Source organism: Camarhynchus parvulus, chromosome 1, assembly GCF_901933205.1.
Source record: "Camarhynchus parvulus chromosome 1, STF_HiC, whole genome shotgun sequence".
In the NCBI taxonomy this organism is placed as follows: domain Eukaryota; kingdom Metazoa; phylum Chordata; class Aves; order Passeriformes; family Thraupidae; genus Camarhynchus; species Camarhynchus parvulus.
Window position 1 is genome coordinate 1,642,593 of NC_044571.1, and position 71,766 is coordinate 1,714,358.

The following is a 71,766-nucleotide window of genomic DNA, read 5'->3' on the forward strand; positions in this document are numbered from 1 at the left end:
TGTTTGTTTTTGGGTTTTGTTGTGTTTTGTTTTGGGGTTTTTGGTGGTTTTTTAATTGTGGGGTTTTTTTGTTTTTTGGTTTTTGGTTTTTTTTGTTTTTGTTTTTGTTTTTGTTTGGTTGAGGAAACAGTGTAAAATATTCAATAAACAGGTTGGACAAAGAGGTCACCCCAAAATTTGTCTTTTCAGTGGAGCAGATGAGCCACCACTAAACCTGACAGAGCTACAGCAGCTTGGAGGCTGAGCCAGAGCACAAAGAAGCCCTGAATTTTTTTTTTAAATATCAAATTTAGAGCACCACAGGAGGTGGAAAACTGCTGGAGTTCCTGGATGTGATGTAACTGATGTAACTGCTGGCCCAGCACATGCTGAGGTGCTCCTCTGGGATGTGCTGAACCACCAAAATTCACAGCATAAATTCTCAGAATAGGCATAAATTATCCAAAAAAAGCAAAATTCTAACGCTGGCAAGGCAGAAAGAAATCTGCAGGTGGTCCTGGAAGAGGTGAATTGCCAGACTGGAGATTTGGGCACACCCACATCAATGTCCTCATGGAGAACAGAAACCCAGCCCTGTAGGAAAAAACAGGATTGAAAAGCAGGGGAAGGCAACTTGTGGTTTATGAATTCCAGAAAATTGCACTTCATTTGAGGAAAATGCAAAAATTCTGGTCATTAAATCTGAGTAAGAGCAGGATTGGTGTTGCCTGGCTCATGGCAGGGACTGATGATGGATTCCAAGGAAAACAAGAGTTCTCATCACCAGGAGTGTCCTCCCAGCTTCCAGCAATGGGTGACTCCTCAAACCCTTGAGCCACAAGTTGGAACTGCGCCATGGTGTGAAATAATATTTATTGAAGTTTTCCTTACAATTTTTTCCAATTTGTGTTTCTGATATCCCATTCAATTCCAGAGAGTTCTGCATCTGAATATGGGAGAGATTTGGCTCTTTTTTAATTTGACCTGATGAACACAGAGGCGAACACGACCAGGAAGTGGTCATTTCCTTATTGATGTTTTCCTTATAATTTTTTCCAATTTATTGAAGTTTTCCGTATAGTTTTTTAAGGAAAAGTTTTCTTGAAGTTTTCCTTATAATTTTTCCAATTTGCATTTCTGATATCCAGTTCAGTTCCAGAGAGTTCTGCATCTGAATATGGGGGAGATTTGGCTCTTTTTTAATTTGACCTGATGAACACAGAGGTGAACACGACCAGGAAGGACAAAGATCCTGAGTGAGTCATTCCAATTGCTAATCCTTTCCAAAAAGTGCCATTCATTTTTTTTGGGAGACCTTGTCTTAGCACATGAAGAACTTGGAGAACTGGAAGAGGTTCAATAAACCAGGCCTGTGTTCTTCCCTAATATTTTTTTTCCCATAAACAACTGTTTAATTAATTAATTTGGGAATTTTAAAGCATTCATTTAAAGTATTTCAGCATTAATTTTGCTGAATTTGGGATTCAGCATTAATTTGGGAATTTTAAAGAGTTGCTTTGAAATTCAGATTGAAGAGCATTATTTTAATGCTGCAATGAACTTAGCCTGAAGCTGGGAGCAGAGTAAAAACCAAGTTTTCAAAACATTTTACCTCCAAAAAACCTGAGACAATAAACATGTTTTCCTTACAAAATCTTCCCATATCTTGTTGAGAAATATTATAATAAATCCTTTTTTGGTTTGATTATCTCAGCCTATATCAAGACAAAATAATATTAATTATGTTGCAAATAGTTTTATTTTGCTAATTAGCTGTGTGGACTTAAATCCTTATCTTTTACACAGGGAATGGAGAAACTCAGATGGGCCACAGGATTCCAGATGTTTTTTTAATGGATTTTATGATGGAGAAGAAAAGGTTGTGTGAGGATCTTACAGCAACTTTTAATATCTAAAGGAAGGGATACAGGGAAGCTGGAGAGGGACAATTCATGAGGAGCTGCAGTGATGGGACAAGGGGGGAATGGCTGCCAAATGACAAAGGGCAGGGCTGGATGGGATCTTGGCAATGAGGAATTGTTCCCTGGCAGGGTGGGCAGGGCTGAGATGGAATTCCATCCCTGGATCCCTGGCAGTGCCCAAGGCCAGGCTGGACACTGGGACAGTGGAAGGTGTCCCTGCCATGGCAGGGGTGGGATGAGATGACCTTTGTTGTCCCTTCCTACCCAAACCATCCTGTGATCCCCTGATTTTATTACAATAGTCACTGATGTATTTAGGTGCTCTTTCTCATCAGACTCATATTTAAAGTGGGAAGAACAACATATTTTAATTTTTCCAAGGATGACATCCACATTTCCACTTCAGAAACCTCTCTGGGTCACCTGTGCTGTTTGGCTGGAGCTGCTGTTGGTTTTGTCAGACTGTTCCTCACATCAGGGCTTCTCCAGGAATTCTGGAGCCTCCAGAGCCTCCATTCATGGCTGAAGGTGGCAGCAGCACCTGGAGGAGCTGCAGGAGGAGCTGGGAAGCACAACCAGCGGGATTGATCAGATCTCTGTGGTTCAACCTCAGCTCCCCCTGCTCCAGGGAGGCCCCTGTGCCACCCTGCACATGTCAGCACTTCAGAGGGCAGGGGAAGCCACAGGCTGAGAAGGGACAAACTGTCACCTCAGGAGTCACACGGGAATGGGGCCTGTCCTCTGTGTTCCCCACACTGACAAACTGGGGCTGATAACTCACAGAGATAACAGCATTGTCCCTGCGAGTTCCTGGCTGCCTCCAGCAGCTCTGCAGGGTGAAATACCTTTATTAACAAAGCTTTCCCTCAAGTGTGAATTGCCAAGGCACTAACGGGATGTTTTCCTGATTTAAATTCCCCCATTTAGGGCATCAGAGGTGATTTAAACCCCCCTGTGGCCTCACACTGCTGCTGGCTGGCTCACGGGGATGTGCTTTTGGCAAAGCAAACAAGCAACATTTCCCTCTTGGGTTCAGCCTTGGAGGAGGGAGGTTTCCTGAAGGAAAAATCGAGCAATGAGGATTCAGATCCTGTGTGTGCCAGATTTGGGTGGGATTTCACTGGCACACATCTCCCGTGGAGCGTTGGGCAGGGCAGGGAAGTGGCAGAGGAGAAGCAGCAGGATTTACCTGTCCCCTGCTCTGCTGAAGCCAGGCTGGACAGGGCTTGGGACAACCTGGCCCATGGCAGATGATCTTCAAGGACCTTTCTGTGAAAAATGCGTATTTTATGATTGGCTTTTCGCAAATATTAAAATAAATATTGTATGTGTTGTGTTAGAAGGTTATGCTGTAATAATTCTCTCAAGTAGTGTGTTAAATATAGTTTTAGGTTATAACATAATGTTACAACAGAAACGATGCTATGGAAGATACTTTTTTTTAAAGAAAGGACTCACAGTGAGACAGCAGCCACAGGACACCTAAATCTCTCAGAGAAAGAGAATTTATTGCTCCATTATCAGAAGACATGAACTTCTTCCTGCCTTGCTCAGCCCTGAAGATGCCTCAGGATTCAGAGGAAGAAGCTGACACTGACCAGACAGAATCCTGTGTTTGAATGGAATTTACGCATCATGGATGAGGTGTGTGAATATGCAACAGGCTGTTGTTTTTAAGGGTTAATCCTCTGTTAACGTGGATCCTTTTTGGGCTTAGTTTGCCCAGAAAAGGTACCCAGACTGTCCATAACTCTTTGTTTCTATTGTCTCATATTTTCCTAATCCAAATTGTCCAAATCATTATTACTCTCATTATATTACTATTTTATAACCATTTTATTACTATTAAACTTTAAAAATTCTAAACCCAAGTGATTTGGCGCTTTTCACACTTTCCAACCCAAACCATTCTAAGACTGGAGGTTTCTAAGCTCTTACCTGAAGGTTTGATGTCTCTCATCTCCACAACTTCATGTTGTGCAGTGTGAAGTGCCCCTGTTTTCTTCCTGTCACCTAAGAACTGCCCCAAATTAACGACAAATTGGGTTCCACCACCTCTGGGGAGCTTCCCAACCCCTTCTAGGAAACCAGAGCAAGCTCAGCAGCTCTCCCCCATCCTGAGGGAGAACACACTGTCTCTTTTCCTGGCTTTCGCAGAAAGCCAAGGGGACTTTGAGCCTCTCAGGTGCCAAAGCCAGGCTGAAAAACCGGGATTTCACTCTTTTAGTTCTGTTCAAGCTCCTGTTCTACCCACCCAGTCCTGCCGTGCCATTACAGACAGATTTCCCAAGGGTCACCTTTGCTTTAGGAGCCAGAGGTGTCACCTAGCTGTGACCAGAAGGTCACAAAGCCCGTGACTGAGGGAGTCCCCTTCTTCCACTGCTTTCCTTCCTCACATCCTCCAGAAATTTATCTGGACCCAGAATGCAAGAAAAATCAAAAATTCATTTCTGTAGCTTTGTTTAAGTGGGAGAAATGAGGAATTCAACTTGGGAGAGGACAGTGGGGACCCCTCTGACTGGACTCCATCCCTCATCCAAGGCTCTCCAAACATCCCAGTGCCTCATCTGCCATGAGTTCATCACCATCATCATCATCATCATCATCATCATCATCATCATCATCATCATCATCATCCCCCAGTCTCAGGGGCATCCCAGGACAGGAATGTGATTAATCCATACACAGAGAAATCCCAGGGGTGGATCCCAGTTCTTACTGGATTTGCTTGGCAAACACCCCCAGATATGAGATATTCCAAGCAGGACAGAAATTCCCTCATCTTTGTGTGTGCTGGTGCCCAAACTGAAGCTGTTTTATCACTGCCAGCTGCCCTGAAGGAAATTAACTTTCTCCCCCCCAAAAAAGACGCCCAAGGTGAAGTTTGCTGCCTCAAAATACCTGAAATCAGACAGAAATGGTCAAAGTAGTAACTTTGTAATGGTAATTTGTACTAGAACTTTTTTAATTTTTCTTTTTTGAGGAGTAGTTCCCATTCTTTAATTTTTTCTTCATTCTTTGAAATGTTCCTATTGGATCTGGTGGCAGTTTTGTGAGGACAATGACAGAAAATTTTCCTTTTAAATTGTGAGTCTCACAACCCAATAGTGAGGATTAAACCTTTCTGTCTCAAGAAACTAAAGCTTTATCTTTTCACAGATTGGAATTCCTGGAATTGAGGGTGGAAGGATCCTTCTTGCAAAATGAGGCCCTGAGGGTGTGAGATTCTGAATCCAGAACCCTCCCAGTCAAGGAAAAGAGTTCTCAGTTCTCCTCCTGATTTTTTTAAAGCTGGGCTAATGAAGTATTAACATTCCCTACTTGGATTAATGGCCTGGAATTTATGGGATATAAATTTCCATTTCTTTTCTCTTAATGATACCCTGCAACCCCCAAAATACAAAGGGGAACAGATGTTTTGAACAAAAATGAAAGCAAATTCTCCACTCTGGAACATCAGCATTTGCTGAGGACAATCCAAGATGAATTCCGGGCCACATTTTTAAATTCCTGTTAAAATTCATGTGGGGTGGATTGCAACACCTCAGCTGCAACTGGGTCTACGCAGAGGAAACTCTGAGCTCCAGCCTCTGGCTAAATGATGGAATTAAGGGTAAATATGGTTGTTAAAACAAGTTTTTTTAAAGCAGTCTGATTCAATTTAGTTTTTTTTTCCCCTGTTCCAGGCTTGACACAGCACAGGAATAAGGTGGATGTGAGATATCAAAAAAAAAAATAAAACAGGCAAATTCCAAAGAAGGCAATCGATGGAGGCAATCTATATCTCGCTCACATTGTTGAATAAATAATAACAGAGGAGGACTAAAATTAGATTTGAGGAGAAACCTGAACTGGCCTGAGCATGGGCTGATGCAGCCTCACTGCTGGACTGGGATCTCAGCTGGGAATGGGAATGGGAATGGGAATGGGAATGGGAATGGGAATGGGAATGGGAATGGGAATGGGAATGGGAATGGGGCTGGTCTGGCTCCTCTGGCTGGGCCCCAGATGTTTGTCCCAGGGGGAGGAGGGGATGGTGCTCCTGGAAATCCATCACCTCTGCAGAGAATGGGAAGTTTGAGGTGATTCTGTTTGCAGAAACTGATCTTAATCCCAGACTGGTTTGGGTTGGAAGGAAACTTAAAGATCATCTCATCCCACCCGCTGCCATGGGCAGGGACATCTTCCACTGTCCCACATTGCTCAGGGTTCTGTTTGGATCCTGAGCTGAAGAAAAATGGGAAAATTAGGATTTGAGGCCAAAAGTTGGTAAAATCCCTAAAAATCAGTGCTCAGAGGAGAAGGGTGTTGGTTATGGCACTGCAGTAAACTGGAGCTGATCCCTGCTCCTGATTGGCAGCAGGGCATGAAATGTAATTCCCTGCCCCCTGCAGCCAGCAGGGGATGACTGATGTCTAAAATGCTTGGGGATGTTATCTTCAAATTCTCCAAAATAACAAAGTTCACCTTTGCAACGATGTTCCCTTTATTTTCATTTGTTTGATGTGATCTGCTGAGTTTGACCCCAACTTCCAAACAAATTCAGATCCAGGGAGAATGTTCAGGGTTTTTGGTTTTGTTTTTTCCTGAAAATACCACCTGGTCTATATGGAGAATTGAAACCTGAAGTTATCCATGTCTCACATGTCCCACAGGCAGAGTTTTTCAAATGCTGGACCCCATTGGGATTTCTATAAATCCTTTCATTGATATTAATCAATAATGATCAAACTTTTGGAGAAAGAGCAGTAAATACAACCATCAATTCCACTTCAACAGAATTGCCCAGAAGGTCAAATCACTCTGTCTCTGTCTGAGCAAAAGAGGATGGAAAAAATATCTCAGGTGGGGAGGGGAGCCCTGGAAACGATGGAGGGATGGACTTAGAACCATGGAATCATGGAATGGTTTGGGTTGGAAGGGACCATAAAGATCAATTCATTCTCATCCATGGCAGGGACACCTCCCACTGTCCCAGGCTGCTCCAGCCCCAATGTCCAACCTGGCCTTGGGCACTGCCAGGGATCCAGGGATGGAATTCCATCCCAGCCCTGCCCACCCTGCCAGGGAACAATTCCCAGTTCCCAATATCCATGGCCTTCCTAAGCCAGCACACCTAATCTCAGTTGAGATAATTTATTTTTTTTTAGTATTTTTGAAAATTCTTCACAAATCCATTTCTCACTGCTGCAGTTACTGTTTTGGCCTGAAAAGTAAATGTGTGTGTGAGACAATAAAGAGGAAGATGTTGGTGTGTGTATGCCTAAATGTTTCTTTTTATGAAGGAATATATGAGGCAGGATCTTTTTCTGGGAGACCACAGCAAAACTCACAAACATTTCTTGTACCTTAAACCAAATATTCTGAGGGACTTTCACCGCCTGCTGTAATTTGTTTTTCCAGGGGGCAAACCCAGCAGTAATTCCTGGAGGAAAAGGAATTACTTTTCCAGCCCTGCCCTCTGGCACTGGCAGCCATTCCCTGGGTGCTGTCCCTGCATGCCCTGGAAATTGTCTCTCTCCAGCTTTCCTGGGGCTCCTGCAGGCCCTGCAAGGCCACCCTGAGCTCAGGCCAAAGCTTCTCCTGTGCAGGTGAACAATGCCAGCTGTGCCAGCCTTTCCTGCCAGCAGAGCTGCTCCATCCCTCTGCTCATCCTGGAGCCTCCTCTGGGCTCTCTGCAGCAGCTCCAGCTCCTCCCTGCGCTGGGCCCAGGTCGGCTCTCACCTGTGGGACATCCCTTGCTCTGCCTCTTCCCAAAATCCTGAGCTTTCCCCACCTTCTGGCAGCTTTAAACCTTGCTGTTCCTTTGGCAAAACCAGCCACATTTACAAGAATTGGTAATTGCTGAGTTTCCCATAATTTGGAGATGCCAATTTGCTTCATCCTGCTTTTCCTTTGGAGTGGGAAAAGCCTCTGAGTGCTGCTGTGGAGTCAGCAGCTGGACAGAGCTCACAGGAGGGGCGGCTCCCTGGGCTCTGAGGAAATATTATCGGGAACAAGAAATTCTGGGCCAGAAATCTGGGAGAAGGATTAGGAGAAATCAAGGAAAAAGGCTGTGGTTGAGAAAGACTGGAAAAAGGAAGCAAAACCCAAAGGAGACCTCAGAGGTTTTAATCAGTTTAGGAGCCAGACTTAATTCCTTGATACGAAAAAGATGGAAATTGTTCATAAGATGGAAAAAAAAATAAAATCCTTTAGGAAGAAGAAACACCTCGAGACAAATTGTTTGGTGTCTGGACAGAAACAGGAATTATACAAATAATCAGAGGAGCAGCATCAGTCACACAGGGGCAGAGAGAGATGATTTCTAACCAGGTATCTGCTTCCTCTGGCTGAAGGATTTTAGATGGCTTATAATGGATTGCTAAAATGGCACGCCTCATTACTGTCAAAATGAGTGGATAACTCTCGAGCAGCACAGATATTTTATTTATGAGCGAATAAAAGAATTTTATAGCTGCCTATCGCTGATCTCCAATGCTGGAATGGAGTAAAATCAATTCGAAGTTAAAACAAAACAGGAAAAAATGGAGGGAGAGGAAAGGATTCTTTTCTGTTGTTATTATTTTCGTTCTTTGATTTGTTTGTGCTTCGATTTGGAGCTATTGGTTTTGATTCCTGCTTGGATTGAAAGGCAAATTGAAGTGTAGCAGCCAGGCTTTAATAAAGAGACGTGCAGTGTCTCTGATGTATTTGAGGGAACCTTTGCTGCTTGTGGTTTTGTATATGGTTATGGTAAATAACCCTCAGGCTGATTTTTGTGGTCTGCCCTTTGCTGTGGGTACTTGACCACCAGAGACTCGTTGAACCTAAATAACCCGAAGCCATGCCCAGCCTCCAAGTGCCACCACCCCAACAAATCCTGGGAAAACAGGGATGCCCGCAGTGAGGAGATGCCTGAATTCGGAGCTGCACTGATGGGGAACGGCCCTGATAACAAAGGGCAGCTCTGTTACGCTGGGGGCTGTCACTGCAAAATCCCCTTTCCCCATGGCTGCTTCCTGCCAGCAGTGCCAGCAAATGAGCCCAAGTGGGAGACAGGATGACAGGGCTGAGTGTGTCTCTGTCCCTCCTGGGGACAGCCCTGATGGGGGGCGCTGAACCCGAACTGACAGAGCGTCCCCCCCTCGGGTTTCTGTGCTTGAGATGACCCCAAGGTATTAAAAAGTCTCTTTTTTTCCCAGCCCCACGACCAAAGAAGAAGCTGAGATTTGTTGGTTCTGCTTTTCAAGGTTGTTTATTTTCTCTTATCTATTCCATTCTTTCTGTGACCTGCTGAGGTCTGTCCTGCAGGTCGGGTTTTGGCACAAAATAACAACACACCCTTGGGGTGGTGTTAACTTTTTACACCACAAACTACATGTCATGGTTTGGTGCAATGCTGGTGTCTTCATGGAAATATGTTCTGCTTAATGTTTGCTGTGAGATGGGAGTAGGAATAGAGCAGAGCAGGCTCTAACTTAGGAATCCAGGGAAAAAATCTTTATTAACTTACAATATGTAAAAGAAACACACACGCAAAACTCAGAATGAAAACCTTCTAAAAACATTCCTCCTCGTCCCACCAAATTATTAACACAGCACAGTGAGACAAACCCTTGGATTCTCAATCAAGTTACCACTTTTAGAGCTTTCTCCTGGGAGTTCTCTACTCTAACCCCCTGTGCTCTCAGAAGTGAATCCAGTCCTCAGTAACCACACCAGATGCCAATACTCAAATCTGAGCACTTATGAGTTTGACCACAACCTCCCAAAAAACTCACTTCCCTTTCAAACCAAGGCACTGCTGTACTTTATTTACAATCATTTTCCAATCCCTATCACCTATGTTGGACAGTCTGTCTCTACTCTAAACCAATCCAGAAGTGCCACCATCACAGCAGAAGATGGAGGACAAGAAGGAGGACAGGACATGCCCAGATTCCTCCATCTTGCCTCTTGAACCCCCATTCTAAATCCCCAAAATTCTACTTTTCCACGCTGTGACAAATTCACTGTCGTTCTATTCAAACCCTTGTGGCTTCTAAATCTTCACACAAGATTTCCATGGGCTAAAATCAAAAGCACAGGTGTCTGTGACTCCATGCCAGGGTCTCTGAGCCCCTTGCCAGGGTCTTGAGTCACCCAGGGCAGCCAGAGGAACGTCCTGGGTTCTGACACCCTGGGGGACCCCCCCAAAGCAGCATTTGCACTTTTCCTCCAGGAATTACTGCTGGATTTGCCCCCCTGGGAAAGCAAATTAAAGCGAAAATCCCTCAGAATATTCGGTTTAAGGTGCAAAAAATGTTTGTGGGTTTTGCTGTGGTCTCCCAGAAAAAGATCCTGCCTCATGTGTTGTGTTGATGGAGTGACACAACTAGTTTTTGTCTCTTTAAAAAGGAAATAAGCCCAGAAATTTCTCTTTTTGATTAGGTGAAAAAGACACCTCATAGGCCTGGGGGACTTCACCTCAAACTTAAGGACAGCAAATTGGACAGAAGCCAGAAAGTCCCACCTGGGCAATTTACTAGAAAAAGAAGAGAACAAAGAAACCAATGGCTTTTGTGAGGTGTTCTACCAGGAGCAAGAGCCTCTTGCACTTAGATCAGCTTTTCTCTGTAAAGAGTTTTGTTATTTTGCCTTTTATTAAAACCTTTTTATTTCCAACACTGCAACAGAAGCCATCCTGCTGATTTTATGCCTTCAAAAGTAGCTGAGCTACTTTGGGTGAAAAACAGACCTCTAAGAGCTTATAGACCTGGCTCAAAGTTCCTATTTCTACATAATCCTCCTGGAAATATGCTTCATAAAAAGATTTATTTAGGCATTTACACACCAACTTTTTCCCTTGGGTTCATGGGTATACATCTGTGCACACACACACATTTATTTTTCAGGCCAAAACAGTAACTGCAGCTGTGAGAAATGGATTTGTAAAGAATTTTCAACAATTTAAAAAAAAAATTCATCTCAACTGAAACAAGGTGTGCTGGCTTAGGAAGGCCATGGGATAGAGATGACAGTGATGAGAGACAGAGTGAGCTAGAAATAAATTTCAACAAGTTTCAAAACAGGCCCTTGCAAAAAGATCAGGTATTTTAGAGAATTGGAACTGTGAGAGATGCATGGTAGCAGGACCATGTGGGGGAAAAAATATAGGTGATTGGTGTGAAATATCAGTAAAAAAAATAGGTGATTGGTGTGAAATATCAGTAAAAATATTGGTGACTGGTGTGAAATATAGGTAAAGATACAGGTGATTGGTGTTAAATATAGGTAAAAATAAGGGTGGTGTTAAATATTGGTAAAATATAGGTGATTGGTGTTAATATAGGTAAAATACAGGTATATATAGGTAAAATACAGGTGATTGTTTTTAAATATAGGTGATTGGTATCAAATATAGGTAAAAAATATAGGTAATTAGTGTTAAATATAGGTAAAATATAGGTGATTGGTGTTGAAGTTAGGTAAAAATACAGGTGATTGATGTTAAATATAGGTAAAAATATAGGTGGTGTTAAATATAGGTAAAATATAGGTGATTGGTGTTAAATATAGATAAAATATAGGTGATTGGTGTGAAATATAGGTAAAAATAGAGGTGGTGTTAAAGATAGGTAAAGTATAGGTAAAATATATAATTGGTGTTAAATTTAGGTAAAAATACAGGTGATTGGTGTTAAATATTGGTAAAATTATAGGTGGAGTTAAAGATAGGTAAAATAATAGGTGATTGGTGTTAAATATAGGTAAAATATAGGTGATTGGTGTTAAATATAGGTAAAAATATAGGTGGTGTTAAAGTTAGGTAAAAATGCAGGTGATTGGTGTTAAATATAGATAAAAATAAGGGTGGTGTTAAACATAGGTAAAATATAGGTGATTGTTCTTAAACATAGATAAAATATAGGTGATTGGTGTTAATACAGGTAAAATACAGGTGACTGGTGTTAAATATAGGTGATTGATATTAAATGTAGGTAAAAAATATAGGTGATGAGTGTTAAATATCAGTAAAAATACAGGTGATTGGTGTTAAGTATTGGAAAAATTATAGGTGGAGTTAAATATAGGTAAAATATAGGTGATTGGTGTTAAATATAGGTAAAAATATAGGTGGTATTAAAATATAGATAAAATATAGGTGATTGGTATTAAATATAGATAAAATACAGGTGATTGGTGTTAAATATAGATAAAATATAGGTGATTGATGTTAAATATAGGTAAAAATAAGGCTGGTGTTAAATATAGGTAAAATATAGGTGATTGGTGTTAAATATTTGTAAAATTATAGGTGGAGTTAAAGATAGGTAAAATAATAGGTGATTGGTGTTAAATATAGGCAAAAATATAGCTGATTTGTGTTAAATATCAGTAAAAATATAGGTGATTGGTGTTAAATATAATAAATAAGGTTTTTTAAAATAGATGTGAAATATAGGTGATTGGTATAAAATATAGGTAAAAAATATACGTGGTTAGTATATTAATATACTATAGTTAAATATAGGTAAAATATAGGTGATTGGTGTTAAATATAGGTAAAATACAGGTAGTTGGTGTTAAATATAGGTAAAATATAAGTAAAATATAGGGGATTGGTGTTAGAAATAATCACAGCATTGTGTGGCAAAAGCTAATAGGAATGGCATTGAGTCTTACATCTCTTGTGTCTCACTATTCAGCAGTAATAATAAAAGAAAATAGTAATTTAGAATCATTTAATAATAATAAATAACATATAATGATGTATTTAATATATTAATATTTTATAATCATTATTATAGTGTTGTAATAAAATAATAATAAATAAAATAATAGATAAATAATAATAAAAGAAAGTATTTGAAATAATAATAACATAAAATAAATAATAATAAAATATTTGGAAACACCTCTCAGTTACCCCATCAGTATAAAAGGCATGAAAACCAACACAGGGAGATGATTTTTTCCACCCCCAAGGTGAAAAGCCCAGCGGGAAATGCAATCAAACACAAACAACGTGCACAGGGTGGGGGAAATGTCCCTGAAATGTCCCTGAACTTTCCAGGGGATGTCAGGCAGGCACTGAAGCACAAAGGCAGAAGCTCGACACGAGCAGGAAAAGGAACTCTCTGGGCAGAGTTCCCTCCGAGCGTGACATTTATGATTCATCTCTCTATAAATTTGTGTCCATCTGAAGACAAGATTTCTATTTTTTTTTCCCTCTTTTCCTGTGGAAATTTCTCGCATAACATAAGGGTTTTTTGGCTTAAAACAAAGGCTGAATTTTAAACCTTTGCTTTTTGAAAGCCTGGCTCTGTGTTAAATACAGATGTTTTCCAGAAGGGCAGCTGACTTCTAAAATAAATTCACTGCAGTGAAGTTGTTTGCTGAGAACCAGAAAATCTTCTGAATCCTGTTCAATGCAAAGGAGGGGTGGTGGGGCTCTAGAAACAGCAAGGAAAAATCTCACCTTCTGACACTGCTTTTCTCTTTTCATTTTTCCTCTGGCCTAAATACCATCAGGTAAACGAAAACATCTTTTTAGGAGGTTTAATTGATATCAGAGAACAACACTTAACACTGTCCTGACTCTAAAGTGATAAATCAAGGCATGATTGTCCTTGTCCTGCAACTTCTTGTGTAGCTCCAATTGGATTTAAACAGCTAATTTTCCTTCTTCTGTTTTTGTTTTTATTTTTTTTTTAATATTTTCTTTACTACTGACTTTCCTTTGGTGGAAAAAGATACAGTTCCCCGAGCCAGGGATGGCAGGGAAGAGAAATAATTGAGATAAACAAGGAGCAAACACCTCTTGAGACCTCAAAAAGAAGATTTGGGAATGACCCCAAACAACGATTTTCTAGGACCAAAACCTCACAAAGACAGTGGGCAGGTGGAGATACGGGATAAACACTTACAACCTCATTTTTTTAGCAGTTTTGTGGTTTAATCCTTCTTTGAGGAGCTCTCCAGAAGGATGAGAGCTCTGGCAGACTCAAATCCTGCCACAACACTTTTCTATTCAATTTCCAGGGGATAAAAGCAGATCCCAGTTTACCATCCTGAGCTGGGCCCCGTTTTCCTCATCCCACCCTTTGTGCTCAGCCCCTTCCAGCTGTCAGTGAGACTGGGAATGCATGTGAGCAATCGGAGAAACCTGCTGAACTGAGGCTAAAATTCCCCTTCAGGGAGCCAGATGATATTTGGGGTTTTTTCACTTACAAGAAAGGAGAGGCAGAAGCCAGCACAGCTGGCAAAGGAGAAATTAGTCTGCTGGAAAATAGACATTTTTCCACACCTCAGCTTTATAAAACTGACCCAAAACCAAGCCAGGATATGAAATCTGAGCAACTCAGACTGTAAGAAATAATGTTTTTTCTCAGTTCTTCTCCAGAGCGGAGCCAAAACTGAGGTACAGAGCATCAACACCACAGCCAGGCAAACCACGGTGCTCCTCTGCCACTGCAGGGAGATGAGAGCTGCAGAGTGATGAGGATTCCTTCCTGTTGGGAAAGAAAACCCCGAGCAGAACGCTGGGGGTTTATTTCCTACCCTTTGTTTATCTTGCATCCCACACATGTGTGCCTCGGAGCAGAAGTAGCTGCAAATAGCTGAGATATCAGCGTGGGGTTCTGAGCAAACAGGGGCAGGAGGAACTGCCTTCTGTGAGACTGGGACAGGGAGGAAACTCTGCTGCTGTCTGCCAGGCCTTGTTCCTGCGGCTGTGCACTGAGAAACAGCTCCATTATTCCCTTCACAGGGGGTTATTCCACAGCAATTCCACGGGATGGATCACATTCATACTCACAAGGAGGGACAGCTGGATGCTGAAAGGCTTTTGGGGAATTTAGATTTTTTTTTTCCCCTGAACACCAAATTCATCACCTGTAGCATCAAGATGAAGTGTTGAGCCTTGCATCCCATGACAGTTTCAGGTGATAATTGCAGTTATTTGTCCAATTCCAGCAATTTGCTCCCTGACAGTCATGCACAAACTTGTCCCAGTTCAGAGAATCATTCTGGGCTGGAAGGGATCTCAGATCCCACCCAGTGCCACCCCTGCCATGGCAGGGACCCCTCCCACTGTCCCCAGTGTCCAGCCTGGCCTTGGGCACTGCCAGGGACCCAGGGGCAGCCCCAGCTGCTCTGGGAATTCCATCCCAGCCCTGCCCACCCTGCCAGGGAACAATTCCTAATTTCCAATGTCCCATCTAACCCTGTCCTCCTTCAGCTTAAGGCCATTCCCCCTTTTCCTGTCACTCCATGCCCTTTGGAAAAGTCCCTCTCCAGCCTTCTCTAGGTCCTGGAATCATCTTGGGGCTTAATGTAAGAAATTTTTGTAAACAAGTCTTATTTGGAATAGAACTCCCTCTTTCATTGCCTTGGAAAATGAACAAAAATCATTACTTTATACAAAACAAGGAGCTTTGACCTATCAGATAAGAACCTAGGAAGCACTTTCCCAAACCAAAGCCTTTTGATAAGAACACCTGAAAACATTTTCTTGCTCCACTTGTGTTATCTTGTAATTGAATTACCAAACCCTAAAGCCTGTCCTTCCTGATAAAGGAACAAGTTCACCCTATCTGAGCATCAGTCTGTGCATTTAAATTTAGGTCTTTTTCACGTTTCGGTGACATTTCTTGGGGCCTTCCAAGAAACGGTACTGTTGTTTCTAAATGAGCAAATTCAGGTTCTGCAGAAAGTTTTCCACTTCTGCTTCACGGTTTCTACTGATCTGATCTTTATGTGGAACATTTCTTCCTCTGCAAGATTCTGAGAAAATCAGTGGCAACTGTTTCATCTTCCCTCTAGGAAATATTTTTATCTTTTATTGATGTCATTTTTCATGTCTCAGCTCTCTGACTGGGACCAATCAGACAAATCCCATCAAGTTTGACACAATAATTTTTTTTAAAGTGCCCTCCTGGTCTGAGGTGAAGCATCTGCATCTCCCCACAGGGAATTTCTCTGATTTGTAGAGCTGTGCTTTCATTTCATAGAATTCTGGAATGGTTTGGGTTGGAGAGAGACCTGAATCTCATCCAGTTCCACCCCGTGCCATGGGCAGGGAACTTTTCACTCTCCCAGGTTATTTATGTCACCTCATTTCTCTCACCTCACTTCTTTACTGCTCTGTTTGCCCTCACCCTTCCCTCCCCATGCAATGCTGGTGGGAGAAATCCTTGCTGCTTAAAAAACTGAATTTTTCCATTCAAAAATCCCACCAAACCTGGGAAAATCGCTGTGGAGATGGGTGACTTGGGGGTTTTTTCAGCAGTTTGTTCCATGCTACCCCTCCTTCTTCCAGGCTTTAAATCCCCCATAAAAGCTCAGTTGCAGTGCCTGGTAAAGAATGGGATAGCTGGGATGAATTTTTCTTCACAGGGCCTCTGGAAAATCAAAGGGGCAAATTGATCTGACAACATCCGAGCGCTCAGTGTACACGGTACTGAAATGAAATTCTTGTTCACTGCGAGGAGCAGCAGCCCGAGGAGTATCTCTGTGCTCAGTGTTTTCCTGGGGCTGTGCCAATGGTGCCTCATTGTCTGATTTCCAAGGGCTGTAATTGAGTGATAATTGCCAGTTCCTCTTTTGAACCAACACTCTCTGATAAACTTCACCACCATTTAGCTGGAAATCTGAGAGCTCTAAACAATTTATTTACCAAGAGAGATACAGACATCTCTTAACACACTGCAGCACTGCCTGCCCTGCGTGTACATCGGCATTTGGATGGCGCCAATTAACAGCGGGCTGCAGTTTGGGGTTGGTTAGGGTTTTTTTTAATTTTTAAAATATTTTTTCTCTCTTCCATGTGGTCTCTGTGAGCCATTTGTTCAGTGCCTGCACCACCAGAGGAGTTTGGGGCTGTTGTTTTGAGTGAAGTCAAGGGAATACCTGATTTTAGCCACTTGTGCAAAGTTCAGTGAAGAAAAAACAAATCAAGGTGAGGGAGAACAAAGAAAAATCGTAGAAATAAAGAAAAGTTTTATTCAATTTGCGGATGGGATGATGCAGTCTGGATTTTCTCAATTAGCTGTTAATGTCTAATCATTCTCTGAAAGCTACAGACTCAGAATTACAAACTGGCTTCTCCCTTCACCTCAAAGATTTTTAGGGAGTGTTTTCCGCGGTGGAAAGGTGGATGTAGAAGGGACTCCTGAATTCCTGCTGCTGTTTAGACCGACAACAGCAGACCCCATTGGATGGAGCGTTCCTGCTGCACTTGTTGGAGATGCAAGCCAGTAAATTTACCCCAAGGGTGAGTTTGAAATTTACCCACAGGACAGCCCCGGCCCCACAGTGCAGAGCCCTGGCTTTGCCGGCTGCGCTGCCCAGGGCACCAGGAATCGGCCGCACGGACGGGCCGGGCACTCGTGGGCAGCGGCTCCAGGAGCCGCGGGAGCCCGGGGAGCAGGGGCGTCCCTCAGGGCTCTGCCGGGCCCCGGGGCTCGGCCCTGCCTTCAGCAGCGACAGCCGCGGGCACCGAAGCGCCGCCTGGGCGCTTTGCCGGGCACGGGAAGCCGAAGGGGCAGGGGCAGCGCCGCAGGCCGGGGCCATGCACAGGCACCGGCCGGGCTGGAGAAGCGGCACCACGAGAGCCTCCTGCGCTGCCACAAGGCCGGGCCCGGCTGCTGCAGCTGCCTCGGGGCACTGCCTGAGACCCCGACTCCTGCAGCTCTGCCCTGGCCTCTGCGGCGCCACGGGCACAGAGGCCGGGCCGGGGCTCGCTCCCTGCTGCCCGCAGGGCGCTGCCGAGGGCTCCCCGCCCGCCGGGGCCGGGCCGGGCGCTGAGGGAGCGGGCGCCGCCATTGCTGCCGCCCTCAGGGGCTCTGAGGGGAGCGCGGCTCCTGCCAGCCCCGCTCCGCCCGCACGGGCCGCACAAACACAGACAGCGCTGAAATTGTGTCCTGCCCTGCCAAATGCACCCGGACAGCGGCCCCAGGGGCTGCGCTCGGCTGCGGCAGCATCGGCACACGGCTGCCCCCGGGCCAAATCCCCTGTGCTGATACCGGCGCCAGGGGTGTACGATGGGATAAGAAATACACTTATCTTTTTAAACTTAAATTTGCTTCCTGTGCTCTTCTTTATTTTGGAAACATTGAAGCATAACTGAGCAGCATCAAGGAAAAAATTAACAGCTGAGTACAAGGCTTCACAATCAAAGTGCAACAAGTGGAGGAACCACACTTCAGACGTGTGCACACAGGCACAAAGCACCTCTCCTTTCTGGGGCCGCATTGCAGCACACAAGGAGTAAAACCAGCGTTACTCCTGTTCTCACAGTAAAAACGCCTCATGTGCAGATTCTTGCTGCAAAGCAACTTAGTAACCATGAAACAATATTGGATTCCAGAAGCTGGGAGTTGGGGTACCCTTTCTTGTCCATGTTTTCGTCATACATTCTTATTCTTACTACTCTTCTTCTTCAATATATTTGTAGTTTTCCTCATCTTCTTACTCATCTCCTTTGTTGTCGTCTTTTTCTTCCTCTTTTCCTCATCTGCTTCACTCCTCGGGCCGTGGCCTGAGGCAGGGACAGCGGAACAGCCCCCGCAGCGCCCGCCTGAAGCGGGAGGGACGTTTCCTGGGGGCAGCCGGCTGCCCGCGGAGGGCCGGGGCTCCCAGCCGGGCAGGCCAGGGGCTGGGGGGGCTGTGCGGGGCAGGCGCCGGCCCTTGGCTGCACGGCTCCTGGGCCGGGCACTCAGCCCAGGCCTCCCGAGGGTTGGGCACAGGGACTCCATCAGCTGCAGAAACTTCCTGGTTTTGGTGTTTGTCCTCTTCTGGGGACAGCTCCAGGACGCTCACCTTGTCCCACTCATGTTCCTCTGGGCACAAGGGCTTGGGCCCAATGCTGTGCTCAATGTCATCTTCCCAGTTTTCCTGCACAAGCTCCTTGTTGCTGTCATCTTCCCAATTGGAGTGTCCTGAAGGTCTGCTGCCATTCCCTCTGGAGATGTCTTGGCTAATGCAGTCTTCTTCCCAGTCAGAAAGTTTTTCACAGCTGGTATCTCCTCGGGGCACTCCTTGCTTAATGTATTCTTCCCAATCTGAGGGGTCTTGCAAGCTGCTGACTTCTCCATGGGACAGGTCTTTCCCCAAGCATTCTTCCCAGCTGGAGGCTTCGTGGTAACTCATGACTTCCTCACCTTCCCACTGGGAAAGCTCTTGCTCAACATCACCTTCCCTCTCGTTGTCCTCCTCACTCTGCTGCCCTGCCTGCACCGATGCTGACACTGTCCCATCCTGCTGCTGCTCCCTGGGGGCCTGGGCTCCCAGCTGGGCAGGAGAGGCGCTGCTTGGGGCAGGCACTGCCTCTGCTGCCACCTCTGTGCCCACGGGGCTGCCACAGCTGGGCCCCACTGGGGGAAAAGGCTGAGGCTCCTTGCTTGCTGGGCCCAAGGGTCTGTCCCAAATCTTAGAGCTCATGTCACAGCCCCGTTGGGACAGCTCCTGGCTGCTCACATCTTCCTCCCACTGGGGCAGCTCTTGGCCTGCAGCGTCTGCTCCTTGGCACAGCTCCTTGGCACTGCTGGCTCTCACCTGGGACAATTCCAGCTCTCTCCTGAATTCCCACTGGGACATGTGACAGTGCACATCTTGTCCCCATGCTGAGAGGTCTTGGTACCTCTCACCTTCCCTCTGGGAAAGCTCTTGGGCATCATCCCATTGGGAACCCTCTGGGACACTCACATCTCTCTCCAAGGACAGCTCCTGGGATCTCTCATCTTCTTCCCATCCCAGCTCCTGCTGCCCACGCACATCTACTTTCCATTCAGACACCACCTGGGTTGTCACACATTCTTCCTGTTCCCAGACCTCTTGGTACATCTCACTGTCCGACAGAGGAGATACAACTGACACCAAGAAGGGCTGCAAGCATCAGCACTTCATTAGTCCCCAGTACAACCTTTTATACCCTTTTGCCTTATGCATAACACCTGTGTGCCCTTTACCCTCTGGTGCACATCAGCATTCCGGGCTCCTTTCCCTTTCACAATGTTCACCTGTTTCACACAGCTGCACCCTGCTGGGGATGAGGCTCTGCCGGCCAGCAGCCCCAGTCCTAATTTCTTACAATCTATTCTCCCACAATTCCCCCTGTTTTCTATTAAATTGCAAATTCCATGTTTACCATCCCTCTGCAAGGGCCCTTTGCAGAAAAGATAACAAACATGGTAAAAGCAGCTCTTGCATAACTTCCATTAGCTCCAGAATGCATCTGTGAATTGACCTTAATTCATTCCCCAAATTCATACACATCACCAAAGTTTACACTCACAGCTACGAGATATTCACAAACACATGTCATCAAAGTTTCTGCACCTATACCTATGAAATATTAACAAGGGTTTAGTAACTACTCTAGTTTCTAAAGTAACATGCAAAAATAAGCTGGAGGCTGTGTGCTTCCATCACCCAAACCTTTTCCTGTTCAGGGAGTCAGGTGAGCCACAGCCAGGTTTGCTCTGAGGCGTGTTATCCAACACAGGTCAAACACAACGAGCAGGCACCCACTGAACTCTGGTATCTCTAGAGGTGCAGGCATGTCCACTCCTCCAGGTAACAAGATCCCATGGGCCCTCCCAGGCTTGTGTCTGCAAATTGCAAACCCAGACTGGAGCAGGGCCAGGGCTCCTGGCACTTGGTGACTGTAATGACAAAACCCGCGTTAGAATAACAGGTATTGTACATGAGGGAGGAATAGTAAGATGGTTTAGTGTAAACACAGCTTTCCAAACGCTTGCTTGTGGGGTTTCACCTTGCATTCCCCCTTTTTGTTTTTGAAGAAGGGCTTTAAGTGTAGAATGAAAATGGTCTATGATGGCTCGACCTGTCAGAGAATGCAAAACACCAGTGACATGGTGAACACCCCAATGCTGCAGGAATTGTTGGGTGCACTGAGCTACATAACCAGGACCATGATCAGTTTTTACAACACATAGTGTACCTAAGGCTACAAAAGCACCACACCAATGTGAAATTGCACCTCTTGCCTTTTCTCCTGCATGTAAAGAACCCCAACAGGACTTAGAATTAAGTGTCCACAGAAACAGGTACATATTTAAGGTACAAATAATTTAATTTCAGAATTCAATTATTTAATTCTGAAACATGAGTAACATCAGGTTGCCATAGCTGAAGAGCTTGTAGCCCCCTGGGGTTTGTTCCACCTTGTCATGGTGACGTGCTGCTGACAATCAGAGCACGAGGCAATGGTATCATGTGCTGCTGCAGATGTAAGATGGAATTGATGTCCTAGGGCTCAAGGCCCTTGGTGGAAAACTGATGTGACCGAATTTCCTGGTGTAATGTATCTGGTACAGGGGCAGCCCACACTGGGGCTGTCAGCTTATCTGCACGGGCGTTTCCTTCCACAATGAACCCAGGCGAGTTAGAATGACTACAAACATGGAGAATGTAAAATGGTGCAGCTTGTTGGCATGCCATAATGTTTTTAGCAAATATTTTGACATGCCATAATGTCTTTAGCAAACCGAACAATTCCTTACAATTTACCTCTTTCAGAACAGCATGATCTCATCAATGAACTATATTGCACATGTATATTAGAGGATGCATTCGTGTTATCTTCAGCCAGCTGCAAAAAGCAAAGTGTCTTGGGCTGCTGCATTGTCAGTGTCATTAGGGATGAGGCTCTGTTGGCCAGCAGCCCCATTCCTAATTCCTCACAATCTATTCTCCCACAACTGTCCTCATCCTCTGGCCTCTCCTCTGGGCTGGAGCCCTGCAGGGCAGCTCCGCCATGAACAATTCCTTTTCCCATTGCAGGAGTCTCCTTTGGTGTGGAAAAGACAGAAAGAAAGGAGAATTTCTGCCTCCCCCTCTCTCAGAAGTCCTCAAACTTCCCCCCTGCTGCTCCCCCAGAGAGAACGCTGGCCTGGGGACTCTCTGCTGTTGGATTTTGGGCAAGGGAGGAGGGGGACACTTGGCTGTCCCTGTGGACAGAAGAAATGGGTGACATCCAGGCCCAAATGCTCATGTGGGATTTGTCATCCTTCAGTGATTCTTATTTGGTTTTGGAAAGCAGAGAGGAGGAGGAGAGGGTCTAAGAAAGGAACAATTCTTCTGTACCCCCTGACAGGAGGGGGCAGCCGGGTGGGAATTGGGCTCTGCTTCCAGGGAACAGGGACAGGAGGGGAGGAGAGGGAACAGCCTCAGGCTGGGCCACGGGAGGTTCAGGTTGGACACCAGGAACAATTTCCCCATGGAAAGGGGGCTCAGGAACGGCCTTGCCACTGCCCAGGGAGCTTTGCAGTGCCCATCCCTGCAGGTGTCCCCTGGAGGTGGCACTGAGTGCTCTGGGCTGGGGACAAGGTGCCCATGGGGCACAGCTGGCACTCCATGGGCTGGCAGGGCTGTGCCAGCCCCAGGGATCCAGGGATTCTAATGGAGGGCTTTTAGACCAGCAGGGATTCCTCAGAAAGTTTGGTCCCAAACTCACACCGAGCACGGGCTTGGAGCACTCAGAGCTGGGGTTCAGCACCCTCCAGGACTCTTGTCAGGGTAGAGGAGCTGTTTGGTACCAGGGGAATGTAGAACCCTCTTGGCTGTCTGTCTGTAAAAGGAGGAGCTCACTGTTGTTATTCATGCTTACTATTCATCTTCCTGTTGTTTTATATAATAAATTATCTGGACATATAATAAGAAAAGGGATGGAAATCAGCTAAACACAGTAGCCCCTAGTAGCCCCTCTTTTTCACCCAAGCATTGAATTGCTGCAAAAAAACCAAAAAAGAATTTATCAGTTTAAAGTGTCTTGATGTCTTTTGTGAGTTGGCATCTTTCATTTCTGCCTTACTGCAGGAAGTGTTCTCCCTTTAACCTCTGCAGCATCCTGTGGGGATGTCCCTGCAGGCTCTCAGGAGTGTGTTACACATGGCTCACTGTGGGCAGGGTTGCAGAAAGCTCAGCAGATAACAAAGATGAGTTTAAAAAGAGAAAGCTCACCCAGATACAAAGTCTTTGCAGAAACTGTGTGAATTCTTTGGTAAGGGTTTGCTGGAAGAGGCACAAGTTGTTACAGTGACACCTGCACTTGGCTGCTTGCACGGCCTGGTTGCTTATCCAGGTGGCTTTCTTTAAACACAGAATATTTAGGAATCAGACATTTTAGTGCTAACCAAAATCACTTGAATGTCTTTTTGGTAACTGACTTTGTCACAGCTTTGTCCGTGGGATACTTTCAGGAAAGGAATTTCAAAAAAGACCTCCTTGGTATGGAGATTGTGTTAAATTTCCCTTGAGGATGATGAGAATTTTTTTTCAATATAGTCTGTATCTTATCAAATTGTTTCACCTTTGACTTGGTTGTTTCAAAGACGACCCTGATTAAGAGGCAAATGAGGCCATGGGATAGCAACAGAGGGATTTTATTCAACAACATGGATTTGATTCCCTAAGTGTGAGGAAGGGAGAGAGAAAGAAAGAGGAAACTCCTGTCAGAGAGAGGAGACACAGAGCAGGAGATAATCAGCTGGAACTGCATGAGCTGTAAGGTCCCTGCCAGCCCCAAGCGCTGTGTCGTGTAGGAGCTGTACAGACTCCAGCAGTGACTCCACAGCTGCTTTCTGCTGAGCAGGCCCTGGGCAGGGACAGGGGAGCAGAGGGGACAAGGCTTCAGCCCCAGGCTCAGCGGCAAGTTCCTTCTGCTGGATGTTCTGTGCGCAAACTAGAAGTGAAAATGGGGAGAAGAGCCTTTGCAGCACCTTCACAGGCACAGCAAGCCCGGCAAGGAGCAGCCCTTGCTCCTCGCCCACGCCGAACCGGCGCTGCCCTTCTGAGCCAGCCGGGCTCCCGGGCCACGGGCAGCGTCCCAGCGGGGCTGTGCTGGCTCCGCTGTGGCGGCTGCACAGCCCTGCTGCCAAGGGCTCTCTCCCAGCACGGCTCTCTCTCAGCCGGCCTCAACGGGCGCCTTCAGTTCCCTGCAGAGAGCAGCGCCAGCCCTGCCCTGCCGGCCCGGCCGGCAACTCTGCCGCTGGGCTGGGGCTGAGCACTCGCTGCTCACAGGGGGCTCCGTGGCACTGCCTGGGAAAACACATCGGCACCGCTGAGAGACAGCAAATGAAATCTGGGCACTCTGTCATTGTGCCTTTTTAGAAACTTTATCTTAGAAACACACAAATTCTTCAAGAACGGGAACAGTGTTGGGACATTATAATGAATCATAATTATAGCATATATTATATTAATGTTTTTATATCATAGACTGTAATATAAATATACAATATGAAATAAAAATAGATTATTGTTAGTGTTATTTATTCATTCAATTTTCTCTTCATTTTTCTATTCTTATCCTTCTTAATATTATTCTTCTTCTTTGTACTACTCTGTCTTACTACTCTTCTTCTTTGATACTTCTATGTATTCTAAAATTCCTATTCCTATTCCTATTCCTATTCTTTTTCTTCTTCTACGCATTTTAAATCCTTATTCCTATTCCTAGTACTCTTCTTCTTCTAATATTTCTAATTTCCTATTACTATTCTTCTTCTATGTATCCTTAAATAAGCCTTCTCCAATTTGTCTTCTTAGTCTTCATCTTTGTCTTCTTCCTCTTTGTCGTCTTCATCTTCTTTGTGTTCTTTGTCTTTGTCTTCCCTGTCGTTGTCTTGCAGTGGTCTGTACTGAGAGTCCGTTCCAGGAGCCTCTGCTTTGTGCCCAAGAAATGGTTGCTGTACCTTCCAGGCCCAGGGCCGGGTGTGTGTGGGGCGGGGAAGGGGGGACCTTTGGGCTCTTTGGCTGGCCATTTTCCAAGCCTCACTGCCTAGGTGCTCCTGGCCCTGCCTGGTTCAGTTTTGCTTGGCTTGCTTGGCTTTGCTGGCCCATCCCAAAGCTTTTCCCTTGCCTGCCTTGGAGGAGCTGCAGCAGCAATCTTTCAGCCCCTGCAGCGGAACCCAACAGCTGCTGCTCCCACACCAGAGCAGCGGCACCGGTGGGAGGGGTCATCTTCATCTCTTTCATCTTCATCATCTCCTTTGCCTTTATGTTCTTCATCTTTTCCTCATCTGTTTCACTCCTCGGGCCGTGGCCTGAGGCAGGGACAGCGGAACAGCCCCCGCAGCGCCCACAGCGCCCGCCTGAAGCGGGAGGGACGTTTCCTGGGGGCAGCCGGCTGCCCGCGGAGGGCCGGGGCTCCCAGCCGGGCAGGCCAGGGGCTGGGGGGGCTGTGCGGGGCAGGCGCCGGCCCTTGGCTGCACGGCTCCTGGGCCGGGCACTCAGCCCAGGCCTCCCGAGGGAAAGGCACTGGGAGCTCGTCTGCCCCAAACACTTTCCATTTTTGGTCGGTGTCCTCTTCTGGGGGCAGCTCCAGGACGCTCACCTCGTCCCACTCAATGTCCTCTGGGGCCAAGGGCTTGGTCCCAAAGCCGTGCTCGGTGTGGGGCAGATCTTCCCCCGTGCATCGTTCACAGCCAGACGCTTCCTGGGACAGCTCTGGGTCTCCAACGAGGAAAGGCTCCAGGTCATCCAAGAACTGGCAAAATTTCATTTCCTCATTGGAGCCGTTCATCCTCTCGGGCACTGCCAGCACTGACCCCGCTGCCGCCTCCTCAGCAGCTCCGCACCGGGCAGCAGCTGCCGGCTCGGCCTCCGTGGGACGGCCCGGGGCAGGAGAGGCGCTGGCCAGGGCAGGGGCTGCCCCTGCTGCCACCTCTGTGCCCACGGGGCTGGCAGAGCTGGGCCCCTCTGGGGAAAGAGCCGTGCTGTCCTCTGGACCAAGCTCGATGGCCTCTTCCACTTTGGGCAGCTCCTCATCAGCTGGGTTGTCCCCTGAAACCAACACGATGTTCTCTTCCAGAGGGGACAGCTTCTCCTCATGTGTTCTGTCCCCTGGAGACACCTCAATGTCCTCTTCCCCTGAGGACAGCTCCTGGTCACTGGGGCTGTCCTCTGGGATGTCCTCAATGTCCTCTTCCACTGAGGACAGCTCCTGGTCACTTGTACTGTCCTCTGGAGTGACCTCGATGTCCTCTTCCGCTGAGGATGGATTCTGGACACTCATGCTGTCTGCTGGAGAGAACTCGATGTCCTCTTCCACTGAGGACACCTCCTGGTCACTGGTGCTGTCCTCTGGAATGTCCTCGAGGTCCTCTTCCACTGAGGATGGATTCTGGACACTCATGCTGTCCACTGGAGAGAACTCAATGTCTTCTTCCACAGAGGACAGGTCCTGGTCACTCCTGCTGTCCTCTGGAATGTCCTTGAGGTCCTCCTCCACTGAGGACAGCTCCTGGTCACTGGTGCTGTCCTGTGGAGAGGCCTCGCTGTCCTCTTCCACAGAGGACAGCTCCCGGTCACTGCAGCTGTCCTCTGGAATGTCCTCGATGTCCTCTTCCAATGAGGACAGTTCCTCGTTAATCGTGCTGTCCCCTGGAACAACCTCGGTGACCTCTTCCACTTGGGCGTGTTCCTGGTCACTCACGCAGTCCTCAGGAATGATCTTCATGTTCTCTTCCAAGGAAGACAGCTCCTGGTCACTTGCACTGTCCTCTGCAATGTTCTCAATGTCCTCTTTCACTGAGGACAGCTCCTGGTCACTTGCACTGTCTTCTGGAATGTCCTCAACTGCCTCTTCCACTGAGGACAGCTCCTGGTCATTGCAGCTGTCCTCTGGAATGTCCTATGTCTTTCCACTGAGACAGCTCCTTTGCAACTGTCCTCTGGAATGTCCTCGATGTCCTCTTCCACTGAGGACAGCTCCTGGTCACTGCACTGTCCTCTGTCCTCTTTACTGAGGACAGCTCCTGGTCCCTTGTGCTGTCCTCGATGGCCTCTTCCCCTGAGGACAGCTCCTCATTGCAGGACGATGGACACAGCTGGGAGTTCTCCTCGTCCTTCCATGAGCCCACAGGCTTCTCCTCAGAACAGGAGCTCACATCATCCTCCCCCTCCACAGCTCTTGCTCTCCCAAATCTTCCCCTTGGCACGGGAGAAGCTCTTGGGGCTCCTCCTCCTCAGCAGCTCCCGCCGGGGCAGCAGCTGCCGGCTCGGCCTCCGTGGGACTCTGTAGGGAAGGAGAGGCGCTGCTTGGGGCAGGCACTGCCTCTGCTGCCACCTCTGTGCCCACGGGGCTGCCACAGCTGGGCCCCCGGGGGGACAGGGCTGAGGCTCCTCGTCACTCACTGCTAGCAAGGATCTGCCCCAGATCTCAGAGCTGATGGCATTTCTCCACTGGGACAGCTCCTGGCTGCTCACATCTTCCTCCCACTGGGACAGCTTTCGCTCACTGCCATCGTCCCACCAGGGCAGCTCTTGGCCTGCAGCGTCTGCTCCTTGGCACAGCTCCTTGGCACTGCTGGCTCTCACCTGGGACAATTCCAGCTCTCTCCTGTCTTCCCATGGCGACATGTGACAGTGCACATCTTGTCCCCATGGGCAGAGGTCTTGGTACCTCCCAACATCAGCCTAAGAAAGCTCTTGGGCATCGTCCCATTGGGAATCCTCTGGGACACTGCCATCTCTCTGCAGGGACAGCTCGTGGGATCTTTTGTCTTCTCCCCATCCCAACTCCTGCTGCCCTCTCATGTCTGTTTCCCACTGGGACATCTCTTGGGTTGTGACACATTCTTCCCACTCACACTCCCCTTGGTACATCTCACTGAGGACTCTCCCCACTGCTACAGCTCCCAGACTGTGACAGTTTCTTTCTGTTCACAGAGCTCTTGGTGTGTCCCACCTCTGCACTGGGAAACTTCCCGAACTCTCACACATACCTGGCATTGGTACAGCTCTCGGCGGCTCCTGGATCTCCACTGGAACATTTCTTGCACTCTCAGTACTTCTGCTGGATACGTCTCTTGCAGAGCTTCCCACTGGGAAAGCTCTTCCTCAGTGTCACCTTCCCACTGGGAAAGCTCGTGGTGCACTTGGGCAAAGGGCCTCTCCTCCTCCTCAGTCTGTGCCAGTGGCAGGACTGACCTGCCCACTGCCCCCGACCACTGCCCGCTGGGGGCCTCCAGCCAGCTGGGCAAGGGGCTGGCGACCGGGAGTTGGAGTTGCCTTTGTCCTCGTCGCTGTCCTTGTCTGTCGCTGTCGGCCTCTGTCGCTCTCAGCGTCCAGCGCAGACAGACACAGGGAGCTGCTTCCTGCACAGAGAGCGGCTCTCCTGCCACTGGGCACCGCAGGGCTCTGCGCCCCTCAGACACCCTCAGCCAGGGCGCGGCTCCCTGATGTCACAAGGCTCTCTGGCCACCACCACGTCCCACATCACAAAGGGCCCCGACACCGTGTGCCCGTGTCACAAAGGGAACCCCCGGCAGCCCAACATCAGTGGAGCAGCCAGGAAGTGGCTGGGAGCAGCCCCGCACTTGTGGCCTTTGGGCCCTGCTGTGCCCAGAGCCCTGAGAGGCTTTGGCCACGCTGCCACAGGACAGCCCCGGCCCCACAGTGCAGAGCCCTGGCTTTGCCGGCTGCGCTGCCCAGGGCACCAGGAATCGGCCGCACGGACGGGCCGGGCACTCGTGGGCAGCGGCTCCAGGAGCCGCGGGAGCCCGGGGAGCAGGGGCGTCCCTCAGGGCTCTGCCGGGCACCGGGGCTCGGCCCTGCCTTCAGCAGCGACAGCCGGGGGCACCGAAGCGCGCCTGGGCGCTTTGCCGGGCACGGGAAGCCGAGCGGGGCAGGGGCAGCGCGCAAGGCCGGGGCCATGCACAGGCACCGGCCGGGCTGGAGAAGCGGCACCACGAGAGCCTCCTGCGCTGCCACAAGGCCGGGCCCGGCTGCTGCAGCTGCCTCGGGGCACTGCCTGAGACCCCGACTCCTGCAGCTCTGCCCTGGCCTCTGCGGCGCCACGGGCACAGAGGCCGGGCCGGGGCTCGCTCCCTGCTGCCCGCAGGGCGCTGCCGAGGGCTCCCCCGCCCGGGCCGGGCCGGGCCGGGGCCGGGCGCTGAGGGAGCGGCGCCGCCATTGCTGCCGCCCCGGTGAACTCGGCTCCCCCCGGCTTGGTCCGAGCTGCGGAATGAGGAGAGCACGGGAAGGACTCGTGTTTCTCATCCCCTTCCCCACCACAACCTCCAAGTTTCAGGCAGAGATAATTCCGAGGGGTTATCAGCGTTCAGCAATAAAGGAAGCAGCGACTGACCTGCCTTTACCAAAGTCAGCCTGTCTGGGGTCAAGAGTGCAAAAGACTCATTTGCACTTTTGTCTAACAATACAAAAATTTATTTGCAGGACCAGTGGGTTCCATTTATCTCTTTGTCCAGGGGAAAAGCACCTTTGAAGATTTAAGAGGAATTTCTGCTCTGGCTAATGCTCCTTCCACAAACTGCTGTTAAAACGTGATGGGTATTGCCTATGACTTTTGAGTACATAACTTAAACAACGCGATTTTTATCCATAGAGGCTGTTTTGCAGGATGCTAAGCTTTTAAAAAAGTCCCTCCTTTAACAGAAGTAGAACTTTTTAAGAGACCACATTCACAAATAATCTGAGCAGCACCTCTGTGTTTGCAGCCAAATCTGAATCAGAAAGATCCCTGTTTTCTTGATGACCTGATGTGGCTTTCCATGTTTCAGCCTCAGAAATGGTGGCAGTTTTTTATGGCGGCAATTCAAAAGTCACAGAGTTTTTCCTTTTGTTTCTCTGTAAATTGGGAGGAACTGACTTGGAGTTCTCAACCTGTGCTTCACGGAAAATGAGACATGAACTCCACTACAAACTCACCCTGATGGAGCCCTTTGGGAAGAGCTGTAGTGAAACTTTTAGATTTGATCAGGAACTGCTTGACTTTGTGCCTGGTCCTCCACAGATTGAGAAGAGCAGATGAAATAATCAATTCAGACGCATATCTTTGGAAATTAAAGATGCTTTTGCCACTGACATTTGAGACTTTAAGAAATCAGCGCTCGTTTCAAAATGGAAAATGCACTTTTCCTTTCCAAATGGGAGAGGTGTGGCTGAATCAAATCCATTCTCCAGTGCTAATATAGAAATTAGCTTTTAGTAGAATCATCTCTGCAGCACTCCCCACCCTGTTCTTTCCCTCTCTCTGTCTGAAATGACCACAATATCCTAAATTAACACTGAACTCACTCAAACCACACATTTAGCTGTTGTCTTGCCTTCGGTTTTCTTCTCTCATCCCCATCCTGCTGCTGCTTCTTAACACTCTCTTGGAAATTACTGAACTCTCACTTGGCTCTGGAGCAGCACTTCAGAAAGAAAGTAATCTGGCACACATTTTATTATGACGTTTTCTGTTAGATTTTCCATGGAATCACAGAAATTTTAGGTTGGAGGGGACCTTAAAAATCACCCAATTCCACCTGGACACTTTTCACTATTCCAGGTTGCTCCAAGCCCCATCCAACCTGGCTTTGAAGGTTTTTGGATGAGGAAGAGCAACAATTCTCTGCACCTGAGACAGCTCTGCATCCAAAAGCAGAGGAAAAAAGGAGGAAAAGTCACATCAACAGCAATTAAATAAACATGGAATCCTGCACCAAAACCCTGGCCATGAACTCCACCTCCAGTTTCATGCCTGAGGTTTGTCTGCCTAATTAGCCAACATGGAAGTTTGGCTTTTTCGTGCTTCCCCTTGGGAGAAGTTTGGCTTTAAGTCCAAACCTTGTGGTCACTCTCACTATATTTCCCCCAGAGCTGTGCTGCTGTGGCTGTCTTAAAATAAATGGATTTTAAAAGGGAAAAAAACAGACAACAACCGATTTTATTTTTTATCATGGGAGGAGAGAAAAGTTTTTTTTCTGACATCCTCCTTGGAAAGGCTTGAATGGGGTTGTGTGTGTACAGTTATATATGAATGTGTTTGTGACTATTTAGAAGGAACATCGTGGGATAAGTAAGAAGTGGAAAATATTATTTTAAACCAGGAAAAATCAGGGAAAATCTGCAATGTTACCTAGAGAAGTTGTGGATTTCCCATCCCTGGAGGTGTCCAAGGCCAGCATGGAGAGGGTTTAGAGCAGCCTGGGATTGTGGAAGATGGAGTGGGATGGGCTTTAAGGTCTCTTCCAGCCCAAACCCTTCTGTGATTCTATGGATGCCTCTCCTGCAGCATCCATGGCTGTGCCCTGAGCCTGTCCCCAGTCCCCAGCACAAAGATTTCCAGTCCTACCCCCTTAAAACAACTCCTCTCCCTGTGTTTATCTTGGCCTGGGCAGCTCTGAAACATCCTCTGCTTTTCCCTAATAAAAAAAATTACTGTGCACAAAACGTGTGACAGAACATTTGTCTTCAAAACCCTCTCAGAGTAACAGCACGAGATGTTTACTCTCTTTACCGCAGTAAAAAACAGCAGCTGGTTGGTTTGGTGGGTTTTTTTTTTTGGTGTGGGTTTTTTTTTTCTTTGTCATGCATTTAACAGTATTTTATCTGCAACAGGAAACCGGGGTTACACTTAGGTCAGGTTGTAGAGTCTCCCAGGTCACTGAGCAAAACAATAAACACGCAGGCAGCAAAGCCGTGGAAAAGGAGAAGGGAAATGTTGCCTCTGTAAAGAACAAATCGAGTGTTTTTCCAGGAAAGAGCAAAGGGATGTCAGGGGGATTTCAGGCACGACAGGGAGCAAGGACCTGAGCTCGTGTGCAGCTCCTCGAGGGATGTTGTGAATCACCAAATCGGGGACCCATGGAATGGTTTGGGCTGGAGGGGCCTTGAAGCCCTTCCAGTTCCACCTTCCACTGTTCCAGGCTGCTCCAAGCCCCATCAAACCCCTCCAGAGATCGTTTGGGATAAGGGGAGAGGAAAGGTGGGGGACAGAGAGTTGTTGGCAAACCCCAGATTCCTCCCCAGCGCCCTCTGAAATCAAGGAATGTTCCTCCTTCCAAGTTGGGGTGAATCCAGCATCCTGAGGAGGGAGCCAAGGCTCCGTCGGTTCGGAGTTCAGGCATTTGATCCCTTACAATTGTTGGAAAAAGCAAAAGAAAAAGGGAAATGGAAAGAAAAAGAAGAAGGGGAAAGGGAAGGGAAGAGAAAAAGAGCTGTTCCCTTCTGTGCCTATCCTGCCTCCCTAAAACCAGGATGGGATAGGGATGCTGTGCCCGGAGAGGGAAAAACCGACTCAGACAACACCTAAAGCAAAGCTGTCAGTGCTGAATAACCCCGAAAGCAGCCTGGCTCATCAATCCCGGAGTTAATCACCCTGCTAACGAGGTGAAGATGTGGCAGAGCTGATAACGGCCCTGATAAAGGAACTAACAAGGGAAAGTGCTGATAACTTATCTAAAGCTGCTGAGCTGCCTCGGCTGCCTGGGACAACTGACTGACACTTTATCCCATAAAAACACAGTCCCACTTTTTAACGGGAAGGTCTTTGAGCTTTCTCTTTCATGGAGATTCCTCCCAGGAGCGGGGGATTCCCTTGAGAATAAACAAAAATTTAGCCCCCTTTCCTTGGTCTGGGTGAGTGACAGTCTCTACACAATAATTGGTATATTAAGTTAATTAATCGTTATAATGATATAATTACTTCAATATAGTGCACTCTGTTAGTAGTTATAGGTACTACTCTGTAGTTAGTAATTCTGATTAAAGTTTTAATCTAATCATTGTGATAATATATTATTTTTATATAAACATATTTGGGTTGCCATTCTTAATCCTGAGGGACAAAGTTGTATAAAAATTCAATTACAGCTATATAATCACGTAGATATAAAATGATTTTTCTGGAGGTAAGATTTGGGCCCAGGTGTGCCCATATTTCTCTCTGAGAAGGAGTTTAGAAAGCCAGGGAGTGATTTCTGCACCTCATAATTCTAACAAACTTTGTCTGAAGTTCCCATTCTGCCCGGGTCATCAATGGTGATATTCACTTTTTGTGGTAAAAATAACTAAAAGAAACACCACTTACACCAAACCAAGCGTGGTCAGTCCCAAAGGTGATGTTTTCAGGCTGTTTCGTTGTCAAGGATTTGTGGAGAGCAGTGAAATCCCCCCTGAGCCTCTTCTTCTCCAGACAGTGACACTTCAGGAGACTTGGAATGTCAGGACTGTGGAGCCCTTGAAGGTTGGGCTGCAAAAACAGGGAATAAAGCAATGATTTATTTTGATTTTTATCCTTAATATGTTTTGCCTATAGATTTAGCACCCAAATTTTCAGTTTCTTTATTGCCACGGCATAATCAGAGCTGTTCATTGCAGTTAATTCCACGTATCCATGAGGAATTGTAGGGATATATCCTGAATTTTATTGAATAATGGCTTAAAACCCCACTAATAACTTGGTATTTTTCACCAGAAGGTGACAACTTCCTCAGCTACCCAATCTTGGTAAAGAAGAAGCCAATTTACCTCTCCAGAATATCCCAAATTTTCCACTGCCCCAGTCTGTACATTACCAAACACACCAGGATGTCTGTCAAACTCCCCAGATCCTGTTTTCCTTACAGCTGAGGCCAAAATTGCTTGAGACATTTGATTTTCCTCATGGAAATTCCTCATTTCTGTGGAATTTTGTCATTTCATGAGAAATTCTGTGGAAAATTCTCATTTCATCCTGTGCTACAGCATCCACAGCATTCCTGATGGTTTCAGTGCCTCCGTCTTGGTTCAGAGCACAGGAGAAAAGAAAACAGAGCAGGGCTTCACCTCTTCTCAGTAGGGAGCATTTGGTTGCAGGATATAAATGATTTTCTACCTGCTCCTTGCATGGTCAAACACCTAGAAAATAAATTTGAATATTAAAAAAAAAGTATTTCTCATTTTAAAACAATTTTTAAATAATTTTAAGGGTTTCCTTCTAAGATTGTCTTTGCAGTTTCATGTACGTTCATGGAATGCCAGAATGGTCTGGATGGGAAGAGACCTTAAAGTTCATCTCATTCCCACCCCTTCCATGGGCAGGGACATCTTCCATTATCCCAGGCTGCTCAGGGAGTGTTTGGAGCTGGAATTATTTCCCACTCATGAGCTCCATGCCAGGAGTGTAAGGATGGAGGGAGGGATGCTCTGCCTACACATCTGAGGCTGTTTCAGGTGCCCCAAGGTCTCTGCCTGGATTTTTCTGGATCTGAGCTGTTCCTCCAACTTCTCCCTACAACTCCCTGCCAGGAGGGGCAGTGAGGAGGGTCAGGCTCTGCTGCCAAGTGAGGGGAGGAGAGGAAATGGCTTCAAATGGCACCAGGGCAGGCTCAGGTTGGAGATTGGCACAGAAAATTTCCCTGGCAGAGTGGTCAGGCCTTGGGCTGAGCTGCCCAGGGAGGTTTGGAGTCCCTGGAATTGTCCCAGAGCAGTCTGGATGTGGCCTTGGGGACAGGGATTGGGGTGATGCTGCTGGGGCTGGGGTGGCACTGGGTGATCCTGAAGGGTTTTCCTGGCCTTAATTCTGGGATTCTGAGAAGATCCAGCACTTTTTAAACTCCACCTTCAGGGCAGGTTGGATCAGTCACAGCTCTCTGATGCTCAGCCTGGAGCAAAGGAGGCTCAGGGGGGACCTCAGTGCTCTGCACAGCTCCTGACAGGAGGGGCAGGGAAAGGAGGAGAGGAAATGGCTTCAAATGGCACCAGGGCAGGCTCAGGTTGGAGATTGGCACAGAAAATTTCCCTGGCAGAGTGGTCAGGCCTTGGGCTGAGCTGCCCAGGGAGGTTTGGAGTCCCTGGAATTGTCCCAGAGCAGTCTGGATGTGGCCTTGGGGACAGGGATTGGGGTGATGCTGGTTAGAAGGGCTCTTCTAACCTTGATGCTTCTGGAATTCTGTGACCTGACCTGAAGCCTGGTTAGGCTCTCACAGAGCCCTCATTTCCTGGGAATGGTAGAACAAGGGTTCGGCTTCTCCTGCTGATCCCCTGGACTTCTGGAAATCCTCTTGCCAGAGCACCAAGGCAGGTGGAAGTTTGGTTTCTCAGGGGTGCCAAAACTCCTGAAACTCAGAAATTGCTAAAACCCACAGCTTATTTGTGCTAAGTTGAACGAGGTGGCTCCACAGACACTGGAACCAGGATTTGGGGCTGATGGGGCACTTCTTTTCCTGTCACTGCATCACAACTGGGATTTAAAGATGCAAAAATGTCTGGAAGGGATTATAGGCACGATTTACCATTTGCAAAGGGCTTTGGGGTATCCTACAAAAACATGTTGCAAAATACAATACAAAGCTTAAAAACACGAGTTGGTTTGAAGTGTAGCTCAGCTCAGTAGAGACCCTTTAATATCCCATGTCCTTGATTACTTTATCCCTAATTCCATGTTGGCATTCCCTGCTCCGTTTGTGTCTGGCTGTAAACCCCTCAGGGCAGGAACCTTTTCCCGCTCAGCGTTTATTCCAGACAGAGACTCATGAGGTGCTAATGGCACTCCCAGTAGCTCCAGGGATGGAGCTGCTGCAATTCCACGTTGGCAAGATAGATTTGTGACACCTCACCCATTTAGGAGAGAGGAGTTTGCCTTAATATCCGTGAAAAGCCCTTTAATGAGGATTAGTAAAATGATCATCAGATTTTCTCTCTAACTGACCTGGGAAGCCACAAGATTTGTTTATAAATTCCCAGCAAAGCCGAGTGTTTTCTGTCTGCCTTTAACTGGGAGAAAGGTAACATTAGATATTTGGAATATGGGATTTGGGGTGGTGATGATGGCACTGGAAAAACTTGGAGGTCTTTTCCAACCTTGATAATTCTGGGGTAAGGTGAGACAAAGAGCAGAAGGACAGGTCAGGGTGCCTCTGTCACCAGCTGTAAATGCACTTGAAAACCATCCAATGGATCATTTTTCTCCCACAAAACACAAGGATTTAGCATGTGGATGCAGCATTTTCCAGCTCCAGAGGGCTGTGGATAATCCTGGTTATCCAAAGGTGTTCCCACAAGAGCTGCACAGCCCCCGACTTTGACCATTTGAACACGTGCAGGACTCGATCCTCACACGTGGACAGGGCATTACTTGTGGAGAAATGGAGTTTGTGGGAATTGCAGAAGCTCCATGGAATCATGGAATGGCTGGGGTTGGAAGGGACATAAAGATGACCTTTCCCTATCCCAGGTGGCTCCAAGCCCCAATATCCAACCTGGCCTTCGACATTCCCAGGGATCCAGGGGCAGCCACAGATTCTCTGGGCAACCCATTCAGGAGTGATTAAATACAGCTGGAATTGTGTAAAATTAAATTCTTTCTTATCAACCAGGAGCTTTTCATATTTTGAGGACTTCTTATTTTCTTGATTCTGCTTTTCTTGTGCTTTTCTTTTTTCCTTCTTTCCTTCGGAGGGAGAAGAGGAATGGAATGAAAAATGGGAATTTGGTTTGTGTCTCTGGGGCTGCTCTTCCTTTTTCACACACTGTACAAGGAAAGCTGCTGGAATTGGGAGTGTTTCATGTGAAATCCCAGGTCCAGCAAGGTGGGGAGAGACCTCCAGGATCATCCAGTGCCCCACCAGCATGACCAGGGAATGGATGAGAAACTTCCACTATCCCAGGTTGCTCCAACCTGGCCTTGGGCTCTTCCAGGGATGGGGCAGCCACAACCTGTGCCTGGTTTGGAGGTGAGGGAGGATCAGCCTGGATTTGCCTTCCAGCAGATCCTCCTGATCCATGACTCTGCCCTGGGTGTGGGACACTCACCCTGAGTTTGGTTTGAAGGCTCTTGGGTGTTTCCAAGAATCAAGAATTTTTTTTAAATTGCCAACATTTTGGCAGGATATGAGATCTCTTTCTTATCTCAGTAGGCAGCTCCTCTGACTTGTGAAGCAGGACAAGAAAAGAAAAAAAAACCCTCTGGGAATTAGGAATTATTCTCCCTGTTATTCCAGAGCAGAAATTAATGTTCCACTTTAGTGGAACACTACAGCTCTTGTTCTCTCTGCCATCCCACAAACAATTTTGCTCCTGGCTAATTAGGAAGCCAACACGGAGTGAAACACCTGTGTGCTGGAAGGGTTTCCCCGGAGATCCATCCTCACTCCTCCTGGAGAACTGGAAGGGGAATCCATTAAAAAGAACAAGGAGGGGAGGGGAAAAAAAATCAATAATCTAATTAGAAAACATTATGTGAGGTAATGATGCCAATTAAAGAGCACTGCAGCCACTTCCAGGGCTTGGAGTGTCTGATGAGGGTGGGCCCTGGAGGGCACCAATCCTGCTCCCCCTGGCATGGGGCTGGCACTGAGCCCTGGCATTCCTTGGGGCTGTGCCGGGAATTGAGGGGTGCCCAGCAGGGAATCCCAGAGGGGAAATCCTCTCTCCTGCTCTTGGAGGGTCCAGGTGGGCACAGGGCTTGGAGGAGAGCACGGAGAGGTTTTCAATGCAAGCAAAGCACCCCCAAAACCTTCCCAGAAGCAGAGAAGTGCCCAGGGATGTTGATGGTGGTCACAAGGGTTTTTGGGGTGAAGGAAGAGACGAGATGGGCTCCATGATCAGAAGGCTTGATTTATTATGTTATGATATATACATCTATTATAACTATACTAAAAAGAAAAAGAAAGGAGAGTTTCCAGAAGCTGCTAGCTACCTAACAATAGAAAGTAAAGAATGAATAACAAACCAGCTCTCTCAGACTGTGTCCGAGAGATCTCAGTTCTGGATTGGTCACCAACTCCAAACATCCAAGCTGGGCCAATCCAGGCAGACCTGTTACATTCCACAGCAGCAGATAACCTATTGTTTATGTCTGGTTGCTGAACTTCTCAGCTTCAGCAGGAAAATCCTAAGAGAGGATTTTTCATAAAAGAAATGTCTGTGACATAGGGGAGAAGTGAGGAGAGGTTTGGGAGCAGAGCTGCTGGCTGGAAGGACCTGTAGCAGGGATTTAGGGATTGATGGTGGTGGCTGATCCATTTGGTGCTCAGAAGTGGAGGCAGTTTGCCTGCTCTCCTTCCAGGACCAGAACTGCATGGAAAATATTCTTTTTCCTTTTCTTCCAGCACCTCCACACAATCCCAAGATCCCAAGGAGCTGTGACATCCTTGGGAAAATACCAGTTTTATCCCTTGCCAGCCACAACAAAAACCTCCTTCAATTTTTTAATGTTTGAGGTGTCCCTGCCCACAAGAAGGTGATTTTTAATGTCCCTCTTTAAGGCAGGGACAGCTTCCCCTATCCCAGGTGGCTCCAAGTCCCAATATCCAGCCTGCCCTTGGGCATTTCCAGGGTTCCAGGGGCAGCCACAGATTCTCTGGGCAACCCATTCAGGAGTGATTAAATACAGCTGGAATTGTGTAAAATTAAATTCTTTGTTATCAACCAGGAGCTTTTCATATTTTGAGGACTTCTTATTTTCCTGATTCTGCTTTTCTTGTGCTTTTCTTTTTTCCTTCTTTCCTTCGGAGGGAGAAGAGGAATGGAATGAAAAATGGGAATTTGGTTTGTGTCTCTGGGGCTGCTCTTCCTTTTTCACACACTGTACAAGGAAAGCTGCTGGAATTGGGAGTGTTTCATGTGAAATCCCAGGTCCAGCAAGGTGGGAAGAGACCTCCAGGATCATCCAGTGCCCCACCAGCATCACCCCAAACCCTGTCCCCAAGGCCACATCCAGACTGCTCTGGGACAATTCCAGGGACTCCAAACCTCCCTGGGCAGCTCAGCCCAAGGCCTGACCACTCTGCCAGGGAAATTTTCTGTGCCAATCTCCAACCTGAGCCTGCCCTGGTGCCATTTGAGGCCATTTCCTCTCCTCCTTTCCCTTGGGACACAGCAGAAACCTGGGCTAACCTGGCTGCACTCCTAAGGTGAAGCTGATCAAGAAATCCATGCTTTTAGGCTTAAAATCTTCATTTTGGCCTGTGGAAAAGTTTCTCCAATCTTTTTATGGAATATTGTCAGGAGCTGGAAGTGTTGAGAGGGAGGATCCCCTCTGCTGTGTTGCTCTATTCTTGTGTAAGTTACCTCTTCATTTTTATGGTTGTTTTGGACATAACTGAAGTTAAAAGCAATTCCCAGCATTCCAATGCCAAATCCCATTTTTTCTCCACCTATTCCTATAAATTTTGTCTTTTCAAGTGAAGTTTTCCCCTTGATTTTGAGCTTAACTACACTGGTAAACATTCACAATGCACAGCAGAGAGATTTGGTTCATGGCAACGTTTCCCTTGCTTGTGTTGTACCAAAAAAAAAAAAAAAAAAGGGAATGTGGGGCTTTTGCTTGCTTCCAGATGTTTCTTCTCCTCTCTCCTTCCCTCCTTGCAGCTCCTGAGCTCCAGGGAAAGCAGAGCTTTGTTTATCCTTTGTTCCTCTGAGGCTGTTGCTCCTCTCCCCTTCTTTTCCTCTCTCCAATGCTCATGGGGGATGGAAGCACTTAAGGGTCTCTTTTGGGGCTGAGTTTCCATCCCTTTAATTTCCCTCTAAATTCTCCAGGATGCTAAAGGGGACCTGAGGGGGTTTCCCATAAATTAAAGGTGTTTTAATGTTCATAGACACCTCCTGTCCCCTCCTCTCTTCATCTCATTGTGTTCTCATCAACAAAGGAGGATTTGCAGGTGCTGCAGTGAGGGTGTTTGGAGTCTTTTCTGCCAAGGAAAACCACACAGAATTCCAAAATCAGATGGAATTTCTTCCTGGAAAGGGAGCTCAGGCCTTGGCAGGGGCTGCCCAGGGAGCTTTGCAGTGCCCATCCCTGCAGGTGTGCCCTGGAGGTGGCACTGAGTGCTCTGGGCTGGGGACAAGGTGCCCATGGGGCACAGCTGGCACTGCATGGGCTGGCAGGGCTGTGCCAGCCCCAGGGATTTGGGATCTGTTGCCAGGCACAAAAGGCAAATTTGCCTTTGTCACCACAAAGTTTAGGAAAAAATGACGGGGAAGAAATAGCAAAGGAAAAGTAAACAAAAGAGAATTCCAAAAAGGCTGCAGGAGGATTTCACCAGGGCATGGAGTGACAGGAAAAGGGGGAATGGCCTTAAACTGAAGGCAGGCAGGGTTGGATGGGAAGGAATTGTTCCCTGGCAGGGTGGGCAGGGCTGGGATGGAATTCCATCCCTGGATCCCTGGCAGTGCCCAAGGCCAGGTTGGACAGTGGGGCTGGAGCAGCCTGGGACAGTGGGAGGTGTCCCTGTGTGGAACAAGGTGACCCCTGAGGCCCCTCCCAACCCAAACCCACTCCACGATTCCATGCCAATATTCCCATTTATCACACTTACAGGACTCTGGCCACGCCATTAAACACAGCCCTTCCACCAGACCAGGCTGATCCAGGTGTGATCCTTGGCTTCCCCTCCTTGCAATCCTCATTTCCAGCTGAAAGATGCCCTGAATTTCTGCTCTTTATTGTCCAGCTGCAGCCCAAACCCAGCTTTGCTGAGCTCCCTCATCAAGCCCAACTTGTCAGGATTTCTTTTCTGCATTAACAAAGTTCCCTCTCCAATCAGATTGCTCTGCCAAGAAAACACAGGGATCCTGTGAGTGCTCTGTGCTCCCCTTCTGAATTTTATTTACATATATTTACATAAATATCTATAAATATGCATACATATATTTTTGTATATATACCAAAGGTCTGACTGATAATTCAGATTTCATTCCCAGTTTCCCATGGCTGCTCTTTGCCATGCCAGCAATGGAAGCAAGCACGGCTTCCAGGAGCTGGGGAAATCAGGGGTAAAGCTGTTTTAAGTCTAAATAAATGTGAAAGATGTCATGGAGTGTGGCTGGGTTAGTCCCTGAAATTCTTACAAGAGATTTAATCTCATAATCAAAGTCACTGGCTGGTAATAACAAAGCACCAGGCTTAAAATGTGATTTAAAAACAATTCCAACATCAAGTTCTTGAGGAATCATTAAGAATGTTTGGCTTGGAGTCAGCCTGTCCCCTTGCCTCCCTGCAGAATGTCATTTTATAATTTCCTATTTTATTTCACACCCAATCCTCCTCAACTTAATGGTTTTATCAGACACAGAGGGGGAAATGAAGCCACCAGGAAAATGTTCCTGCCTGATGGAACAGTGTTGAAATCACTGACTTAACACCAGGTGGGAAATGGGATCTACAAGGCTGCAGGACAATTCCTGAGGGCCATGAAATCCTCATTTTTTTGAAGGCACAGGTTATGGATTATGGAATATTAAGTTTTATTTTCAAAATACTTCATAAACACTGGCTAATCCTTCTCTACAGCTCCTCTGTGAGCTCCATCTGTTGTAGAACTGCTCGGTAAAATTCTCATTTCAAACAGCCCTGATAATTTATTTGTATGACTTTTCTTCAAAGATTATTCATCTGGAAGAGAAAAATGAAACTTGAGGCAGAGGAGAGCAGCAGCAGAATTTCTTGGAAAGCCCTGAAAAAGCAGAGAAAACTGAAGGGCAAGGTGACACCTTCACCTGCAGCCAAATTCTGCCCAAAAATTAAGTTTCTCTGACCTGAGCAGATCTAAGTGGGTCAATTTTTCTCCTTCTTTATTCTCCTCTTTAATATATTTTTTAATTTATTTTTGTCCTTAATCAGAACAAAACGTTGCAAAGCTTTGCTTAACATTTTGAATCAGGGCGGGAAAAGAGATGAAAATCCCAAAAAAGTTTTGCAAGATGGGAAAAGCATTTCCCAGACAGCTTTAGCAACATCTTCCAGGATTTCCAAAGAGCTGGGAAGCAGCAGTGGCCCTCATCCCAATCCATCTGGGCCATCTCCAGTGAAATGAATCCTTGCAAACACGAGCTTATGACTTCATTAAATCCCACAAAACTCCTTCCCCAGGAAATCACTTGGAGCCAAGTGGATTCTGGCTACCTGCTGCATCCCGTGACCCCTGGATAATAAAAAACCAGGGATGAAATCATTCTGGGCATTGTGCTGCTCCTTCCCTGTGCTCCCAGCCTGTCACGGGGGCAATTGGAACAAATCCCTCCAGGCTGTGCTTATTTCTCCCCTCATTTCCTTTGGCAGTCCCGGAGCTGCCCAGGACACTTCGTCTTCCTTAAGAGCATTCCAGCTGTGGCACGAGGCTTTTCATTCCCTGCTGCTCATCCATCTGCTCCTGTCACACCTGGAAATGGGATCCCTTTGTTAAACACTTCATTTGTGTCCCTCTGCAGGGGAAAAGAGGCTGGAGGATTTCCCAACAAGCCTGCAAGCTATTGCTGCTTTTTATTCCACTCTCCATTATTTTTTTCCCTTTTATCTTCTTTTTTTTCTATTGTGAAAAGCATTTCATCTCTTCTAAATAATTAAACTGTCCTTGTGAAGGTGCTCCTGGAGTAGATCCTTGGCTGGGGAAAGCTGCCACAGGCAGCAGAGCAACCTGGATTTATGGCACTGGATGATGCAGGATTGTATCTGCTGGGAATGTCCCAAGGAAGGCAGGGAGGAATGATGACTCTGACTCCATGTTCTCAGAAGGATAATTTATTATTTTATGATACTATATTCTATTAAAGAATACTAAACTAAACTAAAGAATACAGAAAGGATACTTACACAAAGCTAAAAAGATAATAATGAAAACTCGTGACTCTTTCCAGAGTCCTGACACAGCTTGGCCCTGATTGGCCAAAGAGTAAAAACAACTCCCAGCAGAATCCAATGGAACAATCACCTGTGGGTAAACAATCTCCAAACACATTCCACATGAGCACAACACAGGAGAAGCAAATCAGATAATTATTGTTTTCCTTTTTCTCTGAGGCGTCTCAGCTTCCCTGGAGAAAACCCTGGGTGAAGGGATTTTTCAGAGAATGTGAATGCTGCAATGCAGGTGTGAGGATTTCCTCTTTCCTCTCTGATTTTGATTAAAACTCCAACCTTCATGGTTTGTTTCCTACTTGCATGGCTTGGAATGAAAAAAAAGTCCAGTTCCACTCGTTTAAGAGCTGATCTGAAAGTTCTTTAAAACTGGAATGAAGAGAAAAACTTGACTTTATTTCTTTGTCTATGTTCTGCATCACCCTGGAGCTCCATGTCCAGGTTGGACAGGGCTTGGAGCACCCTGAGACGGTGGAAGGTGACCCTGCCCATGGCAGAGCTGGGATGAGATGATTTTAAGGTCTCTTCAACCCAAACCATTCCCTGATTCCTCATTTTGTGATTCCACCTGGGCCCAGCGCAGGGAGGAGCTGGAGCTGCTGCAGAGAGCCCAGAGGAGGCTCCAGGATGAGCAGAGGGATGGAGCAGCTCTGCTGGCAGGAAAGGCTGGCACAGCTGGCATTGTTCACCTGCACAGGAGAAGCTTTGGCCTGAGCTCAGGGTGGCCTTGCAGGGCCTGCAGGAGCCCCAGGAAAGCTGGAGAGAGACAATTTCCAGGGGATGCAGGGACAGCACCCAGGGAATGGCTGCCAGTGCCAGAGGGCAGGGCTGGATGGGATCTTGAGGGTAAATCATTCCCTGGGAGGGTGGTCAAGCACTGGAACTGATGCCTCAGGTTTGAGCTTTTCTATTTTTCACATTCTGTGCTGCTTTAGTGTGTGGGGCTGGGCTTCACATGATGGGATGGTGAGCTCTGCACAGAGCAGGGAGACAAAACAATTCCTGCTCCAGCTGGGCACCAAGGACAAATGATCCAAATCCCAGCCCAGGAGCACAAACACCGTGGGCTGCAGAGAGAAAAACAAGCAGGGTGGGACTGCCTGGGCTAAAGCTGGAATGGGACAATGAACTGCAAGGTGCAAATGGAGCAGAACTGATCCCAGGGACAGACCCCGTGCCCGGCCGTGCATTTTGGGGCCATTTTGGTTCATCTTGGGTGCAGCCCTGGCTGGGCTCTGGTGCTGCCCAAGGTGCATCCATGGAGGAGATGCTTTGAATAAATCCCTGCTTTATTCTTTAGCTCTGCCCAGCCTCTGCTCTGGGGCAGCCTGCACAAGGCATCAGAACAAGTAGCCCAGAGAAGCTGTGGCTGCCCCTGGATCCCTGGAGCTGTGACCTTCCCTGCTGATCTCTGGTGGTGTCTATGAACAAACAGCAGAATTGCCTGGAAAACCTGGGAAATGCTCTGGACTTCAGAGGGGAAAACGACACAAAGCCACAGTCCTGGCAAACAAAAAGGCAACAAATCCCTCCCTCCTTCCTCAAGGTGTCAAGTACCTTTTTTTCTGGATTACTTTGTTCTGTCCTTTGGTTAGGCTTGGTTTAAAGCAGGAAGCTGCTGCTGATAAAGTGGCCATGTAGACTGAGAATAAGAGAGAGCCCCAAAGTCAGGGGGTTTTGGGTCTGGCTGCAGTTTGAATTATCTTTGCATCATTCCAGCAAAGCCATTTTTGTGGTGATCCTGCAAGAAAAGAGAAAGAGCCTGGATCTTGTTTACTTAATTTCACAGAATCATGGAATGGTTTGGGTTGGAAGGGACATTAAATCCCACCCAGTGCCACCCCTGCCATGGCAGGGACACCTCCCACTGTCCCAGGCTGCTCCAGCCCCAGTGTCCAGCCTGGCCTTGGGCACTGCCAGGGATCCAGGGATGGAATTCCATCCCAGCCCCTGCCCACCCTGCCTGGGAACAATTCCCAATTCCCAAAATCCCATCCAGCCCTGCCCTCTGGCAGTTTAAAGCCATTCCCTGTCACTCCAGGTCCCTGTAAAAGCTCCTTGTCCTTTCCACAGGGATGCACTGAAACATCCCAAATTCCAAATGGAGCTCCCCAAGCTCTTTAGCAGTGGGATTTCAGCAGCCCTGTGACCCAGGTGCTTCTGGAAAGGCACAGCCCGAGGCTATTGTTGAACTTAATTGGATTGCAGGGAAATAACAGGATAAAGTTTATGAAAGCGCCGAACGATTTAGGATCAAAAGTGAGAGACACAAAACATTTCCAATCAAAACAATGACATTTTTTATTTAGTCTTCTTCTTTTATCCTTCATTAGGAGCCGCTTTTTCCATTTCCAGCCTTGGACCAACACAAACCTCTGTGTCTGACCCCAGTTCACAGCACTTGTTTTGCCTGGGAGGTTTCTGGAATAAATTCCCATCCCTGGCAGTGCCCAAGGCCAGGCTGGACACTGGGGTTGGAGCAGCCTGGGACAGTGGGAGGTGTCCCTGCCATGGCAGGGGTGGCACTGGATGGGATTTAATGTCCTTTCCAACCAAACCATCCATGATTTCCCAGTTTATGGAAAACCTAAATTAACAACGCTGTTTCCAGCCAGGCCCAGGCTTGAACTCACACCATTTAAAACCAGTGCTGCTCTTCCTGGTCAGCCTTTCAGCAGCATCAAACCTCCCCCCTGGGGTGGCTCCCACTTTATCTGTGAGTGATTTAACCCTGCCTTAGAGCAGAGCCACCCAAACAGCCCCAGCCTGGTGTCTGAGCCCTTCAAAGCCCTGAGCTGAAGGAGAAAAGGCAACGGCTGCTCCTGGGCCTGAGCCAGGGCTCTGGGGGTGGCCCACAGGAACAGGAGCTGAGGTTTGGCTCTGTGCCTTGTGGTGACACCTGTGCCTAAGGACATTTAGGATTTGGGTTGGTTTGGGGTCCCAGTCACTCCCAATCTGTGACTTCCTTGCTGTGTCTGTTGGCTCAGGTGGTGCCACACTTGGAGCAGCAGCTGAATTTCTGTGGGAAAAGCTGGAAGAGATGAGTTTCCCTCAAGCCAGAGTAAAACTCCCACTCTGTTTATAGTCTGGGGTGGCTTCCTGAAGCCACAGATTCTCCCAGAGCTGTTGCACCACTGCAGGATAAATGTGAACCGTGGGTGTCCAAAGAATTTGTGTGCAAAGAAAATCAAGGTCTCAAAGATGCAGCTCATCGATAACTCACACATAAACGGGCTTGGGGAGTAAGCAGGACAACAAAAACAATTCCCATGTTTTCCCACTGTGCTCCAGCTTCTTTCCATGTGGGATGAATCACCAGGATTCCTGTTGGGAGTGTTGTAAATTGGGATTTTGGTGTGGGGTGGAAGGTCAGGCACAGATCCAAATCAATCCTGTGGGCACCAACTGAATTGTGCTGCCAGGGCAGGCTCAGCTTGGAATTTGCCGATGGAAAGGGAGCTCAGGCCTTGGCAGGGGCTGCCCAGGGAGCTTTGCAGTGCCCATCCCTGCAGGTGTCCCCTGGAGGTGGCACTGAGTGCGCTGGGCTGGGGACAAGGTGCCCATGGGGCACAGCTGGCACTGCATGGGCTGGCAGGGCTGTGCCAGCCCCAGGGATTCTGGGATTCTGCAAAATATTGGATTGGAAATTCTATCAATCCGTTGTTTGTGTGAAAATTTGGTTCCTGCTGTTCATATTTCTAATTTTTTAAGTTGCACTTACCTTTTTCTTAGACATTTTAGACATTGTTTAAACATTTTTATCATTCTTAAGCAAAGCAACAAACAAATGAGAGGTTTGATATTGCTGGAAAATACAAAGATCCAATACAGCAGAATATTCCTAAATTATTCCAAACAACAAAATAGACCCTGGTTGGCAGAGACCAAAAAAAAACTTTAATCTAAATTAATTATAAAAAATTTGACTAATTGATCCCAGTTATTTTTTATCAATTCTGGGGATCAATATCAGCATGATAAGAACATGATTTAGGGGTGTTGATGTGGGATTGGATGATCCTGAAGGTCTCTTCCAGCCTTGATGGTTTTGGGATATTTGGATGGGTCTGCTCCACCTCTCCTTGCAAAAAGGGGGAAAAGGAACAGAGCACGGGCCAAAGAGGGATTTTATTGTATTAAAAAATGGGAAAATTCAGTGAAATTCCATCTGTCTTGGAGATCTGAGGAATTGTGAGAGGGATATCACATTTGTGAGCTCTGCAGCTGTCACTCATTAACCACTTAATTATTGCCCATAAATCCAGCCCCAAGGAAGTGGGAATTTAACCCCAAACCTGTGCAGGGTAAGACACAACCTCAGTTTTTCCTAAAGACTGAGATTTTGTTAAAATTTGGGAACTTGGCAAGGGCAAAGGGCTGAGGAGCACGAGCTTAGATGAAAACCAGACAGGGAATTCTGAATTTTTTAGGTCTCCTTAACTTGCCAGGAGAAGTCCCTCAGTCCTCTCTAACCACAGCAATCCATACATTTTCCAGCTACAGGGAAAAGTGACAACAATTTTATCAGGTGAAGGAGAACAGGAGCTTCCTGGGGAGCTCCAGTTTGGATTTTAGAATTTGTTTTTTTCCTTGCCAGAGTGGTCAGGGAGGTGGTGGAGTCACTGCCTCTGGAATTGTCCCAGAGGAGTCTGGATGTGGCCCTTGGGGACAGGGTTTAAGGGTGAGAACCCCCAGGAAATCAAGGGATTCCCACATCTTGCCTAATTTTGAATTGCTTTTTATTTATTTATTTCATGCTTATTAAATCCTTCTTCCAGTGATTTTCCTGTATTTTTAAAAGATTCTGAAATCCATCTTCAAGCTCTCCATCAAACACAAACCCTGGCAGGAGAGAATCACCTTCCGCTGGGGAAGAAAGAACGAAGTTGCCCTCAATTCCTCTGGAAAAATCCTTGAAATCCTTTATTTTATGGAAAACTGCGTGGATACAGCAGTGCTGCTCGTCAGTGTAAAACTGTTGGGCTGACAAATCCTGAGGAGCAGGAAATCTGCGCTCAGAGGAGAGAAATTTCCGTGCCTGGCCTCGCTGCAATTGTGCCAAATATTCCCTGTGTGTCCCTGTGATCCTACAAAAGCTCAGAAAGTGGGACAGAGGCTGAAACCTGACCCCGTGCTGCAGCATGGCAGTGCCTTTCAATGGCATCAGGTTTTCATCCCGGGCCTTTTTCCTCCTTTCTTGGTGCTCCTGTTGACCCAGCTGAATGCTGAAAGTGCTTTTTGCAGCCTGAAGGATCCTGCTGGGGCTGCAGGACAAAGCCAGCCGTGGATGGATGGCACAAGTGCCAGGGTTTGATTCAAACCCTGGGTGCCCTTTCAAGGGCTCTGTGGCTGCATCAAACACTTGCTCAAAGCGCTGCCAGAACCCCGATTTACTGATAATTAAAGAAATAGAAAAATAGATACCGACGTCAGGGGGAGAAGAGGGATGAGAAATGTTCGTTTTCTTTTTCTGACAGCGTTTTCTTATCAGAGAACAGAAGGTGATTGCAGAGGAGTTAAAGAGGCTGGGGGTGCTCATCTGGATGAAGCTCCAGGGAGAGCTCAGAGCCCTGGCAGGGCCTGAAGGGCTCCAGGAGAGCTGGGACAAGGATGGAGGGACAGGACACAGGGAATGGCTCCAAAGTAGGATTTGATGGGGTCTTGGGGATGAGGAATTGTTCCTTGGCAGGGTGGGCAGGTCACAGATTGCCACAAAAAGCTGTGGCTGCCCCTGGATCCCTGCAGGATTTGAGACCAGGCTGGGAGGAACCCGGGGTTTGCACCTGGATGATTTTAAAGCCCCTTCCAATCCAAACCATTCTGTAATTCTATGCAAAGCAGTGTTTACAAAAGAAAAAAATAAATAAATAAAGTGGATAGAACCCTTACTCCTTAATTGCTCAGAACTCGAGTTTCTCACTGCCAGCCAGTTCTGGCATCAGTTCCTCCTCCCCATTCCCTCAGAGATCAGATTGCAAACCTAACACACTTGGGCCCTTTCCAGCTGGAAATTCCCCATGGCTCATTCTGCCCCAGAGTGGCTGCATCCCTCTCCAGAGAGAGCTGGAACAGGAATTTCAACTTGTTTTATGTGGGCACTGCAGTGCCTCTGGAGGCAGGAGAGGCTGAACCTGCCTCAGGAGGGACCCACAGCCTGAGAGGGGCAGAGCTGACAGAAAACTCTGGGAAGGACAGGAAGAAGTGGCCAGGATTTAGGCTTTTAGGCATGAAAACAAGCTGCTGTTTAATTCCCAGCTCAGCAACTTGGGTTGAAAACTGGAACAACCATAATTATCCACAACTTTCCGAGCCAGACGATTGAATCACTCTGCTGAGCAGACGCCTCTGGGGATTTGCAATAGAGCTGCATTTTATTTATTTTTTATTTTTGCTTCTTGTAGCACATGGAGAGGCTGTGTGGGAGCATAAAATCCTTCATGGGGTGGCCCTGTCACTGCTGGCAGAGTTGTCACTTCTACCACTCGTCAGAGTTTGGATAAACCTGGAGATAAACCTGGAATTAAACCAGGAGATAAACCAGGAGTTAAACTTGGAGTTAAAGCAGGAGTTAAAGCTGGAGTTAAACCAGGAGTTAAAGCAGGAGTTAAAGCTGGAGTTAAACTTGGAGTTAAAGCAGGAGTTAAAGCAGGAGTTAAACCAGGAGTTAAAGCAGGAGTTAAAGCTGGAGTTAAACCAGGAGTTAAAGCGGGAGTTAAAGCTGGAGAAAACATGGAGTTAAACGTGAAGTTAAAGCTGGAGTTAAAGCAGGAGTTAAACCTGGAATTAAAGCAGGAGTTAAACCTGGAGATAAACCTAGTATTAAACCAGGAGTTAAAGCTGGAGTTAAAGCTGGAGTTAAAGCTGGAGTTAAAGCAGGAGTTAAAGCTGGAGTTAAACCAGGATTTAAAGCTGGAGTTAAAGCAGGAGTTAAAGCTGGAGTTAAAGCAGGAGTTAAACCAGGAGTTAAAGCAGGAGTTAAAGCAGGAGTTAAAGCTGGAGTTAAAGCTGGAGTTAAAGCTGGAGTTAAACCAGGATTTAAAGCTGGAGTTAAAGCAGGAGTTAAACCAGGAGTTAAAGCTGGAGTTAAAGCTGGAGTTAAACCAGGATTTAAAGCTGGAGTTAAACCTGGAATTAAACCAGGAGTTAAAGCTGGAGTTAAACCTGGAATTAAACCAGGATTTAAAGCTGGAGTTAAAGCTGAGCTGCTCCCCCTCAGGGCTGCCAGAGGGGGATGAGCCCAGCCCTGCTGAGCAGGAGGAGTGGGAGCTGTGGGGTGTCCCATGGGGGGATCCCCAACCTCTCAGTCCCCATCTGTGCCCTCAGCTACAGAATTCCAGAGCTCCTGGGGCTGGCACAGCCCTGCCAGCCCATGCAGTGCCAGCTGTGCCCCATGGGCACCTTGTCCCCAGCCCAGAGCACTCAGTGCCACCTCCAGGGCACACCTGCAGGGATGGGCACTGCAAAGCTCCCTGGGCAGCCCCTGCCAAGGCCTGAGCTCCCTTTCCATGCAGGAATTCTTCCTCCAGGTGTGTTTTACAGCCAGTAGATGCTGTGAGGTGGCACAGGTGGGTTTCGAAGCACATCTAAACAATAAAACAGCCCCACTCTGCTGTAGCACCAGATCTCTTAGGCTGAGTTAATCACTTAAAGAGCAGCTTAGCTGCAGGTTTTTTGGTGAGCCAGCCCAGGTTTGTTGTAGGGTTGGAAGTTCACTGAAATTCCTGGTGGAAACTCCCCTTTTCCCCGGTGCAGAGAGGATTAGCTCCAGGCACTGGATACACAGATTCCCAGGGGAAAATCTCTCCTGGTTTTGTTCGCAGCCTGTTGCAAAGCTGCCTCTTTTCCACAAGAACCACTCCAGCTCCAGAAAAAACCACAGTGTGACTGAAATGCCAGAAGGCTCCCCCTGATCATTTTTCTTTTTTTCCTTCCAAACCTCGGTCATTTCCTCCACGTGAGCCTCGGGCTTCATTTCCAGCCCTGGCAGAAGGGATCTCAGCCCCTTAAAGATCTCAGCGCTGTGTGGCTGAGCTGATGTCCCACTGTGGATATTCCAGTTTTAAAAGTGAGCTGAGCCCTGACAGTGATACCACATTAAACACATCTCCTATTGATCCTTTCTAACCTTGCAAAAGAGCTGCTCTGCATTAAGTACCTTTTACTCCAGGCCTGCTGCTGGGAGCACAGATGTTAAATGCCAGGCTAAATATCCTCAAAGGTCAGCAGAGAGGGCAGCTGGGAGGTCACCAAGTGATAATTTTCTGGGAGAATAGGAATGTTTCTCTCTCTGCCCTCTAACTCAGCCTGAGGACACGCCAGCAGCTCGTGCTGAAAGGTGGTCGCAATATTTATAAATAAAAGGGAATTAATAAAAGCTCTGCTTCTCGCCACAGAGAATTTGGGATGTGTCAGAAAGCTGCTTGATGTGTCAAATGATGGCACTGATGACAAGAAGGCTTTGAACAGAACAAAGGTTGGGTTTCTAAAGGTGCATTTTCAGCTTGTCCTCCCCGCTACTAAAGGCCACCTGCTCTACACAAAGACCTGAAAGGAAATCACCTGCTCCAAATTGAGGGGTAAAAAAAATCATCTGTAGCTAATGAGAGACAAAAATCCATCCTGCTTTTCCGAGCTGCCTTTGGGCTCTCTGCTGGCTCTGGACAGACGGGGCTCATGTCTTCCTTCCTCCTGGAATTTCCTCTGGGTTTCATTTCCAGCCCCACTGAGGACGTGGCATTGCTGCAGAGAGGACAGAGGGGCTTTGCTGAGCCCTGGGAGCCAGCTTCAGCTTCCCCACAGCCACTGAGGGGGATAATCCATGTTTTTTAGCTGGAACGTGGCCATTTTTCCCACATGAGGAGCTGCTCTGCGGGCTCAGCCAGGAATTTGAAGAGTTTGCTTTTACAGGAGCATGGAGTGACAGGACAAGGGGTTTTAAAGTGGCAAAGGGCAGGGATGGATGGGATTTTGGGCAGGAATTCCTGGCTGGCAGGGTGGGCAGGGCTGGGATGGAATTCCCAGAGCAGCTGGGGCTGCCCTGGATCCCTGGCAGTGCCCAAGGCCAGGCTGGACACTGGGGACAGTGGGAGGTGTCCCTGCCATGGCAGGGGTGGCACTGGGTGGCTTTGAGGTCCCTCCCAACCCAAACCATTCTGGAATATTCCATGAACCCTTACAATCTGCTATTTTCTGTTTACACTGGGCAAAGGAAACGTCCAGTTTTCTTCATTTATGTTCCTCATTTAGGAAAACATCCAGTGCATAACTTCTGGTAGCTGCTTTTTGCCTGGGTTTTTTGGTTTTAGCTTTGCTTGGTTTGGTCTTTCCCCTTCTTTCTCTCCACCAAAATTTTGTAAACAAACATCCCCCCCCCCCAAGAAAAAAAACCAACAAAGGAGGGACACAACAAGGCGGGGTTTGGTACAAGCAGCAGCTTGAAATGGGGTGAGGGTGAAATGGAGATGTGAGAATCCTGGTGCCTGCCAAAATTCCCATGTGAGAGAGGAAAATTAAACCAATAAACTCCTGCCAGGCACCTCGGAGGTTCTTTGTGGGAACCAAGGGGGTGGACATTCCCTGGCTGGAATAATCTCTGTGTGTGTGTGAGTAATCCATGAATTTTGAGTAAGGCCTGAGGAAGCTGCTCTGGTTTGGGGCTGGGAATGGTCTGGCTGGTGGAGTCAGAGATATTCCCCGGCTTTAAGTCTTTAGGTGAAATTATTCCTAAATATTAATTGGTTTTGGTGCAAGTATCAGATGCAAGTATCAGGCTTCCTGTAAAAGTTTGGAGGATGGAAATATTCCCTTCCTTAAACAGGGTGGAAAATGCAAACCTCAAATATCCCCAAGGCAATTATCTAAATGATAATTTCAAAATGAACCATCTCAGCAGAGGGGTTTTATTTGAACCATTCTCGTTTCTAATGTCATTTTGAGCCAGCTCCTGTGGGTCACTGATAAGCTGAGTTTTCCTTCAGAGCAGGAGCTGATTCTGTCACACAGATGGAGAAACAATGCAGGGAGTTACAGATGTGTCTGCTCTGGAAGGAAACTTCTGTTTTCTTACTCTTTTGCTTCTCTGAAATAGCATTTTTCAGGCAAAATCAACTTCTCCAGCTTCACCACTGACTTCCCTAGATTTGTTTCTAGAGGGGTTTTCTACCCGACTTTTTCTTCCTTTTGAATAGATTTTAACGTAGCACTGCTCTTTACCCTCCGCTTGTTTTCCTCCATGATCTCTTCTGCTGAACCTGATAAAAAACCTTTGGAACAGACAAGTAGACGATGCCCATCACATCCTTTCTCCTTTTTATTATATTCCTTTTTTTTTTTTCCTAAAGCACCAACTCTTTTTCCAGCACTGCAGGCTTTGACCCTTGGGAGATTTTTCTTGTCCAAGTGCTGCCCTTAATTAGAGTCTCACTGTCCTCTCCAAGTGCTGAGGTGAGCTCAGCTGGCCTCTCATTCCTCTCATCACTCTTGGCTCCTTTTATTCAGGCAGAGCTGCTGAAGCCACTTCCCAGTCTCCAAGAACTGCTGCCCTTTTAAGTCTCCAGTTTATCTCCCTTATCAGGATCTTTGCTGTTCACACTTAATTTAAGCAGATTGTAAGTCCAGGCCTCTTTGAGGCAAAGAAAATCTCCCTTAACCTTTCCACACTTACTGCCCTCAGCTCTGTCCCTGCTGGGCTTGGGGCTGAGCTCTCTCACTCTGGGTTGATCTGCCTGAAAAGGGATTTGTGTAGGGATAAAAAGGGATTTGTGTAGGGATATCTCCCTGATATAAGAGGGAGATTTGCAGAAAACACATTCCAGCAGCACGACAGAGGGGGATTATCCTAATAATTACCCTAATAATTACCCTAATAATTGTCCTGATCATGTATCACTGCAGCACCATGGGGTTTATTTATCTTTTTTTTCCTCACAGAAGCAGAAACTTTGGCAGAGGCAGGAGCAGGAAACAGTAGGGGCAGAAAGGTTGGGTTATGCTGGGAAGGTTCTTTTTCCCCTATTTCCCCCTGTCCTTGCATTGGGAACCCAAAAAAATCCCAGAGCAGCCCCTCTGCCAGCCTGGGCAAGCACAGCTTCCCCAGGGGAGAGAGGAAAACCCTTCAAGGAATTCCAGAACGGTTTGGGTTGGAAGAAACCTTAAAAAAAAAAAGTGAAACATAAGTAAAAAGTAAATAAACTTCAAAGTAAATAAACTTCTGCTTTATTGACTTTGACTTTGAAGAGGAAGGCACTCCCTTATGGAGTGGGCTTCTTCATGGGATCATGGAAATCCAGAATGTTTTAGGTTGGAAGGCACCTTAAGGATGATCCAGTGCCACCCCTGCCATGGCAGGGACACCTTCCACTGTCCCAAGGTGCTCCAAACCCTGTCCAACCTGGCCAGGGATGGCAAATCCACAACCTCTGAAGATCCTGGAGATCCCTGAGCCTGGCTGAACAAGGTGTCAGAATGAGCCGTGGAATTGAAGTCAGACTCTTTGTGGAACCTTGCAGGGTGGTTTTCAGTCTCCTCCTGCTATGAAACACAAAATGTTTCATTTTCTTTGTGCCCTGTGGTGGCCGCACAGCTCCTGTGGGAATCTCACGTGCTTGGGAAGCTTCTGTGTCCTCCAGCAGAGCCTTTCATGTGCTGGAAGTGCAACCTTCCCAATTTGTCACCTTGTGGGATTGAATTCAGTCTTTCTTTTCTCTGCCAGCACTTCATGTCTCTCCACTGAGGGATCAAAGAGGAAGCTGAGGAGAAGTGATCTCAGAGAGAAACCTTTTTGACTAAAGCCACTCAATGCCCAGTGATCAAGGCTTTGGGGTTTGCACAAAGCCAAGGAAAAGAACTGGGAACTACAAACGGAGCCCTTATTTCCCTTAATTCGCTAATTCCTTTCCTCCTCATTAATTCCAGCTGGGCACTGATGAGTTACAGGCATCTTTTGTATCTTCCTGGAAGTCAGAAGGGTTGAAACTTTGCCCACTGTGCTGTGACTGTCCCCAGCAGTGGTGGCACAGCCCTGAGTGCCCGGAATTCCTCGGTGTCCAGCCTGGCTTTTGTGTCCCAGGGGAAGCAGGCAGGGGAAAAAGGAAGCACTGCTCATGAAGAGAAAGCAGCAGGGAAGAGCAGCAAGAGGAATTTGCTGAGCAAGCAGTGAGGGTTGGATTTCCAGGCTAAAGAGAGCATTTCAGGAAATTAAGCAGGGAAATCAAGCGTTTTCCTCAGGGATGACCAAATTCCTGTGAACAAACCCATTCTGGCGTGTTCAGCCCAAAGCATTCCAAAGTTATGAGTCAGAGTGAAAAAAATCCCTCCGATTTTTTCCCCCTAAAACCAAAATTAATAAATGCTAGATTTTTTTTTCTAATTATATTTTCCTGGTGGAGCACTAAGATTGTTGACCTGCATTTTCAAGGCTTTTCCATGTCTCCTTCTTTTGTGGTGATCCTGGAAAGGTGCTGGGACTTGAAGGCAAATACCAATTGCTGTGAAATTCCCAATCATCTCACGAGAGGTGGTGACATTGCAAGTCCTCTGCAGGCATTTGAAGCCTTCTCTTGCAGTCCAGAAAAAGCCAATTTTGCTGCTTTTTCAAGGCAGTGCTTTCCAAGGAGTGTGGCTGTCCAGAGTTAGTCCCTGATACCATTCCAGTACCTAAAGAGGGGTTAGAGGGACTTTTCACCAGGGCATGGAGTGATAGGAAAAGTGGGAATGGTTTTAAACTGAAGGAAGGCAGGGTTAGGTGGGATATTGGGAATGAGGAATTGTTCCCTGGCAGGGTGGGCAGGGGCTGGGATGGAATTCCATCCCTGGATCCCTGGCAGTGCCCAAGGCCAGGCTGGACACTGGGGCTGGGGGCAGCCTGGGACAGAGGAAGGTGTCCCTGCCTGTCAAGTCTTGACTTCTTTTTTTGCCAATGTTGGGATTTGTGTGAGAGGATATTTCTTGTTGGGACTCAGATGTTTATCAGTTCTTATCTCTGTCACAGTCTCACAAACCCTGAGTTCTGCAGCACTTCACTCCAACAAACTAAAAATGGAGCCCTGTCTCTCTCTCCACAAGGCCCTTTATGGCTAAACTGTCCAATTAAGAAATGACACCTCAATTATTTTCACTTTTAACCCAATAACCAACCACCCGTGCCCACAATGGGGACTTTTTTATCCAATGACACAAAACCACCCAAACCCATGGAGAAGAAGGAGAAGGAGAAGGAGAAGGAGAAGGAGAAGGAGAAAGGAGCAGAAGAAGGAGAAGGAGAAGGAGAAGTAGAAAGAGCAGAAGAAGGTGAAGAAGGAGCAGCCTCCACCCTAAAACCTCCATCTTGCTTTCTCTCTATTCCTGTATCCTAAACCCTTAAACTCTGAGTTTCCCACCCTGTGATATCACACACTTCTATCCAAACTCCACACCTTTAATCTCAGTTTTATTATTGAATTTTGGAAGCTTCTCCAGGGCCTCAGGTCAATGCAGTGTTCTCTTGGGGGTCAGTGCCTGGCAGCACAGAAAGTCTGGAATTCTCAATATCCAGGGTTCCAACACCTGCCCATGGCACTGAATGATTTTTAAGGTCCCTTCCAACCCAAACCATTCCATCATTCTGGCACTTTTCCCCCTGGCTCCCTGTCATACACTCACTATTTGGAACACTTTTTAAACCTTAAGTGGGCTCAGAGCACATATTTGCCAACAAGTGCTTTGTGCAGGTGTCAAAGCTGGTTAGTGAACAAACTTTGGAGGGATCCTGCCTGGAAAATGCATGCAAAAATCAAGCTGCTTCCTGAGAAAAATAAAAGCTTGGCCTTGGCACAAGCCCAGCTCTGCTGGCATTGTGTTTTTAGAGAACTTCTGCTGAATTTTCTCGAGTGTTTGCTCAGAGGTTGAGTTTCAGCTTTGGATTCTGTAGAATCAGAGCTCAGCCATTCCCTGGGAAGTGGGGAATAAAATTCCTGCTGCTTTCAGAGCAGGATTAACTATTTAGGGTTCAGGGAGGGTTGGGCACTGGAGGCACTGAACTCTTGGGGTTCCCAGTTGGTTCTGGGGGAGCCAAAAATGCTCTGGTTTTGCCTGTGGCAAAGGGGATTTTCAAAAGACCTTCTTGGTAAGGAGATCAGTGAAGGATTTTCTGCTGTGTTCAGTGAAAGGTTGTGGACTTCCCATCCCTGGAAGTGTCCAAGGTCAGCTGGGACAGGGCTTGGAGCAACCTGGGATAGTTGAGTGAAGTCCATAAAGCCAATTTTAAATAAGATGAGCAAAAATAACAGGAACAAAATCAAGCAAATATAATGACTGGAACTTTAAAAGATGTACAGGTGATTCAGCTTCAATTGCAAACTTAACCAAAGTAATTTCCTCGAGCCTGTGCTGTCAGGAATAATATCCTGATGACCTAACCCTGGGCTAGAAGAAATTCTCCTTCTTTAAACAGTTAATTGGAAAAAGATCTATGGCTCAAATGTCTTTGTTTTGTAGGTCTGGAGTAACTTTGATCTCTTCGTTCTGAGATCAGCATTAAAACTGGTCTGAGATCCGCTTCTCTTTCTGGTTAAATTCTCTTGCAAAACAGCAAATGTGATAAATAATCACTGTGACACTTCCACAAGCCAAAACTAAATTCATTTTCAAGGAATTGCTGATGGGATTTGATAAGTGGGGATCATCTTGTTCAAACCCTATTTTTGGGTAATTCTAGGGTTGGGAACCCCCAGGAAATGGAAGTTCCTCTATTTCTGTTCATTGCCTTTCTGTCCTCTTCTTCTCACTGAGATTTCTTTACTCTCCTCTACCAAAACATGGGGGGGGGACATGGTAGATAATTTTAAATTATCCCCGTGCTTCTTTGCTGTTTTGTTTTATTTCTTTGTGGAAAACACGAGGCCGCCGGTGACTGCAGGCCTCAGTCTGAGGCCCGAGGTGGCTCGGGGAGAGGGAAAAGAAGGGAGGGGGGAAATGAGAGGATCTTGGTGCATTAAAAATCACTTTCTGTGGAAACAATTAGTGCTGTAAGTGGATTCTTGAGGCTGGGCAGGGAGATCACTTACAAGCACCAGCTCTGCTAAAACGCCCATAAAGAGTTCCGCACTTCTCAGAAGCCGGCGCGGAGCCGCCGCTTATTGGAAGTCACAGGCCCATTTCACGCCGTTCTCCTTGGAAATTAGCTCGGCTTTGGGTCGTGCTCAGCCTTCCAAAGTGCCAGAACCCCCCTGGGTTTGCTGGGGGGAACCTGCTGCGGTGGAGACGCCGCAAATGGCAGCGTCTGCAGGGGCTCTGTGGGGCGGGCTGAGGTTTGGGGTGACCTCTGTGGGGTCACGGGCGGCTTCCACCTCCTCAAAGCCTTTCCAGATAAAAGTCTGGGTTTCCCTTCCCTTCCTTGGGTTTGTAATGGGTAACTTGGGAGAGCTGGGCTTTGTAAAACCTCAGGAGCTTGAGTTTTGACCCCGGGAAACCAAACAAGGCCGTGTGTGGCTTGAATGAGGGTCTGTGTTTGCATTTGTTTTCTGTTTTTCACTTGGCCCTGTAATTAACACTTTAGACAGGTTAATATCGCCTAAAAAACATCAGTTAAGAAGAAGCTTTACCTATTCTAGATTATATAATTGCCCATTGCAGAAACCCCTCCAGAGACAAGTCCTGGCTGAGCTGGATTAGATTTAAGCCTTCAATCCCCATCCTTTTGGGTTTGAACCACCAGCACCTGAGTAGGATTTTAGGCCAGACCTGTCAGTTCTTGCAGCAAGGAGAAGAGTCAGGGAATTCTTCTCACACCCAGGAAGAGCTCAAATAAATTTCTGAGGTGAGCTGATTCTCCATTACTGAAATTATTTAGGAACAGGTTTAAACAGTGCTGCCAGTCCAGGCTTTTTTTTTCCTTCCTATCATTTGCAAATGAACTTTACCATCAGTTTTATGACCCCTTGCTGTGGTGAGCAATTACATTTTCCACTTCCTGAAGCCTCAACCCAAAAGAAAAAGTGTTCTTTAAAGCAAATGTTCAAATTACTTCCTTCATGGGAGTTCTTGGGTTTTTATTATCATTTTAATCAAATCACAACTCGTTCCAGGTGGTTTGGGCCTTCCTGCTGAGTCTGTCCCTCCTACTCAGCAGCACAGGGCTGTTACAGGGAATTCCATATTTATGGACATGAGTTGTGCAAAAGCAGGCACAAATGTTGGCTTTTGAGTGAATTTTTCTGCTCTCATACTGGAAGGGACCTTCAATCTCATCTCATTTCAATCCCCCTGTGGTGGGTAGGGAGCTTCCGACTACCCCAGGCTGCTCCAAGCCCCTTCCAGCCTGGTCTGGAACACATCCAGGGATGGGGCAGCTGCTCTGGGCACCCTGTGCCAGGCCTGCCCGCCCTCCCAGGGAGGAATTCCTTCCCAATTTCCCATCCAGCCCTGCCCTCGGGAAGTTTGAAACAATTCCCCCCACAACAACCTCTCACAAATAACCCCTCTCCATCTTCACTCTCTTTCTTCTTGTTCCCATTCCAGTTCTTACCCTGATCTCCTCCTTCACCTGCATGGTCCAAATCTGCCTCTTCATTCCTGAAATGGAAAATCTGAATTTTGGGAAGATCTGCATCAGTTCTCCTGCTGTTCCACAGCCAGGAGAGGGCCCAGGGTGGAGGAAATTGCTGCCCAAATCCCACCCCTCTCCTCTCTTAACCTCAGCTTAGCTAATGCAGAGAAGCAGCCCAAGCAACTGGGTTCAAACCAGGCCAAGCCCAACTCCATTTTGCAATTAGCTGGAAAGAATTTTGCTGCACATTTGGCCTAAAAATAATTTGTAAATTGACCAGAGCCTCGTACACAGAATGGTTGCAGATATTTCAGGGATTGATTTTGCATGAATAATTCAAGTGGAGTGCAGAGACAAAAGTCTCTTTTAAATATGTGGGGTTTTGAGATACATTTCAAAACAGGGAGAGGAGCAACTTCATTCTGATCAGTTTTTGGGCTGGTTCTTCTCAGGACTCAGTGGTACCTTTGAATAAGGAAAGAATAGGATCAAACCCTACTTTTTATTATAATTTCACCCTCTAGAGTTATGAACATTTGTGGGATCTTTTCTGTGCATCTCCTGTTTCTGGGTTTATGCAAAAATACTTTTGACCTGCAGGATTTTGTGTTTCCTGAAAATTCCAGATATTAATGGATGTGACTCCACTGCCTTTGAGGATTTCACTGGCATTAGAAAAGTTAATTTTGAGCAGGACACACTGGAAGGTGCTACCGTGGAGGAGCCCAAAATAACATGATGCAGAATCCCAGGAAAAACAGAAAAATGCTCTTAAAATCCTTTAAAAGACAGATCTGCTCTGATATTCCATGGAACAGAAGACTGAATTTCACACTGGTGCAAAATAAGACAAAAATCACTCTGAGAACAGCCCTGGTGAGCCTGAGATCACCTCAATGCCAGGCAGAGCAGAGCACCTGAATTCCTTCCCCTCTTCCATTGGGAGGAGATGGAAACTGGGCCAAAATTTAGAGAAGAAGCCACAGATTTCCAGCTGGAATCGTGGAAAGAAGAGACACTCCTCATAGCATCAGCTTTTGGGTTTATTTTTAATAAAACCAAGGCCTTTATTCCATCATTTAGAGTGTTCTGTTCCTCAGAGCATAAAAGCTAAAATTCCTGAGAATGGCATTTGCTGCGAATTTTCTGTCAGATTTTAATGCTCTCCAATACCCAGAGTACAATTACCATTCTGCCTAATGGATTGTGGGTATCTGTGGTACCCTGCCCCCCTCTCCCTGCTCTGCAATTCCATGGAAACTCCTCTGGGATGCTCCTGGGAATGATGATTTTAATTGCCTTGCCTGGGACTGGGAGAGGGGTGGGATGGCATTACACAAACGAGATGTGCTGCCCGTTTTCTGTCAGAGCATCTGCACTGTCAAACCGATTTTAACTGCAGGGGTTTGATAGCTCCTGTTCTTTCTCAGCGTGATTTGTAGCTCATTCCTGGATTTTCTACAATCATAAATGGTTTTCCATGAAGCAGGTGAAAGCTCAGAGCTCCTGTATCTACCACATGTATCCCTCAGCGGACACAAAAATTAAGATTTTAGGGTGCAACACATCTCTTGGTTTACTCAGAGTTCATTTTAGTCCGTTTTCCCTCTATTTTTCAAATTAGATTTCAAGGAATTGCTGATGGGATTTGATGAGTGGGGATCATCCTGTTCAAACCTTATTTCTGGGTAATTCTAGGGTTGGGAACCCCCAGGAAATGGAAGTTCCTGTATTTCTGTTCACTGCCTTTCTCTCCTCCTCCTCTCACTGAGATTTCTTTACTCTCCTCTACCAAAACCAGGTTGTGGTCAAACTTCCCTTGGGGCTGAGCTGTCCCATCTCTCTCAGCCTGGAATATCATGGAATCATGGAATATTCTGAGAGGAAAGGTATTGTTTTTATCTTCTTTTTCTGCCTTGGTCAGGGTCGGGATGAAGTGTGTGAGATGGTATTTTGTGCTCAGACTCAGATGTTTATCAGTTCTTATCTCTGTCACAGTCTCACAAACCCTGAGTTCTGCAGCACTTCACTCCAACAAACTAAAAATGGAGCTCTGTCTCTCTCTACAAGGATAAACTGTCCAATTAAGAAATGACACCTCAATTATTTTCACTTTTAACCCAATAGCCAACCACTCGTGCCCACAATGGGGACTTTTTTATCCAATGACACAAAACCACCCAAACCCATGGAGAAGAAGGGGAAGAAGAAGGAGCAGCCTCCACCCTAAAACCTCCATCTTGCTTTCTCTCTATTCCTGTGTTCTAAACCCTTAAACTCTGAGTTTCCCACCCTGTGATATCACACACTTCTATCCAAACTCCACACCTTTAATCTCAGTTTTGTTACTGAATTTTGGAAGCTTCTCCAGGGCCTCAGGTCAATGCAGTGTTCTCCTGGGGGTCAGTGCCTGGCAGCACAGAAAGTCTGGAATTCTCAGGACCCAGGGTTCCCATAGGAAGGGACCCCCAGGGATCCCCCAGTGCCAGCCCTGCCCTGCCCAGAGCCCACCAAGCCCAGCCTGGGCATCCCTGGCAGCGCTGGCCAAAGGCTCCTGGAGCTGTGGCAGCCTCGGGGCCGTGCCCATTCCCTGGGCGGCCTGGGCAGTGCCAGCACCCTCTGGGCAAGAACCTTGCCCTCAAATCCAACTTAAACCCCTCCTGGCCCAGCCCCAGCTGCTCCCCCAGGTCCTGTTGGGTCAAAGGGAGCAGAGATCAGAGCTGTTCCTCTTTCAGTGTCCCATTAATAAGAGCCTGGATGTGCAGGAAGGCATTGGAGTGAAAATTCCTCACCCTCAGGATTTTTATCACCAGAAATCTCGTTCAGATCTGACTCCTGGTGATTTTAGTGCTCTAAAAATCACATTAAAATCATCATAACTGCTGCAGATTTGACTCAGTTTGCTCTTTCCTCCAGGTTGAGTAAAACTTCCAAAATTTTCTATTTCCTTCATTTCTCATTCCTCTTGATTAGAGCCAAGCTCTCATCCCAACACCAGGTCAAGGATCTAATGCTGGAAGTTTGATTTCCAGAAACAGACTTAAAAAATTATCCACTGGATTCTGGCTGTGAGCTGTTTAATTTAGGAAAACTTTATCCACAGAACTGATAGGAAATCTGAGTGTTTTCTCCGAGTAAAACCTTTGCCCAGCTGTTCCATGCTCTGCAGACCAAACTCAATCTGACCTCCGGGTAGAACTTTATTTTGGGGAAGTTTTTCAAGGTTTTAACATTTGAAGTGTATTTTGAGTTCCTACTGGAATGGAAATAAAATTTTTGGAGCGTGTTTAGAAAACCCGAACATGTCAAAATATCCTTTCTGAGCCAGGTCTTTATATTTTCTACTGTGCAAACCTACTTGTTTTCCATGTAATCCTGGAAAACTGATGTTTCTGTGTTTGAGTTTGAGCAATTTTTCATCCCATGTGGCTTTGAAAGAGGTAAGTCTTAGACATAATGTAATGTAGTATAGGATATAATAGTATAATAAAGTCATTAATTAGCCTTCTGATAAGCTGGAGTCAGATGCATCATTTTCTCTCTCCCCTTCATCAGGGGTTCCCTGAAAACACAACAGATGGGCTCACTGGGATGGCCTCGCTGACCTTGGAGGCCTTTTCCAACCTGAAACATTCCGTGGTTCTTCAGGAAGGATTCCATTCGTAGGCCTCGGCCTCGTGGGTTTAACTCCACGGATTCAAAACCTGGAGTTAGCTGGGTGCAACTTCTTGTGCAGATCTGTGCTTGGGAGGAGAGAGATGGGGAGACTGACTCGGTGATCAGAATTTGATTTTATTGTGGGATACAAACGCTTCTTTCCTATTTCAGGCAGACTAGTAATGTGTACTGCAATGATTAGGTTAAAATCACACACACAAACTTATGCAAATAACAACATCTGTTGCTTGGCAGAGTTCAGTGAGATTTTCTTTTTCTGGTAAACCTGTCTAATTAAATCTTCTTGCAATCCAGGTATAATTTTCAAAGTTCTGTTTGCTTTTGCTAAGGCATCCTGTTATCAAATCTCTTATGTTTACCAAAGTCCATCATCTGTCTTGTGCCCCCAGCATTCCAACACTTGGAGGCCTCAGTTGAAATAGGGGTCTCCTTGAGTCTCGTAAACTCTTGGAGATCTGTATCACACCCAAGATAGCTCAGCTACCTTAGAAGGCATAAAATCAGCAGGATGGCTTCTGTGGTAGTGTTGGAGACAAAAAAGTTTTAATAAAAGGCAAAATAACAAAACTCTTTTAGGTGCCACGTGAAATATGGGTCTCTTTGAGCCAGGTCTCATAAGCTCCTGGAGATCTATTTCACACCCAAGATAGCTCAGCTACCTTTGAAGGCATAAAATCAGCAGGATGGCTTCTGTGGCAGTGTTGGAAACAGAAAAGTTTTAATAAAAGGCAAAATAACAAAACTCTTTACAGAGAAAAACTAAGCTAAGTGCAAGAGGTTCTTGCTCCTGGTAAAACACCTCACAAAAGCAATCGGTTTCTTTGTTCTCTTCTTTTTCTAATAAATTACTTAAGCAAAACTTTTTAGCTCCTGTCCAATTAACTGTCCTTATGTTTAAAGTAAAATCCCTCAAGTCCTATCAAGTGTCTTTTTCACTAATTGAAAAAAAAAACCACCAAAACTTCTAAGCTTTTTTCCTTTTTAAGAAGACAAAAAAATAATTTTGTCACTCCACCAACAAAAGACGCATTCCTACATTCGGTCCCAAATCCACCCGGCAGGGGATGGATCCCAGAGCCCCAGATCCCTCCCAGTTCCTAATCCCACCTTCCAGAGCCCCCATCCCACACCTCTTCCCTCATTTCACCGTTCTCCAGGTACATTCTGCAGGCTGAGGGGTTGTAAAGGAACTTTTTGGCCCCTTCTCTTGTAATTCCTGCAGGAATCCAACCTCTGCTCAGGATCAGGACACATCTGGATCTCCATGAGGAATTTTCCTCTATGCCTGTAATTTTATCTTTAAAAGGAAGCAAAGGATGAAAAGATTCAACCCAGATGCTTAATTTTGGGAATGTGACGCTCAGACAAATCATTTTTCCAAGATTCCCCCTTAAAAAAAGTGAGAAACTGATCCGTGTGGCCTAAACTGGTGTTCTCATCACTGGAGAAAAATCAACATTTTATTGTCCACTCACAACTCCCAGAGGCCTCAGTCACAGTCTGATTCTGTCCTTAATTTTCTGATTTCTGTCCTTAGTTTTCTGATTTCTGTCCTTAATTTTCTTCATTTTGAATAAATCTCCCATTGAACTCATAGAAGCCTTGGAATTAAACCCTGTGCTCAGTGTGGCACTGGCAGAAATTGTGTCCAAATATTCCTTTAGTTCATGTGGGGAGAATGAGAGGAAACCATTGCTCCATTTTTATTAATCACTGATAGCCACTATTATTAATATTGAAAAATATTGGCTTTCCACAGGTTTTGGGGTTGTTTTTATTTTTGTTTGCTTGCTGGGATTTTTTTAAGATACAGGAAGGATTCTGGTGTCTAAACCTCTAAATATTGAGTTTACCTCACCCTTTAAAAATCCAAGTGAAATAAAATCTTGTGGTATTCTATTTTGAAATTAAGACAACAATAGCCATCACAACTATTGAAAAATAAATATGAATAAATACATTCCTTTAGAAATTATCCCTGACCTTTGGACAAGACCTTCCTTTCCCTCTTTTCCCACATGGATTAGGGGAGGAGCAGGGGGTGCTCATCGTTCTGGAAGCTCAGGGGAACCCCCCAGTTCTCTCAGCTGGGATTCCCAAAATGAACCCCCTTGCTCAGGGCCCTTTGGAATCAATTCAGCACATCCACATCCCACGTTCCCTGCCTTTGGAGCGCTCAGCATTTCACCAGGATCTTGTAGCAATTAGTGCTGCTCGTGTGATGCAGATGCTGTGTTGACTGAGCCAATTAAGAGATCAATTAGTGCAGACAGAGAGAGAGAGAGGAGCTCTGGGCTGACTTTGGATTTAAACCCTGCCTGCTTGCAGAGGTAAAATCAGTTTTGTGCTGGTTTTTCTTTACAGCAGGTCTTCAGAATCGGAATCATGGAATAATTAAGGTTGGAGAAGATCTCCAAGATCAAGGCCAGTCTTTGATCAATCAATTAAGAAATGGGTTCCTCAACACTCCCAGGGGTGGTGATTTCATGGCACTAAATAGGGATTTCCAGGAACTGGAATGGCCAGCAAGCTCCAATTTCTTAAAAATTCATGTCTGGGCTTCTTTTTGTGTCCTATAATCGGAATAAAATTTGCATAAAAATCAAAGATTATAACCAAGTGCATCATGAGCCAAACACATCCCAATTTTCAACAAGTCCAGGTCACTTTTCAATGGGAATGGGGCTCTAATATTCTTCATTAAATAATTATTATTTGTCTGGTTTTTTGCTGGCCAGAAGTTTCTGGATGAAAATACCAAGTGGACAGAATTCCATCAGCTTGGTTTGCTTTTCTAACCAGATTGTGGGGAAAACTCCTGTGCTCTGCTGCCGCTGAGTCCCTGCAGCAGTTTCAGGAGGAACTTGGAATTTCTGGAAGTGGAGAGGCCAGCAGAGGTGAAACTCATAAGAAAGTCTCAGGAAATGATAAATTTCAGGAACACCATTCCTGCTTCCTTTGACAAACTCTGGCTGGGGAGTTTTGGGTCACCAGAAGGGCTTGAAAATAATTGATGGAGGTCCTGACCAAGTAAAACCACATTAGAAAAAAGGTGAAAATTCATTTTTAACCCTAAATCCTGCATTTCAGACACTTTCAGTCTTGTTCCACTTGGAAATGGAATTTTGTTCCTACAGAAACATTCCCAAATCAAGAAAATAAATAATTTTTCATCCATTTCTGTCTTTACTTCACAAATAAACTGGGGTTTGGTTTTGTTTCTTTGGTTGATTGTTTTTGGTTTTTGTTTTCATTGGTTTTAAATTAATTTTATTGTTTTAATGTTCAAGATTTAAGAGAATACTACAAGATTTTATTTCACTTGGATTTTTAAAGGGTCAGGCACAGCAAAATTGATATTCAGAGGTATAAACAACACCAGAATCCTTCCTGTAACTTAAAAAATTCCAACAAAAACAACAAAAAATAAAAACAACCCTAAAACCTGTGGAAAACCAATATTTTTCAATATTAATAAAAATGGAGCAATGGTTTCCTCTTGTTCTCCCCACATAAACTAAAGGAATATTTGGATATAATTTCTGCCAATCACCAATTTTTAATTTTATGGACTTTAGTGGGAATTTATTCAAAATGAAATGACAGAATCACTGTGACTGAGGTCTCTGGAGTTGTGAGTGGACAATAAAATGTTGATTTTTCTCCAGTGATGAGAACACAGTTTAGGCCACATGGATCGTTATTTTTTGGGGGAATTTGAAAAATGTTTGTCTGGCGTCACATTCCCAAAATAACATCTGGTTGAATTTTCCACCCCTGACTCCCTTTAAAGCCACCACAAGGTCTGCTAAAAATATGGAATGCAAGTGTGGAATGCTGGACTGCTGATCCTTTCCCATCTTAAATTGGGTTTTGTTCTGTAAGTTTCTTAAAATTCACTTCCCGGCCCCATTTTGGGTAATTCTAAGGAGTTGTTTGGAAATGGATGGGCATTTGTTGGTGGCTCATGATGGAAAAAGCTGCAGAGCTTTGAGTGAAGGGCTCCAGGGAGCTGCAGAGGGACTGGGGAAAGGCTGCAGGGACAGCACCCAGGGAATGGCTGCCAGTGCCAGAGGGCAGGATGGGATTTTGTTCAGGAATTGTACCCTGGCAGGGTGGGCAGGCCCTGGCACAGGGTGCCCAGAGCAGCTGGGGCTGCCCCTGCATCCCTGGCAGTGCCCAAGGCCAGGCTGGACACTGGGGACAGTGGGAGGTGTCCCTGCCATGGCAGGGGTGGCACTGGGTGGGATTTGAGGTCTCTCCCAACTCAAATCATTCCATGGTCCTTTGATTATCTAATGCCATGCAAAGCCAAATTTTAAGGAATTTGAATTGCCGAAGTGCCCGTGGCAGGGCTGGAATGGGATGATTTTTAAGGTCCCTGCCACCGCAAACCACTCTGGAATTCCATGATTTTATCCCCCTGTGGTGTGGAATCAATCCCAGGAGCTAAAGTGCCAATTCCTGTGCAGTGGTGCTGACCCATCTCCCTCTGGATTCAGCATTCCTGTCTGGAGTGACCAGGAATGTTTCACTCTCTATCACAAAAAATTCAGTAAAACAAATAAAGTTCCCAGCCTTTCATGTCCCGGGAGTTTTAAGATCACGAATCCCAGCTTTGGGAACAAAGCTTGGATTGGCAACAATCCCCTTGGATGAAAGTGCCCTCTGGAAAAACAAACCAACCCTTCCAGGACACAATTCCCAGCTTTCCTTGCCCTCTCAAACCAGGGAACAGCCTGCTGTGGCCACAGGAGGCATTTCTGAGTGACCCTGGCCAAGAGACGGTGTCACCTTTACCCTGGCACAGTTGTTGGCCTAAAAAAGCTGGGAACAGGGATGGGAACTCGGGCTCAGGAGCTGTAACACCAATAGGTGGCAGGCAGAGCTCAGACGTGTCGGGAATCGCCGACTGCGGCTGGCTCCAGGGTGGGATGAGGGATTTGGGTTCTGCTGGAGCTGGGCAGGCCCTGGCAGGTTCTGGGTGATGGCAGCACCCCCCAGATTCCACATTACTAAAGGGAATTCTGGATTGGGAGCCAGAGGGAGCAAGGACAGGAACAGTTGGGGTTTAGCAGCTCCAGGGATGGGATACACGTGGGACGTTTGGTTGTTCGAAGGTGCCAGCCTGTGCTGTTGGAAAACCAAACTGGGCCAAACATCTCCTGGTACTCCAGGGAAACTGGAGCAGTCACCAGCCACCTGTGTCAGGCTCAGAATCCCAGAATCATCAAAGTGGGAAGGGACCCCAGGGTCACCCAGTGCCACCCCAGCCCCACCAGCACCACCCCAATCCCTGTCCCCAAGGCCACATCCAGACTGCTCTGGGACAATTCCAGGGACTCCAAACCTCCCTGGGCAGCTCAGCCCAAGGCCTGACCACTCTGCCAGGGACAAAAATGTCCCAGAGCTCTACAGAAACCTGAACAGAGACTCTCAAATGTTCCCATCTCACAGAGATCCAGGGGACAGCCAGGAAAAGATCCACCAAAGGAATTTGGGTGATGATTTTTTGTTCAGTTTCACAGGAAGTGTTTTAAAAACCCTGAGCCTGCCCTGGTGCCATTTGAGGCCATTTCCTCTCCTCCTTTCCCTGCCCCTCCTGTCAGGAGCTGTGCAGAGCACTGAGGTCCCCCCTGAGCCTCCTTTGCTCCCCCAACCCACCCCAAATCCCTCACCTGCTCCTCCCAGTATTTGTTTTCCAGCCCATTCCCAGCTCCATTATCTTCTCTAGACACTCTCCAGCTCCTCAATGTCCTTTTGAAGTAATCTCACAATTTTAAAAAGACCAAAAAACCCATCCCAAAACAAATTTAAAAAAAGAAAAAGCAAAACCAGCAGAAAGTCCTGTAAACTGTTAACATTTTAACTAAGTACTAAGTACTGTTAAAATTTTCATGTTCAAAACTCCCCAATTTCACCCAAAATTCATTATTCTGAAGGAATACAACATTTATTGACTCTTCCCCAGTCCTTCCTTCCCAGATCTCTCCTGTGAACACAACTTTAAGGCAGGACTGAGCAAATGTCCTGACCACAACGGGAACACAGCTGTAGGCAGGGCCAAATCAGGGTGAAGTGGAAATTAGGAAAAATCCCACACGTTTTTTCCAGCCAATTAAAGCACCAGGGAAAGTTTGTTTACTAATTAAACCTTTCCCATACATTGAGAAAAAAAGTGGGATAATTTTAGGTTTTTAGTGCTTTCTTAAGGATATTTTGGCTGTTGTGTTAAGTAATTTAAAGAAGTTGTTTTCCCAAGGACCTGGGAAGTGATGAGTTGTATGTAATCATTGAAAAGTGGCTTCACAGAAAAGGTGGGAATTCTTATCCTTTTATTGCAGGGATGGGAGCACGGAGAAATAAATTATGAGCTCAAGGACACCCAGCAAGCCTGGAAATGTTCAGTTTTTTATTCCTGCCAGGACCTGAATGCAGGAAATGTCTCCACAAAGCCTGGATGTATCGATCATGGAACTCCAGAATGGTTTGGGATGGAAGGGACCTCAAAGCCCAACTCCAGCATCTTGGAATCATGGAATGGTTTGGGATGGAAGGGATATTAAAGATCATTTTGTTCCACCCCTGCCATGGCAGGGACACCTCCCACTGTCCCAGGCTGCTCCAGCCCCAGTGTCCAACCTGGCCTTGGGCACTGCCAGGGATCCAGGGATGGAATTCCATCCCAGCCCTGCCCACCCTGCCAGGGAACAATTCCTCATTCCCAAAATCCCATCCAGCCCTGCCTTCTGGCACTGGCAGCCATTCCCCCCTTTTCCTGTCATCCCAGTTTTTTATGAAAAGTCCCTTTCCAGCTCTCCTGGAGCCTCTTCAGACCCTGGAATTTGCTGTGAGGTCTCCACACAAACTCCTCATTCACATTTTCTGAAAAATCCCTTCGCCCAGGGTTTTTCTCCTGGGAAGCTGAGAAGCCTCAGAGAAAAAGGAAAACAATTCTTATCCCATTTGCTTCTCCTGTGTTTTGCTCCTTTGGAATGTTTGTTTACCCACAGGTGATTGTTCCATTGCATTCTGCTGTGAGTTGTTTTCACTCTTTGGCCAATCAGGGCCAAGCTGTGTCAGGACTTTGGAAAGAGTCAGGAGTTTTCATTATTATCTTTTTAACCTTCTGTAAGTATCCTTTCTGTATTCTTTAGTATAGTTAGTATAGTATTTTTAATATAATATAGTATCATAAAGTAATAAATTAGATTTCTAAGAACATGGAGTCAGATTCATCATTCCTGCCTTCCTCTGGGAACCCCACAAATACGAGACTTCTCCAGGCTGAACATTCCCAGCTCTCCCATCCTGTCCCCACAGGGGAGCTGCTCCAGTCCCCTAAGGAGCTTTGTGGCCTCCTCTGAACTTCTCCCAGCATTTCCATGTCCTTCCCATGTTGGGGACACCAGACCAGTGCAGAGCATTCCAGGTGGGATCTCAGAAGCCTGTAGTTTTTGCAGAGCATAAAATCCAGCCCAAAAAAGCTTGAAAACCAAATATTGTCCAATTCTCAGCGTGTTCCTGTGCAGAGGGAAGAGTGGAGAAGCAGATGGAAAACCCAGGAGGATCGAGACCCCTGGGGTGTTTATCTGGGGACTGGGACTGGTGGGGACTCAACAAGAACTGCTTGGAAAGAGGAACCTGTGAGTGGTTTGAGTGGGGTTTGGATCATTTTATGTCTCCTTTATTGTTTACATCAAAAGCAGACACAGCCAGTGACTGTCACTCAGTGGGAAAAAAAAAAAATTACTGGGTTGATTGAATGTCTGTTTTTTCTCTGGTGACAGGGACAGCACCCAGGGAGGGACTGGGGCTGGGTCTGGAGGGGTTTAGGTTGGATTTTAGGGCAAGGTTCTTGCCCAGAGGGTGCTGGCACTGCCCAGGCTGCCCAGGGAATGGGCACGGCCCCGAGGCTGCCACAGCTCCAGGAGCCTTTGGCCAGCGCTGCCAGGGATGCCCAGGCTGGGCTTGGTGGGCTCTGGGCAGCCCTGGATGATCCATGAGGATCCCTTCCAACTCAGGGTATTCTGTGATTGCTTATAAATTCAAAATATGTCAGTGTGCCTGAATTTGGGGGGAAACTCCTGTGTAAATCACATGCAAAATTCAGTTGCATGCATTCCCAGCGTTAGAAAAGTTGAAATTGTGGCTGCCCCTGGATCCCTGGCAGTGCCCAAGGCCAGACTGGACACTGGGGCTGGGAGCAGCCTGGGACAGTGGGAGGTGTCCCTGACATGAAATGGGTGGCATTGGATGGGCTGTGAGGTCCCTCCCAACTCAAATCATTCTGTGGTCCTTTGGAATGGAATTATCTAATTTTTGTATGGAATTATCTAATAAAAGTCCAATTTTTAAAGAATTTGAATTACCAAAGTGCCTTTTTTCTACATGTCCAAAATTTAAAAATTATCCCGACCTGGGGAAAAAATGTTTGCCCTAAACTGGGGTAAACCTGGAGGCAGATTTTACAAATCTCCACGAGTTTTGTAAAAAGGTTGTGGAAATGCCAGTTCTCCCCTCTGAGCTGGTCCAAAACGAGAGCAAATTCCTGCATGTGGGGTTTTCTCCAGCTGGAAAAGTGTCTCAGGTGTTTTGTGCAACCCTCTGTGTGTGCCTGAAACGCAATCAAACTCGGTGTTATGTGATTCCAACATGTTCCATCAGGCAGGTGAACGTGGGGCTGAGAGTTCAGCAGCAGTTTACCTTCAGAGGGGGAGGAAAATTCCCTGTGTCTCACCTTCCTGGGGATAAATCCCGCTGAAAGATGCCTCTAATTAAGGCTGAGTGTTTCTCCAAGAGCTTGGGAAGCGCAGCCCGGCCTGGGAGAAGCCAAACATTTCTTTGTGTCATCCCCCACAGGGCAAAAACATCTCCAGGCCTTCGGGATGTGAGCGTGGGGCAGGGAGCAGGGCTGGGGTGGGATGTGGCAGCCACGTGGGAGCTCCCGGGGTCGCCCCAAGTTCCTGGAGGTGATTCCAGACACTTTTCATCACCCTGGCTCTGAGTCTGCCTCAGTCCTGGGCACGGAGCCGAGACAGAGCCGGGTTCCAGCCTGAGCCAGACTGAATGCTCCATTACCCTGCCCACCTCTGCACAGCAGAGAGCAGCTTGAGCATTAGGAGTTAGCATTTCAAGCCCTCATCAATTATCCAGGGGCTGGACCGTGGAAATATTTCCTGATGTGTGGCCTGTCCGTCCCCTGCCCCACCAGGTGGGTGGGACACCAGGAATTGTTTCCTCCTCAGCCTTTCTCTGTCTGAATTCAGAGCCTCTCAAGGGGGTGCAGTGTTGGAACCCTGGGTACTGAGAATTCCAGACTTTCTGTG